General features: G+C 44.6%; 5 protein-coding genes across 8 annotated transcripts; 3 read left to right on the forward strand and 2 right to left on the reverse strand.

The window, feature by feature from the left end:
• The first annotated feature begins 5,628 nt into the window (after positions 1–5,628).
• On the forward strand, positions 5,629–5,984 carry NUPR2 (nuclear protein 2, transcriptional regulator). The gene has a single exon (XM_082857593.1). The coding sequence runs from the start codon at positions 5,644–5,646 to the stop codon at positions 5,953–5,955; it is 312 nt and encodes a 103-aa protein (XP_082713719.1). The 5' UTR covers positions 5,629–5,643; the 3' UTR covers positions 5,956–5,984.
• A 5,697-nt stretch (positions 5,985–11,681) lies between these two features.
• CHCHD2 (coiled-coil-helix-coiled-coil-helix domain containing 2) lies at positions 11,682–17,126 on the forward strand. Its single transcript, XM_082856652.1, has 4 exons — positions 11,682–11,809; positions 13,892–14,141; positions 15,438–15,588; positions 16,830–17,126. Exons 1-4 carry the CDS (start codon positions 11,760–11,762, stop codon positions 16,838–16,840), a joined length of 462 nt encoding a protein of 153 aa, XP_082712778.1. The 5' UTR covers positions 11,682–11,759; the 3' UTR covers positions 16,841–17,126.
• Positions 17,127–22,070: 4,944 nt separating this feature from the next.
• Positions 22,071–27,928, forward strand: PHKG1 (phosphorylase kinase catalytic subunit gamma 1; the record flags this gene model as incomplete). The annotated part of the gene is made up of 9 exons (XM_082856320.1): positions 22,071–22,153; positions 22,673–22,851; positions 23,284–23,338; positions 25,761–25,826; positions 26,105–26,268; positions 26,651–26,741; positions 26,878–27,031; positions 27,181–27,306; positions 27,683–27,928. 9 exons carry the CDS (start codon positions 22,071–22,073, stop codon positions 27,926–27,928), a joined length of 1,164 nt encoding a protein of 387 aa, XP_082712446.1.
• Positions 27,929–28,283: 355 nt separating this feature from the next.
• SUMF2 (sulfatase modifying factor 2) lies at positions 28,284–41,700 on the reverse strand. 4 transcript variants are annotated; one of them, XM_082856154.1, is made up of 9 exons: positions 41,529–41,700; positions 38,508–38,664; positions 35,170–35,284; positions 34,692–34,736; positions 34,176–34,326; positions 32,909–32,964; positions 30,679–30,763; positions 30,367–30,511; positions 28,927–29,122 (listed from the first exon to the last, which is right to left on the reverse strand). In XM_082856154.1, the coding sequence occupies exons 1-9, from the start codon at positions 41,671–41,673 to the stop codon at positions 29,038–29,040; spliced, it is 984 nt and encodes a 327-aa protein (XP_082712280.1). In that variant the 5' UTR covers positions 41,674–41,700; the 3' UTR covers positions 28,927–29,037. The 4 variants fall into 4 exon arrangements, with proteins under 4 accessions (XP_082712278.1, XP_082712280.1, XP_082712277.1 ...); XM_082856151.1 differs by having other exon boundaries at positions 34,176–34,449; positions 41,529–41,628; XM_082856152.1 differs by lacking the exon at positions 30,367–30,511 and having other exon boundaries at positions 28,284–29,065; positions 41,529–41,628.
• Positions 41,701–41,976: 276 nt separating this feature from the next.
• CCT6A (chaperonin containing TCP1 subunit 6A) lies at positions 41,977–52,571 on the reverse strand. Its single transcript, XM_082857381.1, has 14 exons — positions 52,356–52,571; positions 51,844–51,907; positions 50,285–50,419; positions 49,251–49,424; positions 48,385–48,488; positions 47,664–47,774; positions 47,271–47,430; positions 47,102–47,184; positions 46,347–46,443; positions 45,890–46,037; positions 45,334–45,467; positions 44,625–44,727; positions 43,377–43,449; positions 41,977–43,128 (listed from the first exon to the last, which is right to left on the reverse strand). The coding sequence occupies exons 1-14, from the start codon at positions 52,490–52,492 to the stop codon at positions 43,056–43,058; spliced, it is 1,596 nt and encodes a 531-aa protein (XP_082713507.1). The 5' UTR covers positions 52,493–52,571; the 3' UTR covers positions 41,977–43,055.
• Positions 52,572–69,938: the final 17,367 nt, after the last annotated feature.

Genomic DNA, 69,938 nt, shown 5'->3' on the forward strand with positions numbered 1-69,938 from the left:
GGAAGAGCGAACAGTACTAATAAAGGTTCCTAAGGAAACGAACATTCCATGTGGCTGGAGAGTAAGAATACAGGGAGGGGTGACACAAGATGAAACTGAAAAGGTGAGCAGAGGCCAGATCTTCCCAAACCTTGTGACCAAATGAGTCAGATTTTGTCCTTGGGGGAATGGGCGAGACCAACAGTTTTTAATCAAGGACTCACATTTGTCTTTTAGAAAAATCTCTCTGGCTTCATTGTGGAGAACAGGCTGAACAAGGGGTGGAAGCAAAGACGATAATTAGAGGGCCCTCACGATAAACCAGGCAGAGACGATGATGGCCTGGCATGAGATGCGGCAGTGGGGTGGAAAGCATGGACCAGACTTGGGAGATAGAATTGATATAACTCAGAGATTTAGTGATGGTGGGAAGAAAGACAAGAGGAGGTGTTAATGATGAACTTGGAGTGCCCTGATCCCCTCCTCATCCTTTCAGCTTAATTCTCTCAGTTTTCATGGACCCTCTAGGCATCTTCTTACCCACTACCTCCAATACTCTGTCCCACTACTGGAGTAGCACACCATATTGTATAATGGTGAGAGACTGGGTGTCCTTCTTCCTTGTTGTGTTGGGCAGAGACCCTGTATCACTCAGGGTCAAATTGGGAGATGGAAGCCACACAGCAATTTGAACAGCGAAATTTTAATACATGTAAGTGTTAACTATAATAGGGCATTTGAGTAAAGTGGGATTGGCTGCTAGCCAAAAAGAGAACTCGAAAGAATACAGGATTGGCATATGTAAGGTGCACCCATCACCCCCTAAGCTAAGGTAGAGGACCGGGGCTGAGATCCAGACCTTGTTGGAGAGTTACACAGCTGCGGGTAACTGGATGGCACAGAAGTCGCTCAATGCTGGGCCAGTGGTGAAACCGAGAGAGGCCCTGTGAGGCTCCCAGGTACAGAGGCCCTTTTGTCCCCTGTTTCTTATAGGCAAGACTCCAGTCTCCATGACCTTCCCGGAATTCCAAAGGGCAGATTCGAACAGTTGCTCATCAAGGGAGGAGCAGCCAAGAAACCAGCTGAGGTCAGATGAAAGGAACCAGAGAAGCTCATCCAGATTAGGAGACCCACCATCTGAGACGAGATTAAAGGAGTGCAAGCGGGGCACACTCACCCTAATCTTGTCAGAGACCCCACCTTTGAACCATTGTTGTAAAACCCCTCATCAAATCCTCCCAGGTTAGGACATAGTTTTTCCAGGCAGGAGTCCCCCTTTGCCTGGCAAAGTAATAAAGCTATCCTTTTCTACTCTACCCAAAACTCTGTGTCTGAGATTTGGGACCGGTGTACAGAGAAGCTGAGCTTTACACAGCAATGGTAGTTGCTGGAAATTTGCCCTCCAGAACTTGCCAGAAACCTACCTTCTAGGGTGTCAAGGAAAGTCATTCTTGGAGAGGTATCTCAATGGAGGCACCCTGACACAAAGGCAACCAAGGATGGGAGGATTCAGGGGAAAACTACTGGCTGGGTGGTGCTGGCCACTGTCACTGCAGGAGCAGGGCTCTGGAAGAGCTACATGAGCTGCAGAACCCTGGTGCTGGGGAAGCCATCTGCACTGCAGGAGCTGAGCATTAAGGAACCCATGCATGCTGCAGGAGCCTGCTGAAAGAGTACATTAGAATGAGAACGGAAACCCCTTCCTCCTGCAATTACTCTCCGGAGCCCTCACCTGACAAAGACTAACATTGTGCCAACTGGTAAAGAAAAAAATACTTAAATGGTCCAGCTCCAATTTTTGCACAGCAAGCAATGAAGGGTGAATTTGGAGCCAAAAGGCAATAAATTGGTAATTGGCACAGACCCCATATTGTTTATCACAGCTGCTGGAGTACCACAGGGGGCTAGAAATCAATATGGCAAGGAAGGTTAGGAAAGGAGAAATGTATATTCAAGTCTGTTGTCCACTTTTAAACTGGGTTGTTTTTTGGTTGTTGTTGAGTTGTAGGAGTTCTTCATATATTCTGGATATTAAACCCTTATCAGATAAATGATTTGCAAATCATTTATTTCATTCCATTCCATAAGTTGCTTTCTCACTCTCTTCATAGTGTTCTTTGATGCACAAAAGTTTTCAAGTTTGATGAGGTCTAATTTATCTATTTTTTCTTTTGTTGTCTGTGCTTTTGGTGTCATATCCAAGAAATCATTGCCAAATCCAATGTCATAAAGCTTTTCCACTATGTTTGCTTCTAAGAGTTTTATAGATTTAGAGCTTATGTTTAGGTCTTTGATTCATTTTGAGTTAATTTTTGTATTGGATGTAAGGTAAAGGTCCAATTTCATTCTTTTGCATATGGATATCCAGTTTACCCAGAACCAAATGCTGAAAAGCATTTGATCATATATGCAAGAGCTTACTTCTGGGTTCTCTATTCTGATTCATTGGTGTATATGTCTGCCTTATTCCAGTACTACATGTTTTGATTACTGTAGCACTTGTCTCTTAAATCCTGTGAAAAATTAAAAGTGGGGTTACAAAAAAATTTATAACAATAGGTTTTATTTATTTATTTATTTTGGGCTGTGTTGGGTCTTCCTTGCTGCATGTAGGCTTTCTCTTGTTGCGGCGAGTGGGGGCTACTCTTCGTTGCAGTGCGCGGATTTCTCATTGTGGTGGCTTCTCTCGTTGTGGAGCACGGGCTCTAGGCGCGCGGGCTTCACTAGTTGCAGCACGTGGGCTCAGTAGTTGTGGCTCACGGGCTCTAGAGCACAGGCTCAGTAGTTGTGGCGCATGAGCTTAGTTGCTCCGCAGCATGTGGGATCTTCCTGGACCAGGAATCGAACCCATGTGTCCTGTATTGTCAGGTGGATTCTCAACAACTGCGCCACCAGGGAAGCCCCAAGAATAGGTTTTTATATGTGCCCATGTATTTACCTTTAACAGGGATCTTTATGTCTATATCTGGCTACAAGTTACTGTCTCGCGTCCTTTCATTTCAACCTGAAGGAATCCCTGTAGCATTTCTTGTAGGACAGGTCTAGTGGTAATGTGTGGGAGAGTGGTATGGGGGGGAGGGGGAATCGGATGAAGGTAGTCAAAAGATACAAACATCCAGCTATAAGACAAATAAGTACTAGAGATGTAACATACAACATGATAAATATAATTAACACTGCTGTATGTGATATACAAAAGTTAACAGAGGAAATCCTGAGTTCTCATCACAAGGAAAAAAATGTTTTTCTATTCAATTTTGTATCTATATGAGATGATGGATGTTCACTAAATTTACTGTGGTCCTCATTTCATGAAGTATTAAGTCAAATCATTTCACTGTACACCTTATACAGTGCTGTACATCAACTATATACCAATAAAACTGGAAGAAAAAAGATATATCAGGGTAACCAAAGAGTCTAAATTCATGAGGGAAAGAATTCTAGCTAATAAGTGTGGAAGAAAGGATTGAATTAGAAAATTACCATTTCACAGCCCCTAATGAGATAATAGCAGATGAACAAAACAGCAAATAAAGCAATGAACTATGGTTGAAACTATTAGATAAAAGCTTAATGTGGAACTATACAATTGCAGGGGCAGGCTGTCACCACCTGAGCCTACTGATCACTGAAACTGGGACCATGAGCTATTGCGGGTCTCCTGGTGTGATACCAACACACATCACCTCCTAGCCTCTAGAGCCAACCTCCATTTACACAATATGGGAGAGAGAGGAAGAAGTTAAATGACACGACAAGGAAACAGAAAAATCTACAAAGTGGGGCATTTTACAGGACAACTGACCCAGTTTTTGCAGCAAGTCATGACAGGGAAAAATGAAAAGGGCAGGGGCCCACCCTAGATTATAAGAGACTTAAACACCATACAAGAAAATTTCATGTGTAGATTCTGTATGTATTCTGAGTTGTATGTTTTCTATTGTCTTTTAGACAATCAGAGAAATTTGATTCTGGACTGGGTTTTAGATGATAACAGGGCCAAGTTGACTTTGTCAAGTATGAAAATGGCATTGAGGTTATGGAGAAAAGTCTGGTTTTTTAGAGCTGTATATTGAGATATACAGGAGTAAAATGACATAAGGTCTGCAGCAGAGCAAAACAGAAAGGGGTAAAGCAAACCTGACAGGATCTTGATAATTGTTGAATCCATGTGATGGGATACGGGAGTTCTTTGTTCTATTTTCACTTCTGAGAAGGTCTGAATATTTTCATAACAAATTCTAAAGAGAGTTTTTAAAAGAGATGATGTGTGGGAGGGTGTTAGAGGGATAAATATTAGCTTCTCTTTCCCAGTAGCAGGTGTAAGACACGTGGGTGGAAGAGAAAATCCTCTCTGCCGTTTTATTAAAAACTCTCTCTTGGGATTTGCTCATTTAAGGAACTAACAAAATTGCCCTCAGGGCGTGGTATGTAGGCCACGCCCCACCAGGGATACTTCAGAGAGCAGAAAAAAAACTCAAATTGGCAACTTGGTCACAGACAGAAACTCAGCAAGATCAAATACCTGAAAAGGACTTTTTTTTAAAGTATTGAATTATTTTCGATCTATTAAAAAGAAAATCCCCGAGGGGATAGACGCAATTTTCCTGGGAAGAGAATTATCTGCGCTAGTTAAACCAAACCAAAACAAAGGCATTCTTCGCAATAACTCCCTGAGAGCAGCGTTTACGGAGACAGTAATTAGGTAATTAGACCGGGTAGTCACCGCAGAGCCTCGGGTGCCGCAGGGTGTTAATGACTCCTGCTCAGCTGTGCAGCTGCCCTCGGCGAGGAGGTAGGTCTGGACTTTTCTGAGCGTAGGCCACTCGGCCTGATTCCTCTCGCCTTTGCAGCTCTCGGGGAGCATCCTTCCCCCAACGCCCGCGGGGCTGGGCGCACCCGGGGCTAGCGGGCCGCTGGTTCCCCCGCGCGGCCGCTCCCAACTCTCGGCCCTCACCCCAAAACTGCCTGCGCATCAAGCTACCACAATTTTAGCGTCCCCTGGCCGCAGGGCTTGGGCACCTGCTGATAATCCGAAATTGCACGCGGTTCCCGGCCTTGCACCAGGCAGGGTGACCTTCCCTTCTTAATCGCTCGCTCGCTTAATACAGTTAATTCGTACCCCTTATCAAACACGTGGACTGTGGAAAGGAAAAAAGAACTAATGTGTGTATGTCCCTACCAGCCAGAAATGCTTTTAGCATTCCAGCGCATTTCCTTTCACTCCAGACATGTTTTAAATATATATTACTGGGATACCAGAGATATTACTTCAGAAGCTCATTTTTCACTTTGCATCATTTATTGAGCACTTACTCCTGTCATCAAATAGCCTAACAAAATGTTCAATGCTGATAAAAGTCCGCCGGAGTAATGCACAGCTCCCTGACACTTGATACTTGGATAATTTCCCATTTTTGACCGACATAAACAAGTGTTTGGTCGAATTTTGCCAAATACCCTTCTCGCTCAGGCGGCGCACAGGCCGGGATGGAGGAATGGATCATGGTTCCAGGTGCCAGATCGCAGAGGCCTCACGCTGAGTACCTTCCCGGTCCTGTGACGTCAGCCCTAGGCCCCGCCCCCTTCGACGGAGCCAATCGAAGCGCTGGGGGGGGGCCCTCCACAAACTCGCGCGCACGGGCGCGCGAGCGGCAGACCATGAGGCCAGGCGCGATGGACTTGGCGTTTCCTGGTGTCCAGGGTCAGGCCCAGCTGCCGCCACCCGAAGCGTGGCCGCTGGTTGGCTCCGAGGAGGAGCTCTATGACTGTCCGGATTACTACTACCTGCGCGACTTCCCGGCCTCCGGGGCCGGGCGCAGCAAGGGCCGGACGCGGCGCGAGCGGGAACTGCGCACCAACTGGCGGGTGCCCGGCGGCCACGAGCGCAAGATCGCGCAGAAGCTCCTCAACGGCCAGCGCAAGCGTCGCCAGCGCCAGCTGCAGCCCCGGCCGCGCACCCGTCTCGCCTGAGTGCTGGTGCGTGCGGGCCCGCGCGAGCGCCCTGGTAACGCTCCGGTCCGCCCCCTGCGACTCGAACGGGGCACAGTCGCCCCCTCCTGAGGCTGCCCCGCGTAGCGAGTCATTAGCTGGGCCCCCTAAACTCCCAGCCTGTCTCCCGGCGGCAGTTAAAATTCTACCTTCTGGAATTTTTTAGTTGGGTAGAAGGGGCTAGGAAACGCAGAAAACATCTTTCTAAAAATACAAGTAAGGGATTTACTTCCAGTGTTTATGCACGGACTAAAGAGAATTGATTTTTGTTTTTGTCTGGTTTTCAACAGGATACCCATACCCAAAGGACCTGATGAAAGTATTTTCTCTGACTCCAGCTATAACTCTGGTCCTAAGGGGAACAGTCCATGTTGGTCAACAGAACTTCTTTTCGACATCGCTTAAGTTCAGTATCTTTTCCTCACTGATTGTTAATTAAGTAACATCCAAGTGGGTATGCCTGTTTAGGGTTTTTAATTAAAAGAGCAGCAAGAATGGCATTTTAACTCTGCTGGTGTTTTTTTTAAGTTGCTGTGGTAACTTGTTTCAAGTACACAAATATTTGAGTTCTTATCTGCAAAGAAGAGGTCACAAAGACGAATGTGGGCAGAACAAAGATAGGAATTCTCTGCGCTTTGACCCCACAGCAATCCTTTGAAGCGAATGCTAGCTCCATTTTACGGACGGGATTCTGAGGCACAGAACTCAAGTAACTTTCCAGAGGTCATACAGCTAATTAGAAAACCTGGCATAACAGATACTCAAAAACATTCACTCTTCCCAGCATCACAGTTTTCCTCAACTGTAGACATCCTTCTGTGGTTCAGAACCACCCACAAACTCCATGTCCAAGAACTAGGGTTATAGTTTAAAAATTATGCAGAGTATGGCAGGGTCCCTTTTCTTTCTCTTCACTCTGCATTCAGTCAGGTCTCTGCGCCCAGCGGTGAGTCTTTTGTTGGGGGAGAAGGGTGGTGTTCTGGAAGGAGCAACTTGAATTTTAATCCTAGCTATGGGTGTTCATCAATCTGGCATTCAGCAAACTTCTGAGTGGTAGCTACTTTCAAGTTCCACCATGCTTCAGGTTTTGCATTTGTAAAATGGGAATAATATTGGGTTACCTCGCCAAACAGGATTATAGATAAAATAAATAAAATGTGACACCCTTAAGGGCTTGGCACATAACCGGTGCTCAATAAATAGTAATTATTATTATTATTATTATTTTTGCGGTACGCGGGCCTCTCACTGTTGTGGCCTCTCCCGTTGCGGAGCACAGGCTCCGGACACGCAGGCTCAGCGGCCATGGCTCACGGGCCCAGCCGCTCCGTGGCATGTGGGATCTTCCCAGACCGGGGCACGAACCCGCGTCCCCTGCATTGGCAGGCGGACTCTCAACCACTGCGCCACCAGGGAAGCCCCAATGGTAATTATTTTTAAGTTTACAGAACGTGATCCCTCTTCTCCTTCCTCTCTAGTCACGAGGTCCTTTTTTTTTTTTTGGCCGCACCATGCGGCATGCAAGATCTTAGTATCCCAACCAGGGATGGAACCCTTGCCCCCTGCATTGGGAGTGCGGAGTCTTAACCACTGGACTGCGAAGGAAGTCTTAAATTCTTTCACTCACTTCATTATTTTAAAATGTCTCCAACATTCAGGCAGTGTGGTATGGTAGGAGTCTTCACTTTGGAGTCAAACACCTGTATGGACTTGGGAAAGTTGCTTAAACTCTAAGCATCTGTTTCCTTACCTATAAAATAGGGATGATACAGTACCTATTTCAAGAGTTCTTGTGAGGCATAAATGAGATAACGCACGTAAAGCTCTCAGTGCCTGGTATACAATAGGCACTCAAATAATTAGTAATAATGTCCACATCACCACTGTCTTAGCCTTCAGGATTTTTTCCTTACCCCTAGTCTCCCTCTGCTATATCTCAGACATGTCCAGATTAATCTTCAGAAGACCATTTTAATAATATAAAGATCCTCAGTGCTGCTCTAACCTTGCAGGCCAAAAAGCTTAGATGCCTTATATTGTGCTGCAAATCATCTATTGCATTTCTGGTTTTTTTTTTGGCTGCATCGCGTCTTAGCTGTGGTACATGGGATCTTCATTGCGGCACATGGGATCTTTCCTTGCAGCACGCAGGCTTCTCTCTAGTTGTGGCATGTGGGTTTTCTCTCTCTAGTTGTGCCACGCAGGCTTAGTTGCCTCGCAGCATGTGGGATCTTAGTTCCCCGACCAGGGATGGAACTCGCGTCCCCTGCACTGAAAGGCACTGGACCACCAGGCAAGTCCCCATCTATTGGATTTTCTTAAGTTTGTTTCTCACAACTTCCAAAAACACACTGGTTCATGACACATGTCTTCTGTCCTCTAACTTCACCATATTCAATTCTGCTTCTTCCTTTGAATCTGTGCTGTGCTACTCAGTGTGCCCTTTACAATTTTAATTTTTCTAAAACTAATTTCACCTAAGTGAAAGTGGCACCAAGTGCCACTTTCTCCCAGAAGCATTCATCCACACTGAATGTCCATTCCTTTAAAATCCTTTAGAACTTCATATAAACACCACTTAACCATTTGTTTTATAGTATTCTGTACTTTCAGATCAACAGTTTAATTCATTCATTCATTCTTTTTTGTCTGATATGTGCAAGGCACTATATTCATATAACTATGTCTTAGTTATCCAAAGAAAAAACTGCATTTACAGTGTATGGACCTTAATGTCTTAAACATCTCAGTTCCTACACAATTCCTGCTGTGAAGTACAGCATACCCAGACATCAGCTATGTTAAAGCAACACTGTAAGATGTTCTAACTAGATTTTGCTCATTTTAGATACTAGAGCTTTTAAAATTTACATATGCTCACTGTAGAAGTTATGTGTATTAGTTACCTATTGCTGTGTAACAAATTACTATCTCAGTTTCTGTGGGTCAACAATTTGGGAATGGCTTAGCTGGATGATTCTAACTCAGGGTCTTTCAGGAGGCTGGAGAGGAATTAGGCTCCACCTTTTGAAGGGAGTGTCAAGGAATTTGAGGACATATTTTAAACCACCAATGTAGGTTTAATTATTGTGTGTTCACTTAGACAAATTGGAAAATACAGACAAGCCAAAAAAAAAAAAAAGGAAGGAAGAAAGAAATCACTATCTAATGGATAACATCACTACTGGGATGTATATAATTACAGCCTTTAAAATATAAAAGAACTTTCTCAAAATACAAACATACTATGTATACTACTTTGTAACCTGCTCTTTCACTTGGTGTTTTGTGAAGATACTTCTCACTTCAGATATTCTTTCACAACGTTTTAAATGGCTGCATAGCACTTCATTGTATGTATGTATTATAACTTATTTAACTAATTGTATATTGCAGGACACTTAGGTTATTTCACGTTTTCCCTATTTTATACATTTTGTTAAATCAACATCCTTATGGCTAATTTCTTTCACATTCATGACTTTCTCAAATTCTTAGACATGGAATTTCTGGAACAGAGTTTGCACAGTTTTAAAACTTCTGATATTTACCACCTAATTTCAGTAGAATTTTTATTGCAATCATCAAAAGTCCACTCAGCCAAATATCTGTATCAAATATCTGTAACAATGCCTGCAAGAGTTCGTTGTTCAAATTTTCATCACTGTAATTGCATTTGTTGAGAATGACTGTGATCACTACAGAATAAGTTGGTATATAAATTTTACTAAAGTGTGAACTTCGGCACACCTAACCCACCAAACTGCAAAAGATAGGTAGCAGAATTCTATTTATTTTCAATTCCCACTTTTTTGCTATTCATTTTAACTTTTTACATGTTCTTTTTTTTTGAATAGAGGTAATACATTAACTGTTTCAAAATCCAAGAGATAGAAAATGTTATCAGTAGAAGTCTCACCCCTGTGCCACTGCCTGAAGGCAACCAGTGTTATCAGCTAAAGATATTTTATGCATGGACACTATGGGCTTTTCTCTCCATTTCACAAACAGCACCCTATACTCAATTCTGCCCCTTGCTTTTTTTCTCTTGACAGTTTACCTTGGAAATCATTTCATATCAATACACAGAAAAACTTCTTTCTTTTTTATAGCTGCATATTGTGTGAATGTGCCATAATTTTTTTTTACCTGTATTCTGCTGACAGGAATTTAGATTGTTTAATCTTTTACTATCACAAAATAACCTTGTACAAACATCTAATTTTCTCTCTTCAATTTAGGAATTAGTGACTTAGCTAAGTATGATTAAAATTGTCTCTGTTCTGGTCTGCATGCCTGTCTGTCCAAAGCTCTGCTCATTCTAAGCTCTTCTGGTGCCAGAATGTTCTTTATAAATAAAGTTCCTTTCTCCCATCTCTTTTTATGAATTATCCAAAGGCGAATACAAAGGCTTATCATTTGTAAACCTTTCATTTCTTTAAAAAGTTCTGTGAAAATAAAACTTTGTTTTTCACAAAAGTTTTTTGCATTATTTACCCCTCAGTTCCACAAACATTCTGCTGTTGCTGGAAAGGCTGTGTTAAACTCTGCTACCTTTGGTGGAAGGGGGAAATTTCTGATTGGCATCCAAGCAGAAATGGAGGTTCTACCTCTGCTTTCTCTCCTCCATAAATCCCACCCCACCCCCAAGGACTGTCCCATGAAGCCCCCCATGAAATGCCACTAGTTAACTTGTCCCCTACTGCAGAGGCGCTAAAATGTACTGTTAAAAGCATTTCACACCAAGTATCACTGAAGCACAGATCCTTGGGGCCTTTGCAGTTGCCATTCCCTTTGCCAGGAATGCTCGTACCCTTGATAAACACGAGGCTTGCTTCCGCACTTCCTCAAGGACTCCATTCAAATACTTCCTCTTCAGAGACTCATGCCCTCTCCAACCCCTAACTCCCTACCACCCTTACCCTGCTTTCGCTTCATATCACCACCATCTAATTTATGTAGGTGTTTGTCTCTTGCCTCCCTGAATTTAAACCCCTTGGAGGTAGTCTTATTTCTTGCTCTATTTCCAGAACCTAGCTAGCACTTGGAGATCATTCAGAACATCTCGCTTAATTATCAGTGAACGAATACCATATCAATTACGGGCACAAATTCTATAATATATGAAAGGGGTTTGAAAATGTATGAAATACATAAATGTAAGGCATTATTACTGTCTGAATTTAACTTTTGTTGACTGGATCCACGGACAAAATACAAGTAGAACCAACTCAGCTCTGTCGATCCCTAAAGTTTTCCGTCTTATGTGCCCACATTGTGCCTCAAAAAATATTTACCCAAATGAGTAACTTAATGGTGAGAACGGTTAAGTAACTGGCCCAAGGTCCAGCGACAATCACGCCAGAGCTCTGACTCACTCACTCAAGATTGGAGCTGACCTACCATGTTAATAAGGCAAACGTTTGAAGGTAGTAGCGACGGTCCTTGTGCCCTAGGAAGCAAACAGCTAGCGGTTGTGACTCGCGCTAGGCTCGGAGGACAAGGTCTGCACGACAACCACGGCCACTTCCGGTTTTCTAAACAGTCCTAGCGCCGAGCTCCTGACGTACACCGTGCACGACAAGGCGTCGCCATGACGTCCTGCTCTTCCTGTGACCTTCAGACCCGCGGAGGCGTCGGCGAAAGGAAGGCCTCTGCCTGTGCTCTGATTGGCCGCGCGCTGAGTCCAGCCCCGCCTTCCAACTTCCGCTCTCGCGCGTCGCAGAAGCAGCCAGGGTTTCCTGCGAGTATTGCGTTTGTAGACCCTGCTTCGTCCCGCGTTTAAGATGCCTCGTGGAAGCCGAAGCCGCACTTCCCGCGTAGCCCCTCCGGCCAGGTGAGGCCACCGCGAGGTTTGGGGCCCTGTCGGCGCCGTGACGCAGAGGGAGGTTGCGCTGGGCCTCGGGGCGGCTGGGCGGCGGGGGACTGGGGCGTCCGAAGGTTGGGGCGGCGTGGGCCCGCATCCGGTCGCCGTAAGCTGGTTTGGCTAGTTTTCCCGTTAGTGGCAAACTTGCCAATTTGGAATGTCCATGAATTATTGCTTAAAATACTTAGAGTCCATTTTAAGTTAAAACAGGCCACTTCTAGAAGGAAATGGACATTCCTAAGTGTAATCTGGCTGAAACGTCTAAAATAGCAAGAAGAGCTTCCCTGGTGGCGCAGTGGTTAAGAATCCGCCTGCCAGTGCTGGGGACGTGGGTTCGAGCCCTGGTCCGGGAGGATCCCATGTGTCGCGGAGCTGCTGGGCCTGTGCGCCACAACTTCTGAAGCCCGCACACCACAGCCACTGAAGCCCTTGTGCCTAGAGCCCATGCTCAACAACAAGAGAAGCCATCGCAATGAGAAGCCCGCGCACCACAATGCAGAGTAGACCCCCTCGCGGCAACGGAGACCCAATGCAGCCAAAAATAAGTAAAGTAAATACATAAATTTTTTTAAAAATAGCAAGAAAAAAGTGCAAGGTAGTATAATCAGGAGAAACGATCGTATTTCAATTCAATAAATAATCTTTGAGCACCTTCCAGGAGCAGTGAGCATTCTAAAGGCTCGGCCCAGTAGGGGACACAGTCACTAAGGCCTCACATGTACATGACGTTTTCTAGTTGATAAAATGCTTGTAAAATGTACTGCCAGTTGCACCTCCTGATAGCCTCAGAGGTAGATATTTTCATGTTTTACAGGAATAAGGAAACTGGAGACTCAGAATAAGTGAGTTGTCCAAGGTCATGCCACCAATAAGTAGAGAAGCCAGGTCTTAGACCTGAGTTATCCGGTGACAAATTCAGGACATTTAGCAGAGGACCACGTTGCTTCTCTAGACTAAGATGAATTGTGTTCAAACTGCGTGCTAGGAGCGTAGGGAAGGAGTTCACGTAATGGAAAGACGCTGCTATCCAAAGGAAGGGAAACCACAATATAAAAATGCAGAAATCTTCTGTGTGAAAGATTTTTGGAACAACATTGGACATATTAGTGAAATTTTGAAGGCATCCAAATGTTCTACAGATGGGAAATAGTTGAAATCAGTTTAGGTATAACAGTTCAGGCAAGTCACTTCCACTTACTGGGCTTCAGTTTTCTAATCTGTAAAATGAAGGAATTGGATTAGTTTATTTCCCCAGATAACTATCTTTCCGTGTTCATTCAGTTGTTACCAGCTTAGTGAGACCTCCCTTGACTGTCTTAAAATTGCAGTATCCCACAACATGCTGCCCTCGCTCTCAATATTTTTCTTAACATTTATTTGATCCCTCAATAGGATGTCAGCTCCACGAAGGTAGAGGCTTTTGTCTCATTAACAGTTATATTGATTTTTATGACATTGGAATGACTGTGTTCTCTAAAGATACTATAGACTTGGTGAATACATGGAAATGGTTGGAAAAAAGCAGGGAAAAAAACATTTATACTTGGTGATTACAACCGTAAAAGGTTAAAGTGAAAATGATGTAAATAGTTCAGGGAATTGTGTTCTGTAAGGTTTTCTTGTATGTATGTAGTATTCGCATTTAATAATTTAAAATGAAATCCTGAGGTTATTTTAATATACAAGGGGTTTTCGTTTGTTTGTTTGTTTATTTAAGTTGACAATTTCCTGGGACTTCCCTGATGGTCCAGTGGTTAAGATTCCTTGCTCCCAATGCAGGGGGCCTGGGTTCAGTCCCTGGTCAGGGAACTAGATCCCTCATGCCGCAACTGAAGATTCCACATGCTGCAACTGAAGATTCCACATGCTGCAACGAAGATCCCGCGTGCCGCAACTAAGACCCGTACAGCCAAATAAATAAATATTATTTTTAAAAAAAGAATATAGCATCGACTTAATATCCTGTTGGATTTATTAAAAAAAAAAAAGTTGACAATTTCCAAACTTGGTTGGGAGTGGGAACTTTATACTTTCTGTTCCTTTCTTTCACAGCCGGGCGCCTCAGATGAGAACTGCACCCAGGCCAGCGCCCGCAGCTCAGCCACCAGCAGTGGCTCCACCATCTGCTGTTGGCTCACCTGCTGCTGCTCCTCGGCAGCCAGGTCTGATGGCCCAGATGGCAACCACTGCAGCCGGCGTGGCTGTGGGTTCTGCCGTCGGCCACACTCTGGGTCATGCCATCACTGGTGGCTTCAGTGGAGGAAGTAATGCTGAGCCCTCAAGGCCTGACATCACTTACCAGGTAAGATTTGGGGCAGCATTCTCTTCGGTGGTGTATTTATGAGAAAACCTAGTTAGTTGTAAGTGCCTTATGTATTGGGACTGTCTGCACCTGTGGAGAATGGTTTATCCATATTTGGCAGCAGTTGAGTTAGTACCTTACTTAGGCCAGCGTCAGAGAGTCCTGGACAAATGGTATTTCTTCTCAAGGAGTAGAATTGCGGCAGTTCAACCTGATGGACTGTCAGACAGCCACTTACCCCTCATTTTAAATATTTTGAGGGATTCCCGGGTGGTCCAGTGGTTAAGACTTGCTGCTTTCACTGTCGTGGGCCTGGGATTCAATCCCTGGTTGGGGAACTAAGACCCCAGAAGCCGTGTGGCCTGGCATAAATAAATGAATGAGTGAATATAAATATGTACACATATACATATATGTATATACATATATATGTTGTGTTTGTCATGGTCACACTTAACTAATTCAGTCTCAATCTTTGTTAAGTGTTCAGAAATCTTTTTGATGGCTCTGTGCTCTCTCATCTCTTACCTGATATTTGCCACTGCCCTTCTTTCTGAGATACGTGAATTTTCTCCTCTAAGGAGCATGGGTGTATACTCTACTGTATTTCTGATGTACTTAAAACTCTCATCCATCTATTTTTCTGTAGTAGGCCCATTTTTTCCTCCATGAAACATCATTGAACCACTGGTCTTTAGATGCCCAGATAACCACTTAATTTGCATCTTTGTTCATGAATCTTTCTGATGACAACTGGGATTTTTGTTAAAGCTCATTTCTTTCTGCCTTTAATTTTTTTCACTGTCCACATTATTAGATAGAAACTTTAATTTGCATCTGGTTCTAGTTCTGTTCCCCCAATTAACCTCAAAGAGTGGTTATTGCTCTTTGTTCGGGTATAAGTCTGATTTCCATTCATTCATTCATTCATTTATTTTTGGCTGCGTTGGGTCTTCGTTGCTGCGCGTGGGCTTTCTCTAGTTGCGGCGAGTGGGGGCTCCTCTTCATTGTGCGCAGGCTTTGGGAGGGGGCTACTCTGCTGCTCGTTACAGTGGCTTCTTGTTGCAGAGCACGGGCTCTAGGCACGCGGGCTCAGTAGTTGTGGCTCACGGGCCCTAGAGTGCAGGCTCAGTAGTTGTGGCTCACGGGCTTAGTTGCTCCACGGCATGTGGGATCTTCCCGGACCAGGGCTCAAACCCATGTACCCTGCATTGGCAGGCAGATTCTTAACTGCTGCGCCACCAGGGAAGTCCCTGATTTCCTTTCTTAACAGTCCTGAATGTTATGCCTTTGCAGGAGCCTCAGGGAACCCAGCTGGCACAGCAGCAGCAGAATGGCCCATGCCTTTTTGAGGTGAAACAGTTTTTGGAGTGTGCCCAGAACCAGGGTGACCTTAAGCTTTGTGAAGGTTTCAGTGAGGTGCTGAAACAGTGCAGACTGGCGAACGGTAGGTAATAGATACATCAATCCATGGTTGAACTTGCATCTGCTTAATTCACTGAATGGTACCCCTGGACCTTATAAAACTTAGGGAGTCTGTGTTTAATAAATTAAACTGACAAATTAGAGGAGATTTTGTTTAAATTACTCTAAAAATAATCTAACAAGGAGCTGGTCCAGAGTTTTCTAGTCATTATCTTAGGCTTTTACCTGCTTAAGGAAGAATCAGATTCAGTTACGTTCTGAATCTGATTCTTTCTTAGGCGGGTATAGATTAGTGTGCCAAGATCTTATTGTGGTTATTGCATAGCCTTAGTGCTGATTTCACCAAAGGCCAGGAATGAGCACAAGATCTGATAGAGCATTGTCATTCTGCACACCTCGTTTGAGAGAGACAAGTTTATTAAATCCCTCGGTGGGACTTAGAGATATAGGTTCTCTGGAATGTTGGCAGTCAACTTGTTTTTGTGTGATTTCCTCCTATCAATCTAAGAGTTCACCACCTATTAAAAATGATTATTTTCATTTTCCCGCCTGCATTTTTATTTATTTATTTATTTATAGTTCTGCAGATTTTATTTAGAAACTTAGAAAGGGTTTTTGTGGATAAATCTATAGTTGATTCTCATGGAGTCAGAGTATATTTAATATATACAGAGTCATTTTTCAGACTTCTTATACTGAATTGGTCTAGGCCAGAGGTTGACCACCTATGGTCCCTTTACCAAAGCCATCCTGACACCTGTTTCTGTAAGTAATTTTATTGAAACACAGCCATCTCCTATTCATTTAGGTGTTGTGTATAGCTGCTTTCCATGGCAAAGGAAGGGTTGAGGAGTTGTGACAGAGACTATATGGCCCACAAAGCGAAAAGTATTTACCTGATTGTTTACAGAAAAACGTTTTAAAACCCTGGTCTGGGCTAGTGGTTCTCAAAATTCCCCACCTTCATTTATGTAGGAAATAGGGATGGGGAGAAGTTAATCCTTATAGGTGGTCGAACTGTGGAATTAAGACATTGCATGGCCAAGTTTATCAGAAGTCTTTGATGAAACTATGTCTGATACCAAAGTAACTATATTTCTGCTTCAAAGTGTAGAGTTGAAGTTTTATTGGTTGCAGTCTTAAACAGCTTATGAAAGAAACTAATAACCTTGGGCTTCACCCCTGCTTTCATAATTTGGAGGACTTTGGTTTTGTTGAGAATATGTAGCTAGTGCTCTTCTAACAAACCTTTTCTGTTTGCAGGGTTAGCTTAATCAAGAAGTTCCCGTTGAAGGCCTGAAAAATCATCTCTCATGACCAGGTTGATTTAGCATTAAAAATATAATTGATAGTGAAGATATAAAGTGTGAAGCCACCAGTTAACCGCTCCTCAATCATTAGTAGCTTTTGTGCTTCAGGATTGCAGTGGAAGAGGGTATTCTCACCATATAGAAGCTCCCTGAGATGATATTGAGTTTGGGGCTAGGCGAATGTTTGTGTGGCCTCTTAAACATGCTTTTGTTTGTGAATTAATTAGAATAAAGTGATTTTATTTCCAAATGTGTCTCTTAAGTATAAGGTTATAAATCACATATGGTATACACATGGTGAACAGATTGCATTTTGCAGAAGAACACAGTTGTCTCTACATGTCTTTATGTGTATCTAGTCTGTAGTCTCTGGATATTGAAGTAGTGGCCGCCTGGAGGATCTGGCAGAGCTTCCTGAGGAGCTTTGGTAGAGGAATAGTTATGTAAGGAGTAGCTCCCTAGCAAGCATGCTGCTCATTAAAAAGATTCCAGGTGCTACAGGCCTTTGGAGCCAATGTGCAGTAAACTGAGCAGTAATGAAACTAAAATACTAACTGTTGTAATCAGGTGAATGATACAGGAAATGTGGGAGCAGACCCATTACATGTGTGGGCTCCCTGTGGCACTACACGTCATTGTTAACCTAGATTATCCAATTTTTTGGTTGGAGATGAAAATTCATTCTCTTAATATAGGCAGTTTCCCTGCAGATTTTTTTTTTTTTTTAAAAGGACAACATTGGAAGATTTGGGATACTACTTTATTTTTTTATTTTTATTTTTTTGCGGTACACGGGCCTCTCACTGTTGTGGCCTCTCCCGTTGCGGAGCACAGGCTCCGGACGCGCAGGCTCAGCAGCCATGGCTCACGGGCCCAGCCGCTCCGCGGCATGTGGGATCTTCCCGGACCGGGGCACGAACCCATGTCCCCTGCATCAGCAGGCGAACTCTCAACCACTGCACCACCAGGGAAGCCCCCTGCAGATGTTTTTATTGTACTTAAGGCATTGTAGCTTTCTCTTCCTGAAAGACTCAAGTTGCCCTCTCCAAGCTGTCTTAAGTCCATGTTGGACTCAATTTGGGGGGCATCACTTTTTTTTTTAAATGAACCCGGCTCCATCCCTCACAAAGAGCTCAAAATTTCATTTACTTCTGGGAGTTGACCTCCAGTCTCCATTATGCTCTGCAGTTTTCCTACTTTCAAATATACCTTTCAGAGTTTCCATTATCTGATTTTTTTTTCCCTCTCTGTTACTGCAAGGTAAATGAAGTGCTGTTGAGTAAGTGAATTATTCAGTTGTTACCTCGTCCTCAGCGGTGTTCTTGGAGTGCTCCATTCTGTACCTAATTATTCACTTCCTGAAAGAGGCCAAGACTACCTTGCTCAAGGACCTAAATGACCACAGACAATTCACTACTGGCCAGTCCCCCAGCATATTCCCTCCTGGGTTCATCATTGGGCTCTTGCCCATTTTCCTAAAGGCTCAGGACTTCTGAGTTCATAGTGTTAACGCCCCTTATATCCAAGGCGTGATGCTCTATGGTGGGTACCCAAATATGGTTGAATCACTGAGTCAAAGGAAAATGAACCACTGACAATAAAATGCAAGAGTCTGGCTGACCTGGCCTGCCTCTGATGGGAGCCATGGCTACACAGAGAAGGTCACAGGGAATAATCCACCAGGTGTATTGGCCTTTTGCCCTAAAGTCAGAAGGGATTTTTGTCATGTATTGAAAGTGTAAGCCAGCAGGCGTCTGCAGCTTAGAATCGGGGAAAAAGGCTTATTGACAGTAAGTAAAAGGAGAATTCAGTGTTTTCATCTTTGGAACCAGATGTTGCATCTCGATAAGCTGGAGGCCTGTAAGGATAGGGACAAAGTCATTTACCAACTCCTATATAACAGTTCAGCACAGTATTTCCCCAGAGCGGAGGAGATGGCGAGTGTGATACAATGGAAAGAGCACGTGAGCCTACATCTGAGGTTCACCTAGGCCCTCCTACTCACCTCATCGAGCAAGTCACATTCTCTCTAAAGTTGGCTTAATACCAGAGTTTTGGGGGCCCAATGAGAGTGCATATGAAGTGCATTGTAAAATGCTCATTAAATGGGTTTTTGTGGGCTCAGCACCTGTATGAAGCAGTGTATTACCCCTTTCTTCGTTTGGTATATTAGAAGAACCAGGGGTTTGAAGAACAGGTAGCTTTAGAATGAGGGTGAGCATTTAAAAAGTGTCTGCTTATGTGCCAGCATGTTGCATACATTATTTCCAGCTCTGTCAGCCTCTTAAGCTAGACTCACACCGATGAGGACCCTCACCCAAACAGCCTAAAGCCACACACGGTTAGAGCCCATGTGCTTTTCCTGGCACATGGAACTCCTCTCATTCATTAGAAACTGCAGGCTGAAGTTAAGGATGAAATGGAGGCAGATCAGAGATGGAGTCTCCCTAGCCTTTGAGGTCTGCATTGGGTCAGGCAGGCACGCAGACTAGCTGAGCGGGTCCCTGTAGCAGCCAGGGCTGCAGGGTGGGCACACCAGTGTGCTGGGGTGTCTCCAGGGCTCTGCTCTCAGCACACACAGGAATGGCTCCCAGAGAAGCCAGCGTGTTCCCAGCAAGCTGGCTTTATCTCCTCTAAGCCTGGAGGTTGAGTGAGCTCCACAGGGAAGATGGGTCACCTTGTGCTGTCCTGCCTGCTCCCAGGCCACCGGAGCTTCCCTCACCCTCCACCAGAGGTCACCCCTGCGGAGCCTTGGCCCCGACTCGTGCACTGTCACGCTGGGCCTTGGCCTGCACCCCAGCTTTGCAGCTGGGATTTATTTTTGGCACATCAGCCTTCCGTCCTCAAGTAGCAAAGCCTGAAGGAAGAGCAGCAAGATATCCTGTTCTGGCCACAAGCGTCGGCTTGGGACACGCTTCAGCCCTCTGTTGTCCCCTGTCCCCAGGGGGCTCCTGGACCTTTGGGATTCCTGTCACGTTCATTCCAGGGCCTGCGAGGACATAGAGGTGAGTAGCTGTGTGGGGAGCGGGAGAGGCTGTGGCATAGGGAAGACAGAACCCCCCACATCCCTTAGACCCACCTCTCCCTGCTTCTGAAGGTACGTGGGCCCAGAAGCATGGCAGCACTGATTCTCTAAGTTTCAGGGAGGGATGTCATGTTCCAAAAAGGACCAGGCTACCTACTCCTGTTTGGGGACCCTTTCCAAAGGCATCTTGGTAAGGCATGGGGAATGCAGGCAGGGGCAGTGGACAGAGGCGCGAAGTTGGCCCCAGGTTAGGCCTAGAGTAAGGGGATGAGGCAAGATAGACCTCCGCCACCCACCCCAGGAGAGGGAGTGTTGCTGGGGCTCAGTGGGGCTGGTTGTGCCAGGGAACGGGCCCCGACGGGACGGCATCCCGGGCTGGGTCCACATACGCCGTCTGTGCGGGGAGGGCTGCAGGAAGGGAGAGACCTTTCCTTACCCAGCTTTGGGAGGTGGGGGGAGGAGGGGGAACAGATGCCCCTCGTGGGAACTTTAAGCGGCTTACCAGGAATTGGGCTCGTTTTTATGGGGAACAGACACTCCAGTGCTCAGCTGGGGTTGCTGACGGGGGTGGAGCAGAGACAGCTCCAGAGCCTGCTGCTGGCAGAGGAGACTTGTTATTCTAATCCTTCCTCTGGTAACCAGGCACCCAGCAGTGGGGACACCAGCCTTCCTGGAACAGCCAGCCTGTCCTGAGGCAGCCAGGGCTGCTGCTTGGCTGGTCAGCAAATGGGCCTCTTTGACAGGCCAGACCTTCTTGGACCCAGAAAGGGCGGTGGAAATGGGACCAGAGGCATCTTTGGCCCTGCTGAGAGGCAGCTCGTGCCCATTTTCTATCTGTCCCTCTTCCTGTTGGTACAGCATTTTCTCCATTCCTCAAATCCTCCGTGTGAGGTAGGAGTTCCGTACCCAGTGGCCTCTGTGTTCCTGAAGCAAAGCCGGCCAGCTCCTCTGGGTCTAGGCCTGAGTGTCCTGGCTCCGTTCTGCCCCACACTGCAGCAGGACCACTCAGGGCTCATTGGCCATCGTTAGGTAGGACACAGGGCATTCTGAGGACATGGCCATCCTGCTGGCAGGAACCTGGACCAAAGGGACACCTCCAGCCATTGACTTATATCTACGGAGCAGCACCTGTGACACACCTGCACTGGGCACAGTGGGGAGGGATGGTTGGGATGATCTAGAGATGATCACGGTGGGACAGAGATGAGAGAACAAGTGATAGCAGAGGCTGGGACCAGGACTCACCCATCAAACTCTGCCTCCCTCAGAGCACCTGGCACAGTACTTCTCAGAGTATGAAAGGAAGAAAGGAAGGAGGGAGGACGGAAGGAAGGAAGGGTGAAGGAGGGACAGTGATCACAAAAACTAAGGGCAGAATGGGTGAAGAAGCAGCAATGGGAAGCACAGCAAGGCTGTCGCAGAAGGAGGGGTGTTTTCTGGGTAGGACAGTTACAAGTGGGGGAGATAAGGAGAGGTTATGGGAGCAGCATATTTGAAAATGAAACCATGAAGCTTCTCACCTTTTCCAGAAGTGCAGAGAGGAGGCCGAGGAAAAGCAGGACCAGCCACGTCGCCTCAAAGAGGAAAGGAAAGAGCACTTTAATTTGTCCTTCGCAGAGTTTCTCGGTGGTGCTTTCTAAACTCAAGCGTGTGCTGGCCCTGTCAGAACTAACCTTGCAGCCCGGTGGCCCGATTCCTGCCTCGAGCCTGGGCTTGGGCCTGGCTGCGCATCTGTTGCTCCTACCGGGGAGCAACAACTAACAACGAGAACATGCGGGGAGCCACATGGTCACCTGGGGTCACGGGAGCTTACAGCCAGTGGGGAGAAGCAAGTTGGGCTCTTTGCAAAGCTTTTTTAAAAATTCATAAATATTTATTTTGAATATTCACAAGAGGCCAGACCGATGCCAGGAAATACACAGACAAGGGAGAGGGACTTCCCTGGCAGTCCAGCGGTTAAGACTCCACACTTCCAGTGCAGGGGGCACGGGTTCGATCCCTGGTTCTGCTGGGTGCCTGGTTACCAGAGGAAGGAACTAAGATCCCACATGCTGTGCAGTGCAGCCAAAAAAAAAAAAAGGGAGAAATGGTTTCAGCCCTCAAAGAGCACACCCCCCAGGTCAGGAAGGCTGACTGCTTCTTTCTGTTCCCCTCTTTAAGGAGCTGAACATGACCCAGTACAAGACACTGCCAGACTCCCGTTCCGCACAGAGCTTCTATGAGAACTACGAGACCAAGGAGATCCTGGGCAGGTAAAGCCCAGACCTTCCCCATGAAGTTCTGTCCTGGGCTCCGGCCGGCACTGCGGGCGGGATCAATCTCTGCTTGACCCTGAGCACTGACCCCATTTCCATCCTGAAAGCGCTGTCCACTTGGAGAAACTCTCAGTTCGGGGTCCTGCCCTCCTGCAGCAGGATGGAGGAAGCGGGTATAAGAGCACCCAGATTAGAGACCTCTCCCAGCCAAGAGCTCCCCCAGCTTGGGGCCAGGGTCAGGAATCAGGTGTCAGAGAGAAGCGTATGGCCCTGAGAGGGTACAGCTTCTTCCTCCGTGCCGAGAAAGAGCACTGAACTAGGAGCTAGGAGGCCCCAGAGCAGGCTTCTTCCTCTTGGGCTCCAGGCAAATCGCCCTCTCTGTGCCTTCTTCATCTTACCATCCCCCAAAGCTCACAGGGAGTTGGGGGACAAGGCAGGACATATCTGCTGCAGCCTGGATCTGGGCCTCCCCCTGGGTGAGGGGCCCCGGGGATGATCTGTCCTCTGCACCCCCAGGGGAGTGAGCAGCGTTGTCAGGCGCTGCATCCACAAGCCCACGTGCCAGGAGTACGCTGTGAAGATCATCGACGTCACGGGTGGGGGTAGCTTCAGCCCCGAGGAGGTGCAGGAGCTGCGAGAGGCCACGCAGAAGGAGGTGGACATCCTGCGCAAGGTCTCAGGACACCCCAACATCAGTGAGTGACGGCCCCGAGCCGTGGCGCGGTGCCCTGCCATGGGTGTGCTCTGATAACCCAAGCCGGGGAGTGTGGCCCCAGTGCAGGGAGCCAGAAGCACCAGTGTCTCCTGCACCCCGAGGCCCTGAAAGCCTAGCGCCCAGAGGCTTGAGGCTCCCGGCTCCACCCTCACTGCTCTCGGGAGTCAGCTCTAAGCCCCCTCTTCCAGCCCCACAGAAGGGGTGACAGGCAGGGCCGGGTGCAGGTGCGGGAATGGGAGTGTGAAGTCCCTGGGTGCCCCCTCCCCTGGTGCGCCTCCTTTGAACACCATCGCGATACCCCTTCCAGCTTCTGAGTCCGGCCACAGCGGCCTTAGTCCCCTTGCCCCCGCCCTCCACTGCCCCCGCCTGGGTTCCTCTGTTGCCTGAGACGAGCGAGCCATTTCCATTTCAGTACAGCTGAAGGACACTTATGAGACCAACACTTTCTTCTTCTTGGTGTTTGATCTGTAAGTACCCAGGCCTGGGGCCTATTGGAGAGGCTTCTATTGTAGTCCCCTACCCAGGGCTTCCTGGAGACGAGCAGCCAGCCCCTTACACTGTGGATGCCAAATAAGGTCACAGACGCTTTAGGCAGACCAGCCCCTGGAGTCAGGCTGCCAGGTTTTAAATCCTGGGTCCGTCACTTATGGGCTGGATGATTTCTGTCAGTATCAGCTTTCCCATCGGTATTGCAGGAGTAATAATGGCACAGTGACTGGCACAATGTAAATGTTAATAATTATGAACTACCATGATGATGACCATGGTGGTCATCCAATACTTATTCTAGACCTTGAGGATACGCAATCCTACTTCATACACTAATTTTCACAGGGCGTGAACAGAAAGCAATCAAGTCATAAAACACACACAGAGTTATACATATACACATATATGTAAAGCTGAGCGGGGGTCAGAGGGAGTGGGCAGGGAATGCTCTCCAGGAGGTGACCTGAGCAGAGACCTGGATGAAGGAGACCTCTAGCAGAGGGAACAGCCAGAGCAGGGGCCGTGCTGGGTGGGCTTGGCATGTTTGAGGCTTGGCAAGCAAGTCAGGATGGGGGGGAGCAAGCCTGTGGCGATGGCAGTGTGCAAGGTCGGTCAGTACCAAAAAGCAGATTATGCAGGCATTTGGGAGGTAAGAATTTTGGAGGGCTGAGAGCAGGAGGGTGATGTGATCTGACTGACTTTTATAAAGGATCCCACTGACTGTAAGGGGCAAGGGTGGAAAGGAGGAAGCCAGCGATATGGGGGCAAGAGGCCCACCAGGGAGACAGGTGGTAGAGATTGTATTTGGGATGTGGTTCAAAGATTGACATCATCGTCGTTGTCATCAGCAGGAGCATCAGCGGCAACGTGTCACTATTCCCCTGCTTGTGCACCAACAGGGCTATTGAGATGAGCTCCTTGTCACAGGGCCCTCTGCCCCCAGGGACCAGTGGGCCTTTTAGCTGGGAGAGCTTCTGTTTTCCCAGGAAAGGAAAAACGATACTGTCCATCTCACCAGGCTCCAAGCATCAAATTTGAACAACACAAAGTGCTCTGTGAACCGTGCACTCAGACTTCTTACCATTGTTACTGGAAAAGGTTCCCAAGGAAGGGAACTCTCCAGCTCCCATGCCCCCGCTCCATTGGAGTCCTCACTAAAGAACACACACCTCTGTTGCACGAATCATTGTTGGAGAGCTGTCTTGACTTCTCCATACATAACTGCTAATTTAGGAACTAGCTTTGAGAAAATTATTCAAGGAGATTTTGTGTTGCTGGAACACTTCATTTTGTAGCCATACCGAACACGTGCAGTGTTAAGTTTTTCTTGGAGACACAATTTAACTTGGCCTGTGTGTACAGTTCAACCACCAGCTCCAGGAAGGCAGGAGCCTGCTGATGGACCTTGCCGGGGTCCCAGTGTTGACTGGTAAATCTTTTTGCTGCTGCTGCTATTAGTGAGTTCTCCTAGCGTGTTTAAAATGGAATTAAAGTGATCAAAACTGGAGGCACACACTGCCTTTTGGGGACACAGTACCAATCGTGTATGAAACAAGGCTCACTTCTGTAATTTCTGGGTTGCTCCTCAAACAGAACTCAACTCCCCGCCCCACCAGTTAAGTTCAAGGATTTTCTTGCCTCCCTCAGATACTGGCCAGAATTCTTCCCTTGGGCCCTGCTTTTCCTGGAGGGGCAGGCAGGATGCACCTTTCCTATTTAACCAAAGGAGACTTTCCTAGGACCCCTCCAGACTCGCCCAGCTCTAGCTGTCTCAACTCGGTTAGGTGGCACTGTCCCGTAGAGCCCTTGGGGGCAGCTCAAATGTCTCTAACCTTTGAAGAAGTTGCTTGGGGAAGCTATTTTTAATGCTGCCCCAAATTGCCCTTCAGGGTATAACTAGATGATTCTAGCAGAAACCTCTTTCTAGATCATCCCAAGTGAGAAAATGGAACCGCAATTCTTAATCCTGAGAAATCCTAAAATAGGTAAAACTGCTCTTCCATCACTACTGTTGCTTCTCTTTGTTCCTGGGAAAAATCAGGATACTCCTGTCCTTGTGATCTGGGTCTGGGGCCTTGTGCCAGTGGCTCAAGTTCCCTCCCCCCTCCCAACCCTGATTTTGACCCTGTTGGATCCCAGTCCATGCTGTCACTCCCACACATGGGGGGACCTTCGCATGGGTGCCATCCCCCAGCCCCCAGTCTCCCTTGTTCTTCTTTCAACCTTCCGAGACAGCCTCTCCACTCACTTCCCTAGCTCCTCCCCACAGACCTTGGTCCTTTGTGGGGAGCAGCCCACTTTGCCCCTGGAGGTGTTAGGGTTGGAAACAGTTTTCTGGGAGCAGGGTAAGGAGGGGGTAGCCTTGGGGCACATCCAGCTACAAACCCTCTGTCCCCACAGGATGAAGAGAGGGGAGCTCTTTGATTACCTCACTGAGAAGGTCACCCTGAGTGAGAAGGAAACCAGGTGAGGGTCCACTTGCCCCTCTCCCTACTTCCGGCCTGAGTCCCTGGCTTAGGCACCGAGGTCTTGGAGGAGGCGTGGCGTGCACCCGTCTGGGTCGGCAGTGTGCTCCGCTGGCTTTGGTGGCCTCCTTTCCTCCTTGACTCAGCCAGGGTAGGCCTGGCCTGTCTTGAGTCCTCCCTCACTCGCAGTCCAGCTGGCTTATGGGCTTTGGTGTCCCTGCCTGTTACCTGACCCTGCAGAGTAGCAGATGAAAGTAACCTGTTCCTGTCCCACCCCAGAAAGATCATGAGAACCCTGCTGGAGGTGATCTTCACCTTGCACAAACTCAACATCGTGCATCGGGATCTGAAACCTGAGAATATCCTCCTGGATGATGACATGAATATCAAGCTCACAGACTTTGGCTTTTCCTGCCAGCTGAAGCCAGGAGAGAAGCTGCGAGGTCCGGTAACATGGCCTTGGCCCATGTCAGGGGCTCAGGCTCTCTCCTCAGCTCTCCTAGGAACAGAGGTTGCCTGGGTTTCCCCCACAAAGTAAAAATCCTACCATTTCAGGGCTGGGTGTTTCTTCCCCGGACTGGGCTGAGCCAGGTTCCCACTGCCTGCATTCCAGGCCAGGATAGCTAGAAGTGACCAGGCCACTGACGGTGCCCCATCGGGTGGCCACAGGACCCAGCACCCTGGCCCTGCCCTTGGCCCTGGGCCAGGCCCGTGTTCAGAGAGTCCCAGCCCAGCCACCACTTCGGTTCCTTCTCCATTGTCTCTTTGGGCTTTCCTCTTCCAAGTGCCTCTGCTGACCTCTTCCGATGGAAACTGTCCCTGCAGAGGTCTGCGGGACCCCCAGTTACCTGGCCCCTGAGATCATCGAGTGCTCCATGGATGATACCCACCCTGGCTATGGGAAGGAGGTGGACATGTGAGTGTGTTGGGGGGAGGGAGGTGACCCGTAGGGACAGGGATGCCCCCATGGCTGGGAGCCCCTGGCTGGGGAGGAGGGCACGGTGGGAGCTACAGCTGGCCCGCCTGCCTTCCTCCCCGCTGCCCGCTGCCAGGTGGAGCACGGGGGTCATCATGTACACGCTGCTGGCCGGCTCCCCACCCTTCTGGCACCGCAAGCAGATGCTGATGTTGAGGATGATCATGAGTGGCAACTACCAGTTTGGCTCACCAGAATGGGATGATTACTCGGACACTGTGAAGGACTTGGTGAGAGGAAAGGCCTCCTGGCTCGGGGGTCAGGCGAGGGGCACGTACAGTGGGGAGAGGGGAGTGTACCGTGCATGCCACGGGTTGGAGGCCCTGCCAGGAGGGACCCCCCCCCCATAGACGTCTTCCGTTCTGTCTCGTTCTCTCAGGTCTCCCGCTTCTTGGTGGTGAGTCCCAAAGGCCGCTGTTCGGCAGAAGAGGCCTTAGCGCATCCCTTCTTCCAGCAGTACAAGGTGGAGGAAGTGCGTCACTTCAGCCCCCGGGGGAAGTTCAAGGTACTTAAGCTCGCCTGCCACTCAGGGCCCCGGGGTAGGTGCCACAGGCCCCTGAAGTCCAAGCTCCAGGTGCCCTTCTTGGGGACTCCTTACGCCCACGGGGTTTCCAGAGCACCCGCCCTTCTCCTCCCGCTCAGCCCTGTGATGGTTGCAGCTCAACTTCTGGCTTCTGGCTCCGACAGCCTTAAGCCCTGCGCCTGCTGTTCGGGTGGGAATGGGGGTAACGGGGGCGGGGGGAGGGCAGGCGGGAACGCTAGGACAGGCCCAGCGGAAACCACACAAGCCTTCGTGGCAAACAAGCTCAGGGCCTGCCGTCACGGACCGGCAAGGAAACAGGCCGCGGGCGGGTCCAGCTCTCAGGCCAGGCCCTCCGCAGGTGATCGCCCTGACGGTGCTGGCTTCCGTGCGGATCTACTACCAGTACCGCCGGGTGAAGCCCGTGACCCGGGAGATCGTGATCCGAGACCCCTATGCCCTCCGGCCCCTGCGGCGACTCATCGACGCCTACGCTTTCCGGCTCTATGGCCACTGGGTGAAGAAGGGGCAGCAGCAGAACCGGGCAGCGCTCTTCGAGAACACACCCAAGGCTGTGCTCCTCTCCCTGGCTGAGGAGGTCTACTGACGGGCAGGCCGGCAGGCCAGGTGGGACAGGGGTCAGGCCGGGAGGAGAAGCCGCCGATATGGAGGGCACAGGAGTGAGAGCGGGTGCAGGCCTCTGTCCAGAGGGGGCACTTGGCCCCAGCCACTCTCCCCTCTTGGAGGCGTCACGCGGTGGTCAGTGCAGTTGGAGCCAGGCCCACGGAGTGGGTGGTCCAGAACCCACTGTAGTCCAGAACCAGAAGCACCCTGCCTCTCCACAGCCCAGCTATACCACCATGTCCGCTTGTCCTCACGGGAGGCCCACAGTTACTGACACTCGGTGCACCGCCTTTAGGGTCCCAGGGTGAGGATGAAAGAGAACAGTCTGAGAATCGCAATCACAGGAGATTTTACTGACCTCACAAAGTCCAGTGACAGCACGGGAGCAGGTTCTTCTCTGGGGCCATGTTTTTAGAGGCACAGGGCAGCCCTTACATAATTAATAATAGAAAGGAAAGCTTCTGCTGTTTGTCTTTGTGGAGTATTATTCACTCTGTGCCTCCCGTGATACACAGTTGCGCCTGGTAAATCCGTCGTTCTCCTAGACCCTTTTAAGACTGACAGTGTGCTTTAAAGAGCCCACAGAACTGCATTTCACATACGGTGGAAACTAGGTTCCCTCGGAGGTGCATGAAACCCCACAGATAAGGCAAATGAAGGAATCATTTTCCTTCTACAGCAACTTGCTGGGAAAACAAGGAGACCTGGGGAAATTCTGCCTTGAGCAAACAATGTCAGGTCCCCGGGTCAGACAGTGAGAAAGTTGGAGGGAGCAGATTTAAAATATTTTCACAAACCGCCTTTCAGAGCACTGCGCCCTAAATGTTTTGAGTATGTGGCCCCCATACGGTCAGTATTTGACCTCTAAGAGAAACGTCCGGCTCCTGGACACAATCAGTAAGTTGGGCCCCTTCTCCAGGAGACAGTGGTGCCCCTCCGTGGAGGTCAGGGTCCTTTCCTGCCCGGGGGAGAGGTGTCTGCCACAGGGAGGGGGGAGGGGATGGACGCAGTCCCGAGTTTGGCTGTGTTTGGCATGTGGCCAGGGAGTGCCACGGGTGCCACGGGGGACTCTCCTCATCTCTGTGTGGCTGCTCACAGCTCCCCAGGTGGTCGGCCTGCACTGGAAGCACAGCGGAAGCCTAGGTTGTCTGAGGCTGAATCTGGAGTATTGCCCATTCTGCCACCAGAGAAGGGGAGAGAGAATGGACATTTGTTGAGAAAGGGACCCAGGGCCTTACCCAACTCTCCTGCTCCAGCTCCCAGGGCCTGCTGTGGTCTGGGGCGCCTGGGGACTGGTGGGGGGGCATACACAGTCTGGTGTGTGAGGGTAGGGCCTGAGGGTGTGCCATTCCTGGGGGAAAGGGGTAAGAAGGGACCTTGGGTGGAGGAAGTGAGGGTGGTCCTGAGAGACTGAACTGGAAGGAAGGAAAGGCCACAAGTAATAACTTCGACTGTCGGTAGTTTAGAATAACTCAGCCAAAAAAAGCCTGTCGGCAAGAAGTGAGACTATCATAGCACCAATCAGTACCTCACACTTTCCAGAGAAGTTTCACACGTATTCCTTCATTTGCCATTTCCCTTACTGCTTTGGAAGGTGTGTTTTGTTCACCATCTCACAGACCCAGAGTCAGACACTAGAAAGATTTAAATGTCTTGCCCAAGGCCAACCACTGCTTTAGTGGCACAACAGAATCAGTGGCAAACCCAGTTTCCTGGTCCCCAGGCCAATACTTTCTCCACTACTTTGTCCTAAAGAAAAAGGTGAGGAAAATCCAGGGGCTCAGTGTATCAAAGAAACGCCTGCAAACCTGACACCCTGAGGCCACAGGAACAGTGGCTTCTCGACAGTCCTTCCGGAACCCAGGAGCAGGAGGAGTTGCAGGGAGATTAACCAAAATAAATCCACAGATGAACAAGGTGGAGGGTCCTAGAAGGGGACTCGGGAGCCAGGGACTCCACCATTCAGGTGCCACCACTAGCCATCTGTGTGAAATGAGCAGGCTCCAGGACCTCCCTGAGCCTAGTTTTTCTTGATTGTAAGACAAAACGGTTGTAGAAAATGACTTCATGTGCACACTCGTTGGAAGAGTCAATGTTTCCATGACCCCTGGCCATGACCTATCGATGTGGCCATTCCACTTCCCTCTCTCTGCAAGCCTAGCTCAGAGGACAAGAGGGGAAACCACATAATTAAGATGCTGGACACAGAGTCTGCCTTGGGGCTGACAGCTGGCAGGAAAAGGCACCAGCAGTCCCGGGCTCTTGGCTTTCTATGGCAAGTGTGGCTTGCTTCCTCTTCTGTACCCACAGCCCCCAGTGGAGGGGGAGGCACGGCAGCGGCGGCCACGCCAGATCTGGTGCCACCTGTGCTCTGGGAGACCAGGACCCAGACCCTCAGCCCCCAGCTACCGAGCCCCTCACCTGGTGGTGACCCGGGCCCGGTGATTGGCAGAGCCATCGGCCGTGTCGATCCAGGACGCCCCCCGGAGGACACGCATGTCCTGGTCGGCAGGCTGGTATGGTGACGCTGTCCACTCCCACACGTTGCCCACGAGGTCAAAGAGCCCTGAAGCACAGCGGCGGGTCTGGCCCAGGCTGGGGAGCGCCACCCGATGGCCCTGGGGAGCTAATGCTTCCCTGTGCTGCTTCTCTCCACCTCACTTTTCAGGCAGGACCATCCCACCAGCCGAGCTGTGAACGCTGACATGACAGCAACCCGACGAGCAATCTTACCGTAGTTGTTCTGTGGGGGGAAAGCGTTCACCGGGGAGACTCCGTGGAAGCCATCCTCAGCCTTGTCGCCCTTGGGGAACTTTCCCTGAGGGAGGGAGAAATTTAGGCTCAAAGATTTACCATCCCGTCCCAAGGCAGCTGCTCCCACCTGCCCAGAGGAGCTTAAACCAAGGCCATCTTGCAGTATCCTCTGCGGTAGGGGAAGGGCACGGGGCAGTGACCCTAGGTTCCCACCCTGAGCTCCCTAACCAGCTGCCTCGTGTCCTCTACTATGATCTCCTGGCTGGATTAGGAAATGTGTCGTTTCCCCTGTGTCCACACCAGCCTGCCCCACTCCCACTTTCTCGACTTCCTCCCCATGTGCCTTGAGAAGAAAGGCTCTGCCTCCCCTCCTCCATGACCGGCACCCGTCTCCTCAGGAACGAGACGCTCATCCTGTGCTCCCCTGTACCATCGCTTTCCCTTCTATCACCAACAGGCTTAACTCTCCCTCATCTGCTCTGACCCTGCCTTCCTCACCTCCTGCTTTTTACCGCCAACATTCTGGAAAAGTAACCTGTATTTGCTGATGCATTTTGTTCAACTTGTTCATTCTGTTTCTCATTGAAATTGGAGTTCAGCTGCCCCTGCTCTATGGGGGCTGATCTTATGAAAGGGAAGATGAAGGGGCTACAATTTACTCATCGCCAACTATGTGCTAGAGCTGCTACATCTATGTCTTTAATCCTGACCAGGTTGTGAGGCAAGTATTTTCTCCCTTTAAAAAGCTAGCAACTGGGACTTCCCTGGTGGTGTAGTGGTTAAGAATCCACCTGCCAATGCAGGGGACACGGGTTTGAGCCCTGATCCGGGAAGATCTCACATGCTACGGTGCAGCTAAGCCTGTGTGCCACAACTACTGAGTCTGCACTCTAGAGCCCACAAGCCACAACTACTGAGCCCATGTGCCACAACTACTGAAGCCTGCACTCCTAGAGCCCATGCACCACAACAAGAGAAGCCACTGCAATGAGGAGCCCGCGCACCGCAACGATGACCCAATGCAGCCAAAAAAAAAAGCTAGCAACTGAGACTCAAAACAGTTAATTTAACAAAGATCCCATGGTGAATAAGTCAGATAAGACTTTTTGCAAAGCTCTGATCCCAAGATCATCTAAAAGGTCAGTCTACCCCTGAGGCCCCTTTCAAGGCTTCACCCTAAAATGCTGGTGCTGGGCTCCCCTCATGCTGCAGAGTCCCCTTGGGGGATGTCATTCCTGCCTACAGTGTACGCTGTTGACTCCAAACCAGTTGCTCTGACCCAGACCTCTGTCCTAAGCTCCAAACTCATACTGAGCATATCCATGACCCAAAGGCAGCTTAAGCTAGGCTGATCCTAAACTGACCAAGTTCTATCCCTCTGACCCCCAACACGCGTATTATCTATTCTGGATAATGGTCACACCAGCACCCTCTTGCCCAAGCTTGGATTCATGCTTGAGTCCTTCTCTCTTCCACTCCTCCATGTCTGGCGAAGTACCAAACCCTGTCTCTCCTCTCAGGCAGGCGTCTCCCACCTGGCTTCCTCTCGATTTCACTTCCACTTCATGCAAGTGTTCACATCCCTGGGCCATGGCCGCAGCCTCGGATTCAGAGACCTCCTGCAGCTCTACTTCATTTGATCCCACACAAATTTTCAACAATCAGCATCCCCCAAATCAAAATGATGTTGTCGCTCCCCTGTTTCAAGACCTCTGTCGGCTCCCCACTGCCTGGAGGGTAAAATCTAAAACCACATCTTGGCACCCCTGGTCCTTCATAATCTGCCTCCAATCCACTGCCTACTTCATCTCCTATACCTCCTGTTTCCCTGTGCGCTAGCCTCTCCGAGTCTGGCATGTCTCTGAACACACAGCACCCTTTCCTTATCCACTGCTGACATGCATGTTGTTTCCTCCACTTTTCTCATGGCAAACTCCGGTTCAATCAGCTCAAATGGCATGTTCACTGTGAAGTCACGCCCTGCTCTTGCAGCACAAGAGAGCACACTCCCAGCACACCCCCCAGCACACGCTGCACATCTTCACTATATAGCCCCACCACGTTGTCTTTTGCTTTACCCCTTTACCAGCTTTCAGTTCCATTACAACACGAAGGCCTCTGAGTCCCACAGCCTAACACAGTGTCTAGCCCACAGCAGGTCTCAATCAACACTCTGAGAAGGGACAGGAGTGAGGAACGTGTGTCTTACCTGCCACAGGTTGGTGCGGTTTGGCTGGAACTCGTTTCCCCAGGGGTAAACCTGACCTGCCAGGAGGGCAAGGAGACAGCGGAGGAGGGAGAGGTGAGGAGTTGGGGAAGAAGGGAAAGGTAGAAAGAGCGAGGCAACCAAAGGGAAGTGATGAGAACAGAAGAATAAGTTTACTTACTTTTACTTCCCACGCCCCTCCCTTCCACTCACAGTATTGCACTCGGAGGCCCTGGCTTCTGATTTGCTCCAGGACAGGACAATTCTAGGTGTGGTTCTGACCAATGCCATTCTGCAAACTATTTGTTACCAGCTCATGCTGGGATAAGTACAGAAATTGAGAGTAAGCATTGAGAAACTTGTTCTTTAGACTTAGACTGGATAAATGAACAAGCAACCTCATTTATCACATTAATAACTTTGACTATTGGTATAGCCAGTGTTCATTCAAAGACTGTGTAGAGGTGTTGAATATGGGAAATTGCTATTTCACTCTAACTTTCTGTTTAGTTAGGATTGCAAACTAACAAAGTTATAAGCAAATAGCAATGTTATATTAATCCCTATACAGCTATGGAAAAGGTATACAGTATAGGTAATCCTTTTCTTTTTCCCTATGCTATGTTGTTCTGATTATACTTATTGAAATGGAACTTGTCTGTAGACTCTCCAATAATTAAAAAAATATGTCTGTTTTTTTCATTTCATTTTCCAGTTACTAATTTTTACGCTATTTTATGGAAGTATTGGTCTGAGATGGATTAGAAATAACACCAACAATTGGTCCATCACTACACAGTGTAAGAAGCACTGCTCGGGGCTTCCCTGGTGGTGCAGTGGTTAAGAATCCGCCTGCCAATGCAGGGGACATGGGTTCGAGCCCTGGTCCGGGAAGATCCCACATGCCGCGGAGCAACTAAGCCCATGTGCCACAAAGACTGAGCCTTTACTCTAGAGCCTGTGAGCCAGAACTACTGAGCCCGTGTGCTGCAACTACTGAAGCCCGTGCGCCTGGAGCCCATGCTCCGGAACAAGAGAAGCCACCGTAATGAGAAACCCACGCACCGCAACGAAGAGTAGCCCCCACTCACTGCAACTAGAGAAAACCTGTGCACAGTAACAAAGACCCAATGCCGCCAAAAATAAATAAATAAAATTTAAAAAAGAAGCACTGCTCTAGGGAGCACAAACCTATCCCACCCTTTAAAGCCCCCCATGCAAGGTAGGATGGGGAGAAAGAATAAAGGGAAATCACTTGGCATCTCTATACCCTTCAAGCCCCCTCGGGCAGCAAACTCCCACTCTTCTTCAATGGGCAGCCGTTTCCCCCGCCAAGCACAGTAGGCACGGGCATCATTCCAGCTCACGTGTACCACTGGGAGCTCCAGTTTCTCTCGGATGCCAGAGCCGGGACCTGCAGGCTGATAGCCAGGATGAAGTGAGACAAGCGTCTGGGAGCTCGTGGAAGTCTGAGGAAGGCTAGGCTTAGGGTGCCTGAGTTCAGCTTTTACCACAGATGGAGCAAGGAAGTGGGAAGAGAGAGCCTGGTGAGTGAGGAGAGGTCCAGAGTCAGAAAGAAGGACTAAACATGAGACGAAAGGGAGAAATGGGATGGGCCAGGGGTAAAAGGATTAGGGCAGAGAAAACAGGGTGGCTTGGCTGCTTCCCTAAAATTTCTCTGTCATCCTTTTAAACTCAGTATTTCTAGATGGGCAAAGGTCTAGGGAAGCCAGGCCTCCCAAGAGTCAACAGGGGGAGAAAACAAAGTAGAGGAACCAACCCTTACCTGCCTCCAGAATGCCCTTTCCACTGGAAGCCACCAGAGGAGAGACTGCAAAAAGGAAGGAACATGACTAAAAAGATGCTCTGACCCAGCGAGGGCACCTTCCTGACTGACACCCAGGAGGCAAAGCAGAGACTTCAGGCTGAGACTCAGGTGGTCCAAGTGAGGCTGTGTCCAAAATCTCACCACCCGTATTGGAGGGAGGCTTCTCAAGAGGTTCTCTTGCTGGTCCAGGGAGTATACTGAACGCTGTGTATGTCTGCATCTTTACAGAGTCTCTCTATACAGAAACCAGCACAGGGTGAACTTCCTGGGAGTGTGTGTTCATCTGACTCTTCCAGGGTGGGTCTCTCTTGCTTCCTCCCTGCCTCTGGTTCTCAGGTTTGATTCTCTACTGTGGCCCAGGGGACCCCAGATCCCACAGGATTCTCTGTCTAGGTCCCACTCCCATCCCCTCAGCTGCAAACCTAGGTTCTCTTACCTGCATTTTCTGGGTTGCTTTGTTTCTAAGCTCATCAGAGACAAGGTCCTCGAAGACAAAGCTCCACCCAAACACCTCAGCCTCTGTCTGGTACTTTTTCTCCCTGACAAACTCCCTGAAAAGAGATGTTTCATACGGTTTAGTTAATAGGGTTCTGTGCTCCACCCTCACCCTCTCCTGTTCCAGAAAACCTCATACACCCTTATCCTATTAGTCACACATCACAGAATTTTCATGAACTACAAGGAATTCACCTGAGAGCCTGAGCAGATTTTCTTTTAAAATCTGTTGCTGTGTGTGCAGTTCACAAACAGGAGAATTCACTCTTTTTGGTGTATAGTTTTGTGAGTTGTGACAAAGCACGTAGTCACTATCACAATCAAGATACAGAGCAGCAGTTCCATCAACCACCCCCCAAAATTCCCCTGTGCCTCTGCAACCACGGATCTGTTGTTTGTCTCTATAGTTTTGCCTTTCCCAGAATATACATTCACATAAATTGAATAATACAGTAGTATGTAGTGGGGGGGGGGGTCTGGCTTCTTTCACTTAGCATACTGCTTCCAAGATTCATCCCTGTTCCTTTTTTTTTTTTTTTTTTTTTGCAGTTTGTTGCCTTTCATTGCTGAGTAGTATTTCATTGGATGTATAGGCCATATTTTGTTTATCCATTCACCAGTTGCAGGTCATCTGGGTTACCTCCAGTTTTTGGAGATAATAAAGCTGCTGAGGAGATTCAAGGGTGGGAATGGGTCTCTCTTCGGAAAGGTCTTCGTCACATACCTAATGTCACAACAATCACAGGAGGGAGGCAGAACAGGGGCTATTATCTCCCTCTAACAGATGAGGGAGATGGAGTGAAACAAAAATAACTTGCCGAGATTTTAGAATGGATTTTCATATAGTTTGGTATGGCTGAGCAAATTTCAGCAAGCAGATTTCCAGGGTAAGATGGATTGTTTTCACTGGGCTAAGTGTACTCCATCTGCGCTAGACCTCTGATATGAGAAGACATCGTTCACCCATCAAAGGGACATTGAGAATGGAGGAGGAGAAGAGATTTGGTAGCAACAGCTATTTACCAACCTCTGCCACCTGAACGGTTTGAGACTCTTTTACCAGAGAGGCGAAGACAGATTATGGGTTCTAAGCAAAGTTTAGGGGCTTCCTGGAGGTGACATTATATTTCCATAATATAAAAGGTCAATTTAAAATATAAAAGAATGCATCTAGGGCTTCCCTGGTGGCACAGTGGTTAAGAATCCGCCTGCCAATGCAGGGGACACGGGTTCGAGCCCTGGTCCGGGAAGATCCCACATGCTGCGGAGCAACTAAGCCCGTGTGCCACAACTACTGAGCCTGCGCTCTAGAGCCCGCAAGCCACAACTACTGAATACCGCGTGCCTAGAGCCTGTGCTCCGCAACAAGAAAAGCCACCGCAATGAGAAGCCTATGCAATGAAGAGTAGCTCCCGCTGCCACAACTAGAGAAAGTCTACACACAGCAGCGAAGACCCAACACAGTCAAAAATAAATAAATTAAATTAAATTAAAAAAAAAAAGAATGCATCTACCTAGCTAGCTATTTCTGGTTGTCATGATGCGGTGCAAGCCTGATCAGAAGTGATTTCTCCTTTGATTTTAATAACTTTCCTGTTTAAAAATATTTTTTTAAAGCATATATAACATCATATTATAGAAAAACAAGGAAACAGAGGTAGGTAAAAAGAAAAAAAACTAAAATCATCCATTATCACACCAACTAAGATATACCTGTCCATATTCTCTCCCCCTTCACCCCACAGCCAAGGATTTTTAAATAGCTTTCAGAAGGTGCTTCCTGTAATTATTTTCCTTTGGAAGTTACAAAAACATGAGCAGAATCCGTCACCTAATGCCATGTTGCATCTTCCAGGTCTTTCTTAATGCATATACATTCTATACATATAGTTTTAAAAAATGGGATCATACCCTATTTAGTATTTTGTAACCTACTTTCTTCACTTAACACTTCAGAACTATCTCTTTTTGACAACAGGATTTTTAAGGGCTGCTAAGTAGTCTGTTATATTGATACAATATGTTTAAGTGATCCTAAAGTTGTTAACATTTGTTTACAAGATGACATTGTAAATGTATTAGCGTTGTATCAATAGCTAAACGTTTTTTAGCTAAATGTTTTTCGACAACTTTTAATTCTTCAAGACAAATCCCTAGAGGTGGAAGCAGTGAGTCAAAAGGCCTGAGGAGTATACTGACAATCCTTATGCTTATTTCAGCCTGTGTCTCCTGAATCAAATTTTCCCCAAAACTTTTTATCCTGAAAAGTTTTAAGTCCACAAATGTAACATTTAAGTCATTTCTCACATTTGCTTTATTGTCTTCCCATCCCCTCCTCTTCCTTTCCCTCTCCTCCCTATATACTCCCTCCTCTACCATTTGAAGGTAGTTATAGGTATGTCCTGGATCATTTTCTACTTTAACCTACCCAAAACATATCACCTTGGGGACACTGACGCAGCTCAACATGGCTTCTTAGATTAAGCTGGAACCAAAATGTTTGATTCTGGAAACAATGCCATTTCCCTAAGTAAATGTAAAGGGAATTTAAGGGACTCTCAGCTACTATGACCCTTCTCCCAATTCCTCCTCCCCTGTTGCAGAGGTTTCTGTTGAGTGTCTGACTTCTGCCCATATTTCTCAGTGCTATGCCCAGTGCGCTGGACAATCCACTGGCTCAAGAGTCTGAGGATCTCAGTTCCAGGCCCAGCTCTGCCACTAACAGAAACTTTGGACTTCAGAGATATATATATATATATATAGATAGATAGATAGATAGATATAGATATAGATATAGATATAGATATATATATATTTTAATTTTGGCTGCGTTGGGTCTTCGTTGCTGCACGCGGGCTTTCTCTAGTTGCGGTGAGCAGGGGCTACTCTTCGTTGTGGTGCACGGGCTTCTCATTGCAGTGGCTTCTCTTTGTTGCGGAGCATGGGCTCTCGGTGTGAGGGCTTAAGTAGTTGTGGCTCGTGGGCTCTAGAGCACAGGCTCAGAAGTTGTGGCGCATGGGCTTAGTTGCTCCGCGGCATGTGGGATCTTCCCAGACCAGGGATCGAACCCGTGTCCCCTGCATTGGCAGGCAGATTCTTAATCACTGTACCACTAGGGAAGTCCCTGGACTTCAGATTCTTCATCTTAAAAACGTAGATAACACTTATCTCACTGTACCATTGCAAAGATGATATGTGGTAGTGAACAAGCTAATCTCCTTTTAAATATTATGAAGATTAGAATAGCCTTTACTTCTCCTGGAAGAACACTGGATGTACCTGAAGTCTTTGTTGGTGACAGGAAATATGTCGATGGCAAAGGGTTTTACCGTCACCTCCCGGACAGGTCCTTCACCATCTCTGCCATCTGGTGAATTCGTTCCCATCTGGAATCTCCCACCTGGTAGCTGGACCATGTTGGTCATCTGCCCATTCCCTGCAGAGAAAAAAATAGTCGAATATATATGAAAGAAGTGGCAATATTTGGATCATATGTAAAACTCATAATGCTATAATGAAAAAAACAATGGAAGCTTAAAAAATTTGGCTTTAGGACTTCCCTGGTGGCAAAGTGGTTAAGAATCTGCCTGCCATTGCAGGGAACATGGGTTCGAGCCCTGGTCTGGGAAGATCCCTCATGCCGCAGAGCAACTAAGCCTGTGTGCCACAACTACTGAGCCTGCACTCTAGAGCCCGTAAGCCACAACTACTGAACCCTTGCGCCACAACTACTGAAGCCCACACGCCTAGAGCCCGTGCTCCCCAACAAGAGAAGCCACCGCAATGAGAAGCCCGCACACCACAATGAAGAGTAGCCCGCACTTGCTGCAACTACAGAAAGACCGCGTGCAGCAACGAAGACCCAACGCAGCCAAAATTAAATAAATAAATTTATTTTTAAAAAAAATTTCGGCTTTAAATTCTTGTTCTGTCACTTAATTTGCTGGGTGACCTTGGGCAAATTACTTAGTCTGGATTTCAATTTCTTCATCTACAAAATGGGGATAATATCTAACTCAAATGCATGGCTGTATTAAAATAATGTGTGAAATGTTTAGCACATGGTAGGTTTTCTTTCTTTTTTTAAAAAATTAATTTTATTTGTTTGCGCCGGGTCTTAGCTGCGGCATGCAAACTCTTAGTTGTGGCATACATGTGGGATCTAGTTCCCTTACCAAGGATCGAACCCAGGCCCCCTGAATTGGGAGCACAGTCTTTTTTTTTTTTTTTAAATTTTATTTATTTATTATTTTTGGCTGCATTGGGTCTTCGTTGCTGTGCACGGGTTTTCTCTAGTTGCGGTCAGCGGGGGTTACTCTTTGTTGTGGTGCGCAGGCTTCTTATTGCGGTGGCTTCTCTTGTTGCAGAGCACGGGCCCTAGGTGCATGGGCTTCAGTAGTTGCAGCACACAGGCTCAGTAGTTGTGGCTCACAGACTCCAGAGCGCAGGCTCAGTAGTTGTGGCACACGGGCTTAGTTGCTCTGCGGCATGTGGGATCTTCCCAGACCAGGGCTCGAACCTGTGTCTCCTGCATTGGCAGGTGGATTCTTAACCACTGCGCCACCAGGGAAGTTGCCGGGAGCACAGAGTCTTAACCACTGGACCACCAGGTAAGTCCCAGTAGGTTTTCAACAAATGTTTAGTTCCTTTCCTTACCTCTCTATTCTTCTGCACGACAACCTTTTGTCCCAGCGAGATAAATCTAGACACTATACTCTGAAATACATCTATCAACTTTCTACCCATACTACTGTGCATGTTTCTCTGACTCTTCCTTTTCACTCGTTTGAACTCTTATCAATTCGTAATGATTTTCACCATTATATCATATGCTCCAGAAAGAAAAGAACTACATCTGTTGCCAGTGTATCCCTGGCACCTAGCACAAGTGCACAATAATTATCATCAAATGACTGAATGAACTGCTTTACACTTCCTGTTTGGATACCTCCAAAAATCATAGAATTAAAAGGATCTTTATTTCAACCCCCTCATATGACAGGAGAAAACCAAAACCCAAAAGGGAAATGACTTAAAGAGCTAGTTTACAGGAGAAACCCGGGTCTCCTTACTTCCAGGTCAGTGCTATTTTCAAAAGGTCACACTTCTCTGGCTTGACATACTATTTTGTTATGTTTCTACCTAACAGTGTCTAAGTACTATAATTTCCCTAAAGGCAGAGTCCTCATCTTTTCATGTTCCCCAGTATCCCATCTTTGCCCCTTTTCTCATTCTCATTCTGACACACTCACACATGATTTCATCCACTTTAAGGGGGGTGAGGGTTGGAATAAAGAAAGCAGGAAATTCTCAGATTAAAAGGGAGTTAAGAAACAACACACAGAGACTTCCCTGGTGGCGCAGTGGTTAAGAATCTGCCTGCCAATGCAGCGCGACAGGTTCGATCCCTGATCTAAGAAGATCTCACATGCCGCATAGCAACTAAGCATGTGCGCCACAACTACTAAACCTGTGCTCTACAGTCCTTGAGCCACAGCCACTAAGCCTGCGTGCCACAACTACTGAAGGCCATGAGCCTAGAGCCCGTGCTCCACAACAAGAGAAGCCACCGCAATGAAAAGCCGGGACACCACAACGAAGAGAGTAGCCCCCCGCTCGCGGCAACTAAAGCCCACGCGCAGCGATGAAGACCCAACACAGCCAAAACAAAACAAAACACACACACACACACACACACACACACACACACTAGCAATATATTAATTTTATTTAGATACTAATTCAACTAGTAAACTATAATTTTAAAACATTTACAGTAGGTGAACTTGAACACTAACTGGATGTTTAATGGTGTTAAGGAGTACGGTTAATGTTTTAGGTGGGAAAGTGAGTGATACTTTTTTTTCCCGTGACTTCTTGTCTTTTTGGCTATGCAAGTTAAATATTGAGGAATAAAATTGTATCGTGCCTCGATTCACTCCAAAATGAATTTCCCAGGGGAAGGAGAAAGTGGGAAGGGTCCCAAAGAAGCAAGATTAAAGCCATAAATTGGCAACCGTTTAAACTAGGCAACGGGTACGTGGTGGACGGGAGAGGATCGTTTTATTCTTTTTTTATGCTCAAAAGATTCCAGAGTAAGTTAAAACTATAGAAGAAGTGAGATACACCTCGCCAAGTTGGCCGCCTCTGGGAGGCACCTCCGGCCGCTGCAAGATAGCGCAGGACGCTGGCAAACCGGCCATCGTCTCTTTCCCCGCAGGGGCCGAGCGCCCCACCCTTTTTCTCCTGCCTCCATGGACGAAAGGCGCCAGGGGCAGTTGGGCAGGCCAGCACACTGACCTAGTTCGAGCCACGGGCCGGAGAGGAGGGACAGCAGAGTCAGCAACGGCGACAGCGAGGTGCCCATGCCGAGAACACGACCCCTGGAGCCCCACGAGGAAACGCGCCACCGTGCGGGTCCTCTGCGCACGCGCGCCGCGCGCATCACGTCGGCGGCCGTGCCCTGCGCACGCGTGCGCACTGCTCCTCTACGCGGCCCCACCTAGAAATTAGTCCTGGGGCCGAAGCTCCAGTGTTGCCGGGCCAGGTAATTAAGAGAAGTCAATTTTCTCGGCATTGGGGTCGAGAGACCCTGCCATTCCAGAAGCCCCTTCTTTAGCTTGTGAACATTTGGACGGACTGATTTCCTTCCCTTTTGTGCCCTGGAGTACCACCGCAAGATCACAGAAAAGGCTTCAACTTCCAATTTATTGTACGCTCACTGTAGGCAACTGCGAAGTCCTAACGCAAAGCTTAGCAACACAACATCCCTTTCAAGGTCTTCAAATATACCTACTGTATTTTGTAGCAATATGTAGAACAGTAATTTGGGTGAGAAAAATAGGACACTAGAGGGTTTGGGAGGGATATCAGCCTAAGCAAGGTTCCGATGTGCAAAAATACCGTCTTGCCTGAAAATCTCTTACCTCACCTGGTCCTCAGTCACTACGCCTTCAGCCATGTATTTAACCTCTGTCTTTCCTATTTTGCCACTTTAGACTTGCAGCTCTTTCAACTCCCTTGACTCTATTTCCATCTTTCTACTCACTACAACGTAACATTTCTGGGAAGCAGTTTAGCAAAGCTACTTCAAAAGCATGAAAAGTCCAATTTATCCAATAGTGTTTTTTACTCAAAAGCAGCTGTCCCCAACCTTTTTGGCACCAGGACTGGTCTCGCAGAAGAGTTTTTCGAGGGGGGCGGGGATCGTTCAGGAAGTCATGCAAGCGATGGGGAGCAGCAAATGAAGCTTTGCTTGCTCGCTCCCTGCTCACCTGCTGTGCGGCCTGGTTCCTAACAGGCCGCTGAACAGTACTGGTCCTCTGCCCAGGGGCTGGGGGGACCCCTGCTCAAAAGGATTTATACTAAGAAGCAGGAATGCTTTCAAAACCTTAAGTTACTTAAGTCTTATTTATAACTAGCATAAAAATTGAAAACTTAAATGCTTAATGACGGGGAACTATTGGAGATAAAATACATTCATTAGAAGATTAAACCATTAAAATGTTTTTCAAGGAATATTTAATACGATAGATAATATATGCTTATCTAACATGTATTTTTATATCACTGAAGCTAAAGCAAAACATCCTGTTTATTGGTAAGTATGGCCTGTATGTGTATACTACAGTGCAATTTAAAAAATATTGTAATTATAATTTCAGAACTTCAGAATCTGAACAGATGCCAGTGTTCTCTCCTTTTTTTATATGGGAAAAGAAAATCCTTTGAAAATCATTTGAAGCTTGGACAAAAATTCCATAGCTATATTCTTAGGATCACTCTGTAGAATCTTCATGATTCAGATGATACAAGGGAAGCTTCAATTCAACCTTTTAGAGAAGACATTCCAGCTCTCATGATCTCATCAACCAGGAGAATGTTGGTGGCAATCACAGTGCTGAAAAGGGAGGAAAAAAAATCAGACTACTCAGGTTTGAGGTATGAACTCTAATTCAACTCAATCTCCAACTAAATTGCACAAATTATATCCAGTCAGGTTTCCCCTTTCCTTTCCATACACAGAAGGCTCACTTAGTTGCTGCCTTTGACTGATTACCTTTTCTTATGGAAAGAAAATTAAACATACCAATTTTAAAGAGTATGAATATTCCCCAAATGTTATAATTTTGGCTTTCCCAAACTTACCAGGAATGAAGAAGCTGTTTCTTTACACAATAGTTATCCCATACGCCTACTTCTGCTGCTACCATTGGCTCACCTGAAAAATAACCCAGTATTCTTAAAATCATATAGAGCAGGTCATATGATCAGAATACTGTCTGAAAGAACTAATAAGAGTATTTTGTGCTGCTTCACTCATCAATGGTCACTCATTTCCTCCAGTATTATCTATGAGAACCCAAAGTTCCTCAAATTAGCCCAATGTTGTACTCCAGACCATGACTCCTGTGCACAGCAGCTTTGATGAGCGACTGACCTCTACTTAGAATGCTTCCAGTGATAGGAATGCTCTATTTGGTTATCAAATTTTTGAACATCTGTTTTTCTGGAGATGTTCCTATTTATCCATATTAAAGTATAGCACCTGAACTATAATCTGGCAAAACAGGCTTATCATTACCCTCATTCCAGAAATCTTTTAAATTAATTGGGAGACTGGGACTGACATATACACACTACTATATATATATAAAATAGATAGTAACCTACTGTATAGCAAAGGGAACTCTGCGCAATACTCTGTAATGACCTATATGGGAACAGAATCTAAGAGTGGATATATGTATATGTATAACTGATTCACTTTGCCATACAGCAGAAACTAACACAACATTGTAAATCAACTATACTACAATAAAAGTTAATTTAAAAAACGAAACCTTTTATATTAACTTGAATGTGAATGATGCTGTTCACAATAGGTCTTACACATACTGCACAGATGTATCTCAGTTATCTCGCTTCCACTTTGTACTTGTATAATTTGGATTACACTGGCCTAAGATCATGGCTTCACTCATTTTATTAGATTTGGTTCCCTCTTCCTGCATTTTTTGCTATCCTCAGCCTTTTTTCACCCATGAGTATGATCATGAAATGTATCATTTTAATCAAAGTCCCTGATAAAAAACAGTAAAGCAAGCTCAACATGAAACCCTTCAACATTAACCCAAATCACCTACCACAACTCAGCAATATGAACAAATCTGTACTCTTCTAAATTATTCAAATGTCTCAATTCCCTTTATTTCTGTATCTAGTCATTACATTTTTGTGTCATACTTTAGAACCCAGAGATCCCGGATAGCACTGGTGTCAAAGAGCAAAAGCAACTCCAAGATTCTTCTCTCTCCCATTTTTTTTTGTCCTTTCTGGTCTTACCTCACCTATAGTATCTAGTTCACCCCCTACAAATAGTCACATCCTCCTTACCTGTGTTCAAGTCTACACCCACAAGTTGACCTGATTCTGAATGCTCTGCTTTAACTTTAACTAGTGTTTCCTGAAGGTCAAAACCAGAGTTCTGAGCAAGAACCTAAAGGAAACAAATTTATTTAAAAGACAGGCCCTAATAACAGATAGTCAAGTCTGTAATAAATGAACAGTATTTCCAATTAATAGTTAAAAAAACAAAACAGAAAACCAAACCTTTAATAAGTGAAAACAGACCGGTATTTATGTTCACTTTAGAGAACGACTAGATATACATTACCAACCAACTCACTAATCCACCCCAAGCCCGGCAATACACTGGTCATAAACTGTACCCTCAAGTAAGCATACAATAGAAAAATCACAGTATTAACCTTCGTTTAAAACAAAAACAAAAAGCAAGTTTGTACCCCCACACTGCAAACCCTCTCAAAACAGCTATCTCTTGCCATCTCAAGTTTGTACCCCCACACTGCAAACCCTCTTAAAACAGCTATCTCTTGCCATCTGAAACATCAGATATTCAAGCCTCCCCTCCAGAGGAACCAATACGTTCAGATAATAAGAAATACCTGTTCTAGTGTTAGGGTGAAAACTGATGAACCCTTTTTATTCAAAATCCACATTATGAAAAAACCCACATTAGCAAAAAGTTTTCATCAGATGAATCATTTTGGTGTAGTTTAGAAAACAGTTAAAGCAGTCACACCTTGGGAATAATGAGCAATGCATCAGCAAATGCTTGAACTCCAAGTTGGGCCCTGCCCTTTACACTGGGCTTGTATTTAATCAGGGCTTCTGCCATTGCCACTTCCACTGCACCAGCACCTGGAACTACACAGCCTGTTGGGTGGGAGGAAGAGAGAAATGCTAAGCTAAAAGAAAATAAAACTGTAGAGGCAACTGTAAGAAAATATATGAATTAAAACACACAGGAAATCCATTAATTTGAGAATTCAATATAACCACAGCAATTTTAATATTACATTTGAAAGCAATACAGGCAACATTATCAAACAGCAGAATGATTTAACTAGCACATGGAAAATGCTGAAAGCTCTTAGTATTAGTTCATTTATTTGTACCTTCTTTTAACAACAGCATGCCATGAAAAAACTTAGCATACCATCATAGCCATTTTAAAGGTAAACCTTTACTTTTGCATGGTGTCTGGCTGTGTAAACTACTGATAAAAAGAACACAGTATTCAGCCATGCCTTTTAGACTAGCAAAAGAATATAATTTAAATACAGTGACGATCTTACCATCATCAATAGCATTTTTAACAGCCCTCAAGCCATCTCTTATTGCATCTTTGATTTGAGTAAGTGTGTGCTTATTTGGTCCTTTGATCAATAATGTGACCGATCGAGGATTGTTACAGTTCTCAATAAAGGTGAACTTCTCTTCTCCCTGTGTGAAGAGACAGTATTTTCAAAAACCAGGATACGGTTGTGCAAAGAATGACCAGATGAGAGGGGCTTATGAAGGAATAAGTAGCATATTAATAGGGCACAGCACTGATCACATTAAAGCAAATAACTTCTTTTAAAAAGTCACATAAAAGAAATGTGATTTTCCCATCAATGGCTTATTGCTACACATAAATCATCAAAACGTATATTAACAAAGCAAAAATATCATCCGAAGTTTGAACGAATTTTTAACTACTGAAGAATTCATGAGCCAAATAGTATTATTTTGGAAAGAAAATACACTTACCAATGTATATTCATAGACAAGTCCTGCATGTCCCAAACAATCAGGATTTAGGTCTTCAAGAGAATTTAGGGCTACCCCACCACAAGCAAGAGTCAGCCTGAAATATTCAAGTGTTTTAAGGGAGATGCAGAAGGGATTTTATTAGTTATGTTTAGAGATTAATATTTTTAGAAAGCAATCTTTATCAGAATTACATGCGAAAATCGTATTCTCAAATATATTTTAGCTTAAGCCTTTCCATTCACCACCAACTAGCTGAAAACTGGTCTTTTCTCCTAACTCTCCATTTAAGCCACTCTTAAGTCAGCAAATACTCCTCTGATATGAAATCTAAAGGTGCACAGAGCTCTTCATCATGGTGAGCTCTTTGGAAGAAAGTATTCCTCTGAAACCCTTGATGCTGTCTCTTGACATGGAAAAATATGTACGGTATAGGTCATCATTTAAAAATAAAACAAGTATATCAACAATCATAGCAGCACTATTCACAACAGCCAAGGCAGAAACCCAAATAAATGTCCACTGACAGATAAAGGAATAAACGAAACTAATGTGGTATACCCATACAATGGAATATTATCCTTAAAAAGAAATGTGATCCTGGAAAACACAGGTAATATGATAAATTTTATATTATGTATATTTTATCGCAATAAAAAATAAGAAAATCACAAAAATAAGAGGAGAAAAAGGAATAATTTAAGTTAACTTGCAAAATAAGTTAAATTCACATCACAGATAATCTGTATCCGTACCTTTCCATATTTCTCCTTTTAGCTCTGCGCAGAGCTACTATGCCTTCTTTTGCAAGAGCATCTAAGGAAAAGGGGTCAATTCCCTGTTAACAACAACAAAAAATAAGTTTCAATATTTTACCTTTAAAATAAAAAGATACACACTAGTTTATAAAACAAAATTTCTCACCTTTTGATTAATAACAACAAATCCTTTATCTGAATCACCACAGACTTTCTTTTTCAGGTCTATTATTTTTTTAACTCTGTCTTCAATGAATTTTCTTTCAGCTTTCACTAGTTTCTCTCTCTCCTCTGCACTCTTGTAAAAAAAGCCAGAATTCACTTCTCTAAAAAAAGGAAGTTACAGAAAGGGGAGGAAATATTTAGCAAATAGTCACCGAGCTCCAACGTAACCCCTGGTACGTTTTCAGAGACTATTTCCTGTAATTTTCCGAAACCCCATTGAGGCATTATTGTCCGTACAGCCGGGAAACTGATTCTCACAAAAAAGTGACTTACCCCAAATATCAAGCTCTTCCACCTCTCTTCCATTTTTAAGGAGATATATATATAAACTCACGTTTTTTCATATTCTAATGACACGTTGCATGTGAGGATGTACACATCTTCTACTCTCTTTTTCATATCAGGATGCCGTGCCCCATGGTCCAAAACAAGACCTCTGATCAAGCTGTTACAACACATAAAAATTATATTCTTATTGATTTCCAGATGGGGTGTAACATATGCTAACAAAACTAAAACAATGAATTGAGACTGTATTGATAATTTTCACACAATCAGCTTTATTTCTTGAGCTATTTGAACAGGACTTTTGGGTAATACATAGCAAGGTTCAATTGTGAAAAAGCAGAATTCCAGAACATGACAAAAACAAGCCATTCAAATGAAAGTAACAACCCCGTCTTGTGCAGAAGATTCTGCAGAGAAATAGTCACAAGTTTGGTAGGCTATTAAACTGTGATCACCTCATTTAAAAAACGCTTCCAAACTAGGTCTTTTAAATAATTTTCTTTAAAATTCCCTGAAGTCTCTCATATGCTTTGTTCAATAAATGCCAAATGACTGATGTAGTTGACTTTCCAGAATCATTCTATGTAAAAATACATACCATTAACTTCATTTCAAGAGGAAACAGATACTACTGAGTAAATGAAATACTCATCTAGGCAATATACGTTAATTCAAAGACAAAAAAAAAAACCAGGCAAAATATATGTATTGTATAAACTCCTTCGAGTTTGTAAACACTCTTTACTTCATAGCATTCTACCACCTACCTTGTATCGGTTTCAGATTTATGTTTCATCTCCATGATCTCAACCATGAAGAGGTCAATAGGTTCATCTTGTTTTTTAATGGCTAAAATGGAGTCCACTACAGCCTGCAACAGAGTATAACCGTTCAATGAATTTGACTAGCAGAAGTTGAGACACTTATGTTGTTTAATCTTCAGAAAAGTTTAAAGCAGACAGCTTCTCGTCTTTAAAAATGTCTGTACTGATCTAAGTCTTTTTTTTTTTTTTTTTGCGGTACACGGGCCTCTCACTATTGTGGCCTCTCCTGTTGCAGAGCACAGGCTCCGGACACGCAGGCTCAGCAGCCATGGCTCACGGGCCCAGCCGCTCCGCGGCATGTGGGATCTTCCCGGAACGGGGCACGAACCTGTGTCCCCTGCATCGGCAGGCGGACTCTCAACCACTGCGCTGCCAGGGAAGCCCCCCAAGTCTTTTTTTACACGCTAATAGAATGCATTATTTGTAAAGGGCTGAAGTCATCTACATTTCTGAAACCTCAATGTGTAATTACCTAAAGAATCACTGACATCTCTACTACTAGTGGCTTTTTAATAAGGAAATCTCCATTTTAGAAACCTCTTTTACTGAAAGCTCTGATTATACCTTCATAACCTGGCCAGGTATGCTATTACGATTTTCTCACTTTACTTATTTTTTCTATTTTTAGGGCCACAGATCAGGTTATCACTGCCAGAAAAATGAACCTACTTACTCCACACAGGATGGTACTGTGAAGACTTCAGATGGCACTCTATAACTGGAATTAGTAAGAATACTGATGTTTCCAGTTGCCAGGGGTTTTCAGTATAGGTGTAATGTACCAGACACATATCAAATGTAACACATACCTCTGTTAAGACATCAGCAAGTTCAGCATGAACTTTAGTACGTAGAGATGTTCTGGCCACATCTATAAGTGTTTCTCTGTCCATCTCTTTGCTTACTTTGACTTGTTCCAAAAACTGAAGTGCCTTTTCCTTTGCAGCTTCAAATCCTTCTGTAATTATTCTGGGATGAAGACCCTATAATAAACACACAATTACAAAACCGTCACTAACAACAGAGACCTTCAGTTAGATGCAACTATAGCTCACGATAAAGCAAGTTTATGAAGGGATATTCTGGATCATTCATACCCTTAAACACAATTAATATAATGTGCTGACTTTCTGAATACATTTAAAAGGATAAATAATCCTTTCAATGCAGAGGAAAAGAACAGACATTGCTCTAGCACAGAGTCAAAGCCAAGGGAACTATAAAGCACACTTGGGTGTTCACTGTGCAAACCACAAGGGATAACGCCCAAAACTCAATACTGTGTCATAACAACTGGCAGTCACTAGGACCATTATATCTTTCCTATAGGTGATATGAAATTAATTCACACCATTTACTAATAAAATAAACAGGGAGACTAAGAGTCTGCTTTCTCTCTCTTCCCAGGAATTCTTCCTAACATCAGATTAGTACTCACTGAGGTTTGCTTTAACCTTGGAACTACTGAGGGCTAAAAAAGTTGTAGTATTCTTATTTAAATTCAAGGTTTTTGTTAGCTTTTTCCTTAAAAATATGCCTAATCCTGAATATTCCATTTCTACATCACAATTATTAATCTGTTATAAGCATATAAAAACTGTACATGCAATGCAACTTGATAAAAAACACATTTCAGGCCAAGGAAGATTCTTCAACTCATCCAGGATCATAGTAAATTTGTGTCAGAGTAGGATACAGACCCTTGTTCCCATATTTAACCCCATGCTCTTTACATTCTATTATATGGCCTCAGTTACCACTAGCACACCAGTTTTTATAAGTAAAAGTAAGATTATTTCCTATACACAATAAAATATCACAGAAACACGAGAATCATGTATACTTCAGAAATGTAGAGATCCGCCTGCTTCAGGAGCTCTCCAATAATTAGGACATTGGAAGTGGTACCATCACCAGTTATGTCATCCTGGGCTGTTGCTACTTTGGCTATTAAGGAGGCTGTTGGGTGTTGAATTTGCTGCAGGTAGAGAAAGAAAAAAATTTGTGGAACAACTTAAAAATGAAAACAGCCCAAATATACCTTAAAATATGTGAAAGGCTAATCTATCTGCACAAAATGCCCAAGTGTACAGCTACATATTACTCTTATTAAAAACTCACCATTAGCTATCAGTTTATGATGACAGAAACACCTTCCTATATAAATTTGTTTCCTTCTTAGATTATCTCCACTTTACTGAAGAGGAAATGTGAGACCCAGCTAAGGTTAACTCAAGGTGATAGAACTAACAAGAACAATAATTTCAAATCCATGTTCCATGCATGCCTCTTTATGACAGTTTTAAGATTCTTGTGAGAATAAACCAAGTGCCTTTTAAATGAAAGCCTGGCTGCCCAGTTTACTTGGCACTGAACAAATAATTAAAATGAAAAAAGAAAAGAAAAGAAAAGAAAAACTTAGCCTCTTTAGCAAAGATCATCAGTGGATGCTAAGTAACTCTGGAAAGGTTTTGGAAAAACAGAATATTCATTGTTTGTCACCCACAGATTCTTAATTACAAAGGCTCCAACATGGCTCCTGCACTGCTTTTGTCTTCTTATACTCCTTTAATCCTGTACAGTTGTCCAGTCTTTTATGTCTTTGGGGACACTCACAGTTTTAAGAATCTAAGCAGACTATCATTCAATTAGGGAAAATTTAAATGTCATGTAGAGACGGCTTTTCTGACATCAAGTTTAAACTAACTTTGGCTCCTACTGTTCTCTGCTAGCACAGGCCACCACTTAAGCCACGGAACAAAAACTACACCTTCTAGGTTAGCTATTCCTTACTGAAGATATTTACAAACACCTGGAATGTTGAAGGCATGATATGCTATTATCAAAACTCTAAATTTTACTCTAAACTCAAAACATAGGCAAGTCATTTCCTTTTCTAGGATTTGAACTGTTAGGTTTTGGAAACTTAGGGATGAGTAAAATGACTGCTCTTCTCAGTTAACCTCAGATTCTTAGTCACTGGGACTTTAAAAATGGTAGTTTTATTTCTCCTCCAGTTGGTGGTGGAGAAGTGTGATATAACAAAAGAAATGCTGTTTGAAAAAGTATAACCATCCTGTCACATTTTGCTTCCCTGATTATGTCAATTGCTCTCAGTTTTTATTAGAATTTTAGTAATTAAAACCCTTTAACGAAGGCTTTAAATGGCAAGGGCAGGGGATTCAAAAGGAAGTTTATTAGATTCCAGGGCTCTCACTGTATCCTACTGTCAACAACAGTACTGATTACATTTTTTCTACTTCTTCTGTTGTCTGGAAAACTACCTGTTGAGAAGGATGAATATGATTTTCTCCTACTTTGTAAAATAGCAAAAGTCTTCCTACAAATCAAATGTACTACGGAAAACCAAGACATTTTGGACCTAGTCTAGCAGCCTCTCACCATTTCATGAAGCAGCACATTTCCATCTTTAGTGAGCTTGATGTCTCCAGCACCAGAAACAAGCCTGTTCAATGGGCAGAAATGAATCACAGTGTGACTTTTTCAATGGAGACTAAATTAAGAGGCCCATAAAAATCGGGCTTTACCCAGATCCTCAGGAGCTGGGGCCAAGGGTTGGTTCTCTAATTCTGGTAACAGGAATGGTGCAATGCCCACCCCCTCCCGTCTGGGAAACAGTCCTCAGGGTCTCTTAGGTCCCAAGCGCGCGGGGCGGTGAGGGCCGCGCAGCGCACGCGGGCAGCTTTGTTCTCGGCGGAGGCGGCATCGACCACCAAAGGAAACGGCCAGGGCAAGAAATAGGACCGACCCGGGACAATGCGGGGAAGAAAGGCCGCCGCGGCGAGCGCAGAGGCCCGGAGGCGGCGGGCTCTAGGCCTCAGTCCCCGGCGCAGGCCCGCGACAGCGCGAGGTGCGCGATGCCAGCCCAGCCCTCCCCGCCAGCCCCGCCTTACATCTTCATGGTGCCCTTAGGCCCCAAGTTGGTCCTCAGCACGTCCTGCAGCCCCCGGGCCGCGCTGATGTTGACCGCCAACGCCGCCTGGGCTCGGGCCACCTCAGCCTTGGGATTCAGGGTCTTCACGGCCGCCATAGCTAACCCAGCAGAAGAAAATGAAGGAACCCGGTATCCGGAGAGCCGAGAGCCGGTTCAGCGTGGCTGTGAGGCGCTATCCGGGTCTTCTGGAAAAGTCGGGCGCGCCGGGCCCGCCTCCAGCGTGCCCGCGCGCCGCCGCCATTGGGCCTCGGGTCGGCCGGTGCCACTCATTGGGTCGCGGCCGCACGTAGCCCCGCCCCTCGCGTTGGCCGCGGCGCCATTGAGCTCGGGAGGAGCGTTTTCCCCTGGCAACCAGGGATCGCAGGGTGCCCCGTGCGCTGCCTAGCGCCCGGTTTTGCTGACCCCGGACCAGAGGGCGTAGGCGGAGCGGGCTTGTTGGCCGCGTGCGTCAGGGCGTGAGGGGAGAGGCGGCTGCTCTTTCCCGGAGGTCTCCGGCCGCAGGGTGTAGGGTGGGCCTCCTCTCTACCCCACTCGCGCCGTTTGCCCTTTTTATCGCCTTGCTGCTTTCATCCCGGTCAATAGTTTTCTTGACTGTGTAATGTGTGCTGGACGGTGTTTTAGGTGCTGTGGGCGGGGGGGGGTAACAGAGTGGATCTGATAAGGACCCTCGACCAGTATCGTAGGTGTTTTAGGCGTAGGGAAGACGAAGAGATATAATGTGAGGTGGAAAGTGCTAGAAGCCTTTAGAAAGCTACCTGATTGGTGCGATGGCAATTGAGGAAAAGCAAGAGTCAGTCCACCCTTCGGGCACACGACACAGTGCTGAGGCTTCAGGCCCTCAAGGCAATTTTGAAAACTCAAACTTTGTTGAGCGGTGGTGTCCAGCCTTTGAGAGGACTCCTTTATTCTGAAAGATGTCCACAACTGTTTTCTCGTATCCAGTTCTCGCCCCCTGCCTAGATACCAGGTATTCACTGATGTTTTGTATTTTATTTTTATAGGTAATGACTAAAACTGTTCAGAATTCAGAAGGTGCCAAAGGGTATATGGTGAAAGGTCTTCCTACCTCCTCTAGTTCAACTTCCTCCTGGCAGGTACCTTTAGCTACATAAGTTTCCTTTAGATAGTGTGAATTCCCCAGATGCTCTCTGAATTTCTAAATAAATACGTATATAAATATAAGAAATTTCCCCCCCACAAAATGGCAATTTATAATAGGCACTATTGGGTGTGTTACACTTAAAGTATCTTGGAGATTGTTACATATCAATACAAATACGTCTTACTCATTCTTATTAACAGCTGCATGATATTCTTTGTAAGAATGACCTGATTAGCCAGTCACCTACTGGTTAACATTTCGATTGTTCCCAGTCTTCTCCTAGCGACTGCCGTGGTACATAATGCTTTTAAGTGGTTTTGTGTATTTGAGAATCGCGAAAGCATCTAAGTTTGAGTTACACAGTAGAAGGAGAGGCATGATTAGTTCTGGAGATCCTTAATCCTCAAGAAGCAGGTAGCCTAGTTAGGGAGATAAACTTGTAAAAAAATGACAGTAAAGTATAGGATGTTTTATTTAAGGGATGAATGCAGTGCTCTGAGCACAAACGTATTAACTCAGAGTATCAGGGAAGGCTTCTTGGAGGAGGTAAGTTTTGAATGATACATAGATACTTTGCAGGAGAAGAGGGCTTAGGAGAGTGATATCAGACAGAGAGCGACAGTGGAAGGGCCTGGCATGCCCAGCAGAAGGTGGGTGGATAAGATTTGCAAGAGACAAATCTGGTGAAGTAGCTTGTCCTGACTGTTAGGGCCTGGTTTGCTAGTTAAGAAGTCTGGGCCTAAGCCTGCCAGCTGGATTCTTTGGTGAGAATCCACCCAAAGAACTAGTGATGAAGGTAACACTGGAGGTGGAATGGAGGATGAACTAAGGGAGAAGACTGAGGATAAGGCAATCAGAAAGAAAGGGGTTGAAAAGTCCATGCAGAAGGTGATGAAACATTTTTAATAACATAAGGGGGAAAATCGTGTTTTAAATAGCATGTATAATATGTTCTCAGTTTTTAAACCATTCCCCATGCATCTATACAAAAAAGGACAGAGGATATGCATCAAAATATTAACATTGGGGACTTCCCTGGTGGTCCGGTGGCTAAGGCTCCGCACTCCCAGTTCAGGGGGCCCGAGTTCCATCCCTGGTCAGGAAACTAGATCCAACGTGCTGCAGCTAAAAGATCCTGTGTGTTCAACTAAGACCCGGCGCAGCCAAATAAAAATTTAAAAAGATACTAACATTGACTATATTAAAAAAATTTATAATGTTTTCATTTTTGCAGCCCCCCCAATTTATGTATCTATAAAAGCGGGATGCAGAATTATATACATGAATATATGAAATATACAAAGTATACTCAGTGTCTTCTTTTTATGAAATCATGTATATACACATATGATTTCATAAAAATATTAAATATTTAGGGGACTTCCCTTGTGGTCCAGTGGTAAAGACTGCGCTTCCATTGCAGGGGGCACGGGTTCGATCCCTGATTGGGGAACTAAGATCCCATGTGGCACTGCCAAAAAAATACACATATATATTAAATATTTATATATATAAAGGACAGGAAGGATATCCTCAAAATGTTGAACATTTTGTTTCTACCTTTGCCAATTTTATAGGTGAAAAATGGTATCTGAAAGTTTTGGGGGTTTTTTTTGGCTGCACCGTGCAGCTTGCAGGATCTTAGTTCCCCCACCAGTGAAAGCGTGGATTCCTAACAACTGGTACACCAGGGAACTCCCTTATAGTTTTGTTTGTTGAGGGTGAGGCTGAGCATACATCTTATATGTAAGATTCGTTTGTAGGTTTTTTTCTGTGAACTGTCTATTTACATCTTCTGTTTTCCTATTTGGTTTCTTATGGATTTGCAGGAGCTCTCAGTGTTTTCTGTGTTGCAATTAATTTGTCCCAGTGTTATTTATATTTCATATTTATGCCTTTTTTTCCAATTAAACGTTAAAATTTTTTTCAGGTAGCCAGTTGTATTTTTTTCAGGTAGTCAGTTGTATCTTTTTTCTTTTATGTGTGTTTGAATTTTGTGCTATACTGTGTAAAACAAGCTTTACACCCAAAAAATATTTTTAAATTTCTCCCATGTTTTCTTTTGTATTTTTAAGGTTTTGTGTTTCATTTTAATCTTTGATTCATTTGGAATTTATTTTATTTTGGTAAGGAATGAGATAATCTGTGATATAATAAAAATATATATTTGGTCTTTGTCTGTGGTTCCTGGAACAGAACTAAACCATTTGTTTTCTGAGAGATAGGAGTGTCTTTTGTTATCCATTACAGTCCCCTTTAGAATATACCTGAGTCTGTGCTATTGAGGTGAGTCAAGGTAGGGACCCTAGATAGCCTCAGGGTGGGGGCTGGTCACTAGGAAGACCAAACATGTGATTAGAGGATGGGAAGTCTCAGCCCCGTGCCTCCAACCTCTGGAGAGTGGAGCGGGGCTGGAGATGGGTTATAAAAATGCTTGAACAATCAGTGTGAGTGAACCCATTGATGTCCTGGCAGGGTGGTACACCCAGAGGGCATGCTAGCTCTGCGACACTCCCCCAGTACCTTGTCCTGTGCACCTCTTCCATCTGGGTGTGCCTGAGTTGTATCCTTTCTAATAAGCTACTAAACCTAAGTCAAGTGATTTCCTGAGTTGTGGGTCAGTCTCAAAAATTTTCAGTTTCCCCTAAGGAGGGGATTTTGTGGGAACCCCCGAATCTGTAGCCAAGTTGGACAGAAGTGTGGGTAGCTTAGGGACCTGGGACTTGCAACTAGTGTCTGAGTGGAGGCAGTCCTGTGGGTCTGAACCCTTAACTGTGGGGGTTGCCCTAACTCCAGATAGTGTCAGGATTGAGTTGCTGGATGCCCAGTTGGTGGTGGAGAATCAGATAGTTGGTTTCTGAGAATTGGTGCTTGGGAAAAACACAGAATCCAATTTAATTTTTCTTCCAGAATAATTAATGTTTTCCACCATTAATGTGTAATATAATTATTAGCATATGCTACATTCCCAGATGTATCTGGATCTACTTTGGACTATATTCAGTTCCATACTGTTGTAAGTTTCAACACCATATTGTTTTATTTACTATAGTTTTACAGTATGTTTCAAAATTTGGTAGGGCCAGATCCTCTTCATCAATCTTTTTTCAGAAAATTTCTGGCTATTTTGCATGTTTGTTTTTCTTTTTAAATAAATAATAGAATTAATCTAGTTTTTTAAAATCTTTTTTTATTACTTTTTAAGTAAAATACATGTTTTAACAGGTGGAATATTCAAATTTATGCAATGGAAGTGGAGATAGCAAAAGGCCAGGGGCTAGAGGCATTTCTGATATAAAATTGACTGAATTTCGAAACATGTGCTACATAGTTACCATTTCTAGTCTAGGAGTCTGAAGAGGTCAAGGAAATTCCAGAGAAGGGGCAGGTTTTGTATGGGGGGGTGGGGTAACAATATTGATTTTAGGTAATGTTTCTTCTGTTGTTGGCCATTCATTCTCTGAGTGTCTACTGTGTTGCCGAGTACTGTGCTTGGAGTAAATATACACATGAAAAGAGAAGGCCCCTTCAAAGACTTCCCAGTGTAGAGAGACAAACACACAATAACATACATAATATATACAATATACTAAAGACCTGTTATGGTATGTATAATCTCAGTGCATGCTATTTAGAGAAGACTTCCTAAAGCAAATCTTTTTCTTAACTATTGAAAAAATATATTTGATTTTCTTATTACAAAAATAATACATAATCATTATAGAAAAAGTAGCAGAAGCAAATAAATTTAAAATAAATTCATAATCTCATTGCTCAGAGGTGACCATTTGTGATGGTTAATTTTATGTGTCAATGTGGCTGGGCCATGGTGCCCAGATATTAGGTCAAACATTACTCTGGACATTTCTGTGAAGGTGTTTTTTTTTGGATAAGATTAACATTTAAATTGGTGGATTTACAATTTAAACATTAAATTTACTCTATTGTAAAGCAGAGTATCCTACAATAACGGGTGGGCCTCCTCCAATCAGCCGAAGGCCTTAATAGAGCAAAGACATATCTCCCCCTAGCAAGAATAAATTCTGCTAGCAGACAGCCTTTGGGTTACCAACCCTCTATGATCATGTGAGGCAGTTCCTTAAAGTAAATCAATCTCTCTCTCATTTTAACGTGGATGATGCCCTACATGTCTTCACTTTAACAGTAGATACGCTGTGAGGCTGTATATCTATATATCTAGATTGATATGTATAGATAGATATCTAGATACACATTCTGTTGGTTCTGTTTCTCAGGAGAATCTTGACTAATACAGATTATGGTGCTGATAAGGCTTCTAAAGGAGCAGAATCTTAAGGATGAATTTTCTGAATTGGTTCTGGGGTTTTTGGAATTGGCTCTCTAATATTAGATTTAAAGACTAATGATTCTGTTTCTAATAATAAAGAGAGTAGTAGTAGTGGTATAGTTCATGGCATGTTATGAAAATAGAAATATGCAAAATACCCCAATCAAACACACAAGGGGCAAGGACTTGGGTAACCATATATATGATACCTTCGAACATTTTTGTCAAACTAATGCATATAATGAGGTTGGCTGGTTGCTTCTAATGTCACTGGACAAAGTGGGGGAAGAAAAGGATGAGATCAGGGATTCAAATTCCCAGCTTAAGCAATATATAAATCACCTGAAATCTTCTATGTCTATCCTGAAAGAGACTTTTAGCTCCTATAGCCACAGGGCTGAGACTGCTGAAATCTTATCATGTGAGTGGCTGAATTACAATGCAAATTGAAAAGTGAGGGCATTATGAGGAAGGAATGGGATCTGAAATTTGGAGTGGGACGTGTGAGAATACCCTGATGAAGCTGGGGACATTGAGCGCCTACATTCTGTTGAATCTTCTTTGCCAGTAGAAGCAGCCTCTCTAACCCTGTCTGTGGAGATTTACGCTACGTTGCTGTATGAAACTGTAATGGCCTCCCCTGAGGCAGTTGCCTTGCAAAATACTGGTGATTCTCTTCAGGACTCACCCCTTTTTGCTTCTGAAGCTGTAACTAGACTAAAGTCTCAGTAGGCCCTGGAGGCACAAGTAAGTTACATGAAGAAGTGGCCTAAATATCCATGATCCCAACTCATGCTATCTTACCTTCTCTCAGCCTGCACCTATGGCCTCATAGGAAGTTCCCTGTGATCAGTTGACAGAGGATGAGACAACTTGGGCCTGGTTTACTGATGGTTCTTCAGGACATGCAGGCTTCACCTAAAAGTGGACAGCTGTAGTACTATAGCTCCTTTCTGGGACATTCCTGAAGGATAATGGTAAAAGGAAATCCTCCCAGTGGGCAGAACTTCAAGCAATGCAACTGGTTTTTCATTTTGCTTAGAAAGAGAAAAGGCCTGATGAGTGATTATATGCCAGTTCATGGGCTATGGCCAGTGCTTTGGCTGGATGGTCATGGACTTGGAAGAAACATGATTAGAAAATTGGTGACAAGGAAGTCTTAGAAAGAGATACATGGATTGACCTCTCTGAATGGGTGAACAACATGAAGATATTTGTGTCCCACGTGAATGCTCACCAAAGGGTGACCTCAGCAGAGGAAGATTTTTGTAAGTGGCTAGAATAATTTATTCTGTGGATACCAGTTGGCCTCCTTCCCTAGCCATCCCTGTCATTGCCCAGTGAAGTTATGAAAAAAGTGGCCCTGGGGGCAGGGATGGAGGTTATGCATGGGATCAGCAACATGGGCTTCCATTCACCAAGGCTAACTTGACTACCCCCACCGCTGAGTGCTCAATCTGAGCACTGAGATTGAGTGATATGACACTCAATCCCTGATATGACACCATTCTCTGGGGTGATCAGCCAGCTGCGTGGTGGTAGGTTGATTACACTGCACCATACGTCTGTCATGGAAGGGGCAATGTTTTGTTATTGGAATAGACACTCTGGATATGGATTTGCTTTCCCTGCATACAATGCTTCTGCCAAAACTACCATCCGTGGACTTAGAGAATGCCTTATCCACCATCATGGTATTCCACACAGCATTGCTTCTGTTCAAAGAACTCATTTGATAGCAAAGGAAGTGCAGCAATGGGCCCATGCTCATGGAATTCACTGATGTTGCCATGTTCCCCACCCTCCTGAAGCAGCTTGATAGAATGGCAGAATGGCTTTTCGAAGACTCAGTTATTGGGCTAGCTAGGTGGCAGTCCCTTGCAGGGCTGGGAAAAAGTTCTCCAGGAGGCTTATACGCTCTGAATCAATGTCCAATATACAGTGCTGTTTCTCCCACAGCCAGGATTCACAGGTATCTAGGAGTAGAAATGAGAGTGGCACCCCTAGTGACCCACTAGTAAAATTTTCGCTACCTGTCCTCATGACCTTATGTTCCACTAGCCTACAGGTCTTAGTTCCAAAGGGAGAAATGCTTCTACTAGGAGACACAATAATAATTCCATGGAACTGGAAATTAATACTGCCACTCAGCCACTTTGAGCTCCTCATGCCTCTGGGTCAACAGGGAAAGAAGAGTTTTACTGGGCTGACTGGGGTGATTGATCCTGACTACCAAAGGGAAATTGAGGAATTCCCTGGCACCCAGTGGTTAAGACTCAGCGTTTTCACTGCAGGGCCCCATGTTCGATCCCTGGTCAGGGAACTGGGATGCTGCAAGCTGCACGGTGCAGACAAAAACAGCAACAACAACAACAAAACAAACAAAAAAAAACAAAGGGAAACTGGACTACTCCTCCACAACACAGATATGTCTGGGATACAAGAGATCCCACAGAGTGTCTCTTAGTATTACCATGCCTGTGATTAAAGTCAGTGGAAAACTATAACAACTCAATTCAGGCAGGATTACTAATGGCCCAGGACCCTTCAGGCATGAAGATTTGGGCCACTCCAACAAATAAAGAACTGTGACTTGCTGAAGTACTTGCTGAGGGCAACAGGAACACTGTATGGGAGTAGAAGAAGGTAGTTCTAAATACCATCAGCAACCACACGACCAGTTACAGAAACGAGGACTGTATTTGTCGAGTATTTTTTCCTTATGTTATTATTAATACGTGTGTGTGTGTCTTGAGCAAATATCTTTGTTTTCTTCTCTCTCTTATTCCTTTATCATGTAACATAGTCATGTAACATTATTGACTTTATGTCATAGTATTTATTGTTAACTTTATAGCATAGTTTTTAAGTTATGGGATATCAGGAAGAAGAATAAACATCACCCCAGGACTTTGCATCCTCTTCTGGGGAAAGGGTTAGGGTGTTTTCAGTTGTCTATGCAGGAGAGTTGTATCATGTTAGGCAAACTTATGACCTCGTTACTGTCTTTATTTGATTATTAAATTTGAGGAGATGCATACGAGTGCCAACTAGACAAGGGGTGGACTTGTGATGGTTATGTGTTAACCTGACTGGGCCACAGTACACAGCTATATGGACAAACATTATTCTGGATGTTTCTGTGAAGGTGTGTTTTGGATACGATTAACATTTAACTCAGTGGACTTTGAGTAAAGCAGATTATGCTATATAACGTGTGTGGGCCTCATTCAATCAGTTGAAGACCTTAATAGAACAAAAACCTTACCTCCCCCTAGCAAGACAGAGTTCTGCCAGCTGACTGCCTTTGGACTTGAACTGCAGCTCTTCCCTGGGTCTCCAGTCTGCTGCCCTATCCTGCAGATTTTGAACTGACCAAGCTTCCACGGTCACGTGAGCCAATCCCTTAAAGTACCTCTCTCTCTCTCTCTTTCTCTGTGTCTCTGTGGTGTGTGTGTATGTGTGTGTATAGTACAGGTATACCTTGTTTTATGGCACTTCATTTTATTGCATTTCACAAATATTCCGCTTTTTACAAATTGAAGGTTTGTGACAACCCTGCATTGAGGAAAGTCTACTGGCACCATTTTTCTAGCACCATTTGCTTATTTCATGTCTCTGTGTCACATTTTACTAATTCTTGCAATATTTCAATTTTTTTTATTATTATTATCTTTGTTATGGTGACCTGTGATCAGTGATCTTTGATGTTACTGTTGTAATTATTTGGGGGCACCGTGAAACCTGCCCACATGAGATGGTGAGCTTAATAAATGTGGGCATTCTGACTGCTCCATCTACCAGCCATTTCCCCATCTCTCTCCCTCTCCTTGGGCCTCCTTATTTTCTGAGACACACAAATTTTTTTTTTTTATATTTCATATTTTTTTTTGAATTTTATTTTATTTATTTTTTATACAGCAGGTTCTTATTAGTTATCTATTTTATACATATTAGTGTATACATGTCATTCCCAATCTCCCAATTCATAACGCCCCCCCCCACTTTCCCCTCTTGGTGTCTGAGACACAAAAATTTTGAAACAATTAATAATTCTACAGTGGCCTCTGAGTGTTCAAGTGAAAGAAAGGGTCGCATGTCTCTCATGTTAAAAGCTAGAAATAATTAAGCTTTGTGAGGGAGGCATGTCGAAGTTTGAGACAGGCTGAAAGCTAGGCCTCCTGTGCCAGTTAGCCAAGTTGTGAATGCAAAGGAAAAGTTTTTGAAGGAAATTACAAGTGCTACTCCAGTGAACACACAAATAAAAAAGCAAAACGGCCTTATTGCTGATATGGAGAAAGTTTTAGTGGCCTGGTTAGAAGATTAAACCAGCCACAACATTCCCTTAAATCAAAGCCTAGTCCACAGGAAGGCCCTAACTCTCTTCAATTCTATGAAGGCTGAGAGAGGTAAGGAAACTGCAGAGTAAAAGTTTGAAGCTAGCTGAGGTTGGTTCACGAGGTCTAAGGAAAGAAGCCATCTCTAATGTAAAAGTGCAAGGTGAAGCCACAAGTGCTGATGCAGAAGCTGCAGCAAATTATCCAGAAGATCTAGTGAAGATAATTAATGAAGCTGGCTACACTAAATAACAGATTTTCAATGTAGATTAAACAGCCTTATATTGGAAGAAGATGCTGTCTAGAACTCTTATACCTAGAGAGGAGAAGTCAATGCCTGGCTTCAAAGCTTCAAAGGACAGGCAGACTCTCTTGTTAGGGGCTAATGCAGCTGGTGACTTTAATTTGAAACTAGTGCTCATTTACCATTCTGAAAATCCTAGGGCCCTTAAGAATTATGCGAAATCTATTCTGCCTACGGTTTATAAATGGAACAGCAAAGCCTGGATGATAGAACATCTGTTTATAATATAGTTTATTGAGTAATTAAAGCCCACTGAGACCTACTGCTCAGAAAAAGATTCCTTTCCAAATATTACTACTCACTGACAATATACCTGGTCACCCAAGAGCTCTGATGGAATGTACAATGAGATTAACATTTTCATGCCTGCTAACACAACGTCCATTCTGCACTCCATGGATCAAGGAGAAATTTTGACTTTCAAGTCTTATGACTTAAGAAATACATTTCATAAGGCTATAGCTGCCATAGACAGTGATTCCTCTGATGGATTTGGGCAAAGTCAATTGAAAATCTTCTGGGGACTTCCCTGGTGGTGCAGTGGTTAAGAATCCACCTGCCATTGCAGGGGACATGGGTTCAAGCCCTGGTGCAAGAAGATCCCACATGCTGCGGAGCAACTAAGTCTGTGTGCCACAAGTGCTGAGCCTGTGCTTTAAAGCCTGTGAGCCACAACTACTGAGCCCACGTGCCAAAACTACTGAAGCCCGTGTGCCTAGAGCCTGTGCTCTGCAACAAGAGAAGCCACCGCAATAAGAAGCCCGCGCAGTGCAATGAAGAGTAGCCCCCTCTTGCCACAACTAGAGAAAGCCCATGCACAGCAGCAAAGACCCAACACAGCTAAAAATAAATAAATAAATAAATATTTTTTTTAAAAAAAAGAGAAGAAAACCTTCTGGAAAGGATTCACCATTCTAGATGCTATTAAGAACGTTAAGAAAATATTTGTACTTTATGGGAAGAGGTCAAAACATCAACACTAATAGGAGTTTGGAAGAAGTTGATTTCAACCCTCATGGATGACTTTGAGGGGTTCAAGACTTCAGTGGAGGAAGTAACTGCAGACGTGGTGGAAACAAGAGAGTTAGAATTAGAAGTGGGAGTCTGAAGATGTGACTGCATTGCTGTAACCTCCAGATACAACTTTAATGGATGAGGAGTTGCTTCTTATGGTTGAGGAAAGAAGATGGTTTCTTTTTTCTTCTTTACTTTTTAAAAAATATTTATTTATTTATTTTGGCTGCACTGGGTCATGTGGGCTCTTTTTTTAGTTACAGCATGTGGGCACTTAGTTGTGGCATGTGGGCTCTTAGTTGTGGCATGCAGCATCTAGTTCCCTGACCAGGGATCAAACTTGGGCCCCCTGCATTGAGAGCAAGGAGTCTTAACCACTGGACCACCAGGGAACTCCCAAGAAAGTGATTTCTTGAAATGGAACCTATGCATGGTGAAGATGCTGTGAAGATTGTTAAAATAACAAAGGATTTAGAATATTACATAAACTCAGTTGATAAAGCAGCAGCAGGATTTAAGAGGACTGTTTCCAGTTTTGAAAGAAGTTCTACTGTGGGTAACATGCTATAAAACAGCATTGCACGCTACAGAGAAATTGTTCACGATGGGAATACTCAATTGATGCAGCAAACTTCATCACTGCCTTATTTTTAAAAAATTGTGACAGCCACCCCAGCCTTCAGCAACCTGATCAGTCATCAGATATCAGCAATACGCTCCACCAGCAAAAAGATTACAACTCACTGAAGACTCAAATGATAGCAGTTTTTAGCAGTATTTTTAGATTAAGGTGTGTATTTTTTTTTAACAAATAATGCTATCACACACTTAGTAGACTACATTACAGTGTAAACATAACTTTTATATGCACTGGGAAGCCAAAACATTTGTGTGACTTGCTTTGTTGTGATAGTCACTTTATTGGAGTGGTCTGCAGTATCTCCAAGGTATGCCTGTACACACACACACACACACCCCTATATATGTAAAGATACATATATATACAAAACAAAAATCAACAGTATTTGTCTTTTTGTGACTGAATTATTCCACTTAGCAGACGTCCTCAAGTTTCATTCGTGTTATAGCATATTGCAGAATTTCCTTCCTTTTTAACGCTGGACAATATTCCATTGATGGTATATACCACATTATGCTTATCCATGCATCCATTGATGAATACTTGGGCTCTTTCCATGTTTTAGCTATTGTGAATAATGCTGCCATGAAACGGGTGTACAAATATCTCTTCGAGACCCTACTTTCAATTCTTTTGGGTATATACCCAGAAGTGGAATTTCTGGGTCGTATAGTAATTCCAATTTTTAATTTTTTGAGGACCCATCATACTGTTTTCCACAGTAGCTGTACCATTTTACATCCCCACCAACAGTGCACAAGTGTTCTAATTTCTCAACATCCTCATCAACACTTGTTGTTTTCTGATAGTAGCCATCCTAATGGGTATGAGGTGGGTATCTCATTGTAATTTTGATTTGCATTTCCCTTAGGATTAGTGATGTTGAACTCCTTTCATGTGCTTATTTGCTATTTGTATATCTTCTTTGGAGAAATATCTATTCAAGTCCTTTGACCATTTTTGAATTGGGTTTTTTTGTTGTTGTTGAGTTTTAGGAGTTCTCTGTATATTCTGAATATTAATCCCTTATCAGATATATGATTTGAAAATATTTTCTCTCATTCTGTGGGTTACCTTTTTACCCTGTGGATACTGTTTCTTGATGAACAACATTTTAAAATTTTCATGAAATCCAATTTGTCTGTTTTTTATTTTGTTATGTGTGCCGTTGGTGTCATATCCAAGAAATCATTGCCAAATCAAATGTTTTGCAGCTTTTGTCCTTTTTATTCTAAGAGTTTTATTGTTTTAGATCTTACATATAGGTCCTTGACCTATTTTGAATTAATATTTGTATAAGATGTTAGGTCAGGGTCCAGCTTCATTCTTTTTCATGTGAATATCCAGTTTTCCCAGCACTATTTGTTGGAAAGATTGTTCCCCCCATTGAATGGTCTTGGCACCCTTGTCAAAAATCATTTAACCATAGATGTTTATTTCTGAGCTCCCTATTCTATTCCATTGGTCAATATGTCTGTCTTTATGCCAATACCATACTGTTTTTTTGTTTGTTTTTCACACTGTTTTGATTACCATAGATTTGTAGTAAGTTTTGAAATTAGGAAGTGTGAGTCTTCCAGTTTTGTTCTTCTTCAAGGTTGTTTTAGGACATATACAGGGTCCCTTGAGACTCCATATGAATTTTAGGATAGGTTTTTCTATTTCTGGAAAAAATATCATTGGAATTTTGTTAGAGATTGCATTGAATCTACAGATTGCTTTGGGTAGTATTGCCATTTTAACAATATTAAGTCTTCTAATCCATGAATATGGGATGTGTTCCATTTATTTATATCCTTTTTAATTTCCTTTAGCAATATTTTGTACTTTTCATTGTATGAGTCTCTCACCTCCTTGGTTAAATTAATTCCTAAGTTTTTTGGTGCTATTATAAATGGAATTATTTTTAAATTTCTTGTCAGATTGTTTATTATTGGTGTATAGAAATGCAACTGATTTTTTTCGTGTTAACTTTTTTTTTTTTTGCGGTATGTGGGCCTCTCACTGTTGTGGCCTCTCCTGTTGCGGAGCACAGGCTCCGGACGCGCAGGCTCAGCGGCCATGGCTCACAGGCCCAGCCGCTCCGCAGCATGTGGGATCTTCCCGGACCGGGGCACGAACCCCGCATCCCCTGCATCGGCAGGCGGACTCTCAACCACTGCGCCACCAGAGAAGCCCTCGTGTTAACTTTTTAATCTGCTACTTTGCCAAATTCATTTATTAGTTCTAAAGCTTTTTTATGGAGTCTTTAGGGTTTTCTACATATGAGATCATATCATCTGCAAACAGAGATAATTTTACTTCTTCCTTTCCAATCTGGATGCCTTTTATTTCTTTTCCTGCCTAATTGTTCTGGCTAGAACTTTCAGTACTATGTTGAACAGAAGTGGTGAAAGTGGGCATCCTTGCCATACTCCTGTTCTGGAGGCTGGAAAGTACAAGATCAAGGTGCAGGCCTGGTCAGGTGAGGGTCTTCTTCCTGGTTCACAGCCAGTGCCTTTTTTCTGTGTCTTCATATAGTAGAAGGGGCTGGGGGTCTCTGTGGTATTTCTTTTATAAGAGCACTAATCCTTTTCATGAGGGCTGTATTATGTTGCTGTATTATGTTGCCCCCATGGAACTCGAGAACAAGGAGAACTGATGGAAATAAAATGATGCTTATGCTGTTTGCTATGCTGTAAGTGATAAAGTCCTTTGTCTTTGATCCAGGAGTCTGTTTTTGGCCACCATCTATGAAGTGGTATCAGGCTAACTTATTAGTTTGTAAGTAGGATAAAATTAACTCTCAGACCTGACAGTTTGCCAAATGGTAATTTTCTATTTTGATCATTCTTTTTTTTTTAACATCTTTATTGGAGTATAATTACTTTACAGCGGTGTGTTAGTTTCTGCTGTATAACAAAATGAATCAGGTATACATGTACATATATCCCCATATCTCCTCCCTCTTGCATCTCCCTCCCACCCTCCCTATCCCACCCCTCTAGGTAGACACAAAGCACTGAGCTGATCTCCCTGTGCTACGTGGCTGCTTCCCACTAGCTATCTGTTTTACATTTGGTAGTGTATATATGTCCATGCCACTCTCTCACTTCGTCCCAGCTTACCTTCCCCCTCCCCGTGTCCTCAAGTCCATTCTCTACATCTGCATCTTTATTCCTGTCCTGTCCCTAGGTTCTTCAGAACCTTTTTTTTTTTTTTAGATTCCATATATATGTGTTAGCATACGGTATTTGTTTTTCTCTTTCTGACTTACTTCACTCTGTATGACAGTCTCTAGGTCCATCCACCTCACTACAAATAACTCAATTTCGTTTCTTTTTATGGCTGAGTAGTATTCCATTGTATATTTGTGCCATATCTTCTTTATCCATTCATCTGTTGATGGATACTTAGGTTGCTTCCATGTCCTGGCTATTGTAAACAGAGCTGCAGTGAACATTGTGGTACATGACTCTTTTTGAATTATGCTTTTCTAAGGGTATATGTCCAGTAGTGGGATTGCTGGGTCATATGGTAGTTCTATTTTTAGTTTTTTAAGGAACCTCCATACTGTTCTCCATAGTGGCTGTATCAATTTACATTCCCACTGACAGTGCAAGAGGGTTGCCTTTTCTCCACACCCTCTCCAGCATTTGTTGTTTGTAGATTTTTTGATGATGGCCTTTCTGACTGGTGTGAGGTGATGCCTTATTGTGGTTGTTTTTTTTTTTTTTTTTTACATCTTTATTGGAGTATAATTGCTTTACAATGGTGTGTTAGTTTCTGCTTTATTACAAAGTGAATCAGTTATACATATACATATGTCCCCCTATCTCTTCCCTCTTGGGTCTCCCTCCCTCCCACTCTCCCTATCCCACCCCTCTAGGTGGTCACAAAGCACCGAGCTGATCTCCCTGTGCTATGCGGCTGCTTCCCACTAGCTATCTATTTTACATTTGGTAGTGTATATATGTCCATGCCACTCTCTCGCTTTGTCACAGCTTACCCTTTCCCCTCCCCTTATCGTCAAGTCCATTCTCTAGTAGGTCTCTGTCTTTATTCCTGTCTTACCCCTAGGTTCTTCATGACATTTATTTTTCTTAAATTCCATATATATGTGTTAGCATACGGTATTTGTCTTTCTCTTTCTGACTTACTTCACTCTGTATGACAGACTCCAGGTTTATCCACCTCATTACAAATAGTTCAATTTTGTTTCTTTTTACGGCTGAGTAATATTCCATTGAATATATGTGCCACATCTTCTTTATCCATTCATCCGATGATGGACACTTAGGTTGTTTCCATCTCCGGGCTATTGTAAATAGAGCTGCAATGAACATTTTGGTACATGACTCTTTTTGAATTATGGTTTTCTCAGGGTATATGCCCAGTAGTGGGATTGCTGGCTCATATGTTAGTTCTATTTTTAGTTTTTTAAGGAACCTCCATACTGTTCTCCATAGTGGCTGTACCAATTTGCATTCCTACCAGCAGTGCAAGAGTGTTCCCTTTTCTCCACACCCTCTCCAGCATTTATTGTTTGTAGATTTTTTGATGATGGCCATTCTGACTTGTGAGATGATATCTCATTGTAGTTTTGATTTGCATTTCTCTAATGATTAATGATGTTGAGCATTCTTTCATGTGTTTGTTGGCAGTCTGTATATCTTCTTTGGAGAAATGTCTACTTAGGTCTTCTGCCCATTTTTGGATTGGGTTGTTTTGCTTTTTATTATTGAGCTGCATGAGCTGCTTGTATATTTTGGAGATTAATCCTTTGTCAGTTGCTTCATTTGCAAATATTTTCTCCCATTCTGAGGGTTGTCTTTTGGTCTTGTTTATGGTTTCCTTTGCTGTGCAAAAGCTTGGAAGTTTCATTAGGTCCCAGTTGTTTATTTTTGTTTTTATTTCCATTTCTCTAGGAGGTGGGTCAAAAAGGATCTTGCTGTGATTTATGTCATAGAGTGTTCTGCCTATGTTTTCCTCTAAGAGTTTGATAGTTTCTGGCCTTACATTTAGGTCTTTAATCCATTTTGAGCTTATTTTTGTGTATGGTGTTAGGGAGTGATCTAATCTCATACTTTTACATGTACCTGTCCAGTTTTCCCAGCACCACTTATTGAAGAGGTTGTCCTTTCTCCACTGTACATTCCTGCCTCCTTTATCAAAGATAAGGTGACCATTTGTGTGTGGGTTTATCTCTGGGCTTTCTATCCTGTTCCATTGATCTATATTTCTGTTTTGGTGCCAGTACCATACTGTCTTGATTACTCTAGCTTTGTAGTATAGTCTGAAGTCAGGGAGCCTGATTCCTCCAGCTCCATTTTTCGTTCTCAAGATTGCTTTGGCTATTCAGGGTCTTTTGTGTTTCCATACAAATTGTGAAATTTTTTGTTCTAGTTCTGTGAAAAATGCCAGTGGTAGTTTGATAGGGATTGCATTGAATCTGTAGATTGCTTTGGGTAGTAGAGTCATTTTCACAGTGTTGATTCTTCCAATCCAAGAACATGGTATATCTCTCCATCTATTTGTATCATCTTTAATTTCTTTCATCAGTGTCTTATAATTTTCTGCATACAGGTCTTTTGTCTCCTTAGGTAGGTTTGTTCCTAGATATTTTATTCTTTTTGTTGCAATGGTAAATGGGAGTGTTTTCTTGATTTCACTTTCAGATTTTTCATCATTAGTGTATAGGAATGCCAGAGATTTCTGTGCATTAATGTTGTATCCTGCTACTTTACCAAATTCATTGATTAGCTCTAGTAGTTTTCTGGTGGCATCTTTAGGATTCTCTATGTATAGTATCATGTCATCTGCAAACAGTGACAGCTTTCCTTCTTCTTTTCCGATT

The sequence above is a fragment of the Leucopleurus acutus genome (assembly GCF_964270905.1).
Source record: "Leucopleurus acutus genome assembly, chromosome: 16".
Lineage (NCBI taxonomy): Eukaryota > Metazoa > Chordata > Mammalia > Artiodactyla > Delphinidae > Leucopleurus > Leucopleurus acutus.

What these genes read in the sequence shown, in the direction of transcription:
- CCT6A (XM_082857381.1), bottom strand. Translation starts at nt 52,492, where the DNA reads ATGGCGGCCGTGAAGACCCTGAATCCCAAGGCTGAGGTGGCCCGAGCC. An exon ending in TAAAAATGCTATTGATGATG is followed by an intron (nt 45,468 to 45,889) that starts GTAAGATCGTCA and finishes CCCACCCAACAG; the next exon opens with GCTGTGTAGTTCCAGGTGCT. An exon ending in GGGTGTAGACTTGAACACAG is followed by an intron (nt 43,450 to 44,624) that starts GTAAGGAGGATG and finishes GTTATTTTTCAG; the next exon opens with GTGAGCCAATGGTAGCAGCA.
- CHCHD2 (XM_082856652.1), top strand. Translation starts at nt 11,760, where the DNA reads ATGCCTCGTGGAAGCCGAAGCCGCACTTCCCGCGTAGCCCCTCCGGCC. An exon ending in CGCGTAGCCCCTCCGGCCAG is followed by an intron (nt 11,810 to 13,891) that starts GTGAGGCCACCG and finishes TTTCTTTCACAG; the next exon opens with CCGGGCGCCTCAGATGAGAA. An exon ending in GGCCTGACATCACTTACCAG is followed by an intron (nt 14,142 to 15,437) that starts GTAAGATTTGGG and finishes ATGCCTTTGCAG; the next exon opens with GAGCCTCAGGGAACCCAGCT.
- SUMF2 (XM_082856151.1), bottom strand. Translation starts at nt 41,595, where the DNA reads ATGGGCACCTCGCTGTCGCCGTTGCTGACTCTGCTGTCCCTCCTCTCC. An exon ending in CGGCCCGTGGCTCGAACTAG is followed by an intron (nt 38,665 to 41,528) that starts GTCAGTGTGCTG and finishes TTTTCTCTGCAG; the next exon opens with GGAATGGGCAGATGACCAAC. An exon ending in TGCCCGAGGGGGCTTGAAGG is followed by an intron (nt 32,965 to 34,175) that starts GTATAGAGATGC and finishes CCCTCCTGGCAG; the next exon opens with GTCAGGTTTACCCCTGGGGA.
- NUPR2 (XM_082857593.1), top strand. Translation starts at nt 5,644, where the DNA reads ATGAGGCCAGGCGCGATGGACTTGGCGTTTCCTGGTGTCCAGGGTCAG.